Consider the following 72,089-nt stretch of genomic DNA (forward strand, 5'->3'; position numbering starts at 1 on the left):
CAAAATGAGGCTCTCCTCCGTCTTTGCGATCCTGTTTATGAAGATGCGGAAGATTGATTGCGTTTTTTGCGTAGATTGATTGCGATGTTTGCGTTAAATTACCATACGGTAATTTTATGCTGTGTCTGGTGTGAACGAAGCTTAAGATATTAACAATATCTATGTACATTGATGATGGAGGCCCTACGTTATTAACAGTCTCTGGGGCCAAATACAACTTCTGTTTTAAAAAAAGGTTTTACCTAGCCAGTATTGTATGTCTCTAAAACAATCAAAGGTTCATTTCAGGGATTTGTTGTCACCAAGTACCAGGGGAAGGTACTATTGTGTCATCGTCATAGCAATGGTAAGGGATGTTATATTTCTGAAAGATGGAGCCCAAAGGAAGCACATATAACATGAATAAGATAGGACCTAGAACAGAGATTGTAAATTAAATGTATTCATTTGAGTTTACTAAGGGCAATCACAAATAAATCCAGGTCCATAGATGTTTCAAGTAATCTTTAATTTTTAAGAATGTAATAATAGATGTTTACATAATGTGATGTGTTACCTAATATAGTAACAATGACCATCTAGGTCTTCCAACCAAATGCTTTTGTGAGCTCCACTGCCCCGATTAAAGTTTATAGAGGCCGTGACTTTTCTGTTGCCGCTCCAAAGTTGTGGGAATGCCTACTTTAGGTCTTCCACTAGTAGTGACCTTTTCAAATCCCACCTTAAGACTTATCTTTTTCCTTTTGCATTTGAGTCTGCAAATGGGTAGGAAGTTGTGTTTATATCTGTCATGTCCTATGTAAATATTCTTAGTTAGCTATATATGTTTTATGTGTGTTTTTTTTTTTGCTGTCCTAGGACACTTCATTGTACACCACTTTGGTTGACACTTGTTTTTAAATGTGCTTTAAAAATAAATGTGACTTGACATAAATGAGTACTCTATGGGTGTACAGGACAATTATTCATGTGTGTGTGTGTTAATGAACATATTAGTATATTCAAAATTAAATCATAAATGAGGTTGATAGTTAAGAGTAGTTCATCAGAATGGGTGGATTTAATCAATATGTTCTATATACTGACACAATTGGTCATGCTTTGAACTGGACTGCTCCTGTAGACTGTTTTTCTCGTGTGCATTGAAATACACTGCTCAAAAAAATGAAGGCAACACTTAAATCACACATCGGGTCTCCATGAACAAAATATATTAAAGATCAAAACCTTTACTGGGCATCGTGTAATTCGTTGAGAACTAAATTACATAACCACGGTCAATGGAAACCAATATAACCAACCAATTTTAGGACTGGATTCAAACTCCCACCAAAAATCAAAGTAAACTATTGAAATCACAGGCTGATCCAACTTGCATGAATTTCATGGCACACCAACTCATGTGACTCAGTAGTGTGTATGGCCCCCATGAGCCTGTATGCACTCCGGACAACGTCTGGGCATGCTACTGATGAGATGGCGGATGGTGTCCTGGGGGGTCTCCTCCCAAACCTGGATCAGGGCATCAATGAGTCTGTGGCTCTGCTAGGTGGCATCAGATGCATCGACACATGATGTCCCAGGGGCTCTCAATTGGATTCAGGAACTGGCCCCATGAGGCTGGGCAATGTCCTGCACCAGGAGGAACAGAGGGCCCATTGCACCAGCGTAACGTCTGACCATGGGTATGAGGATTTCCATCCTGGTATCTCAAAGCAGTCAGGGTACTGTTGGCCCGCATGTGGAGGTCTGTGCGACCTTCCAAGGATTTGCCTCCCCAGACCATCACTGACCCACCGCCAAACCGGTCATTCTGGATGATGTTGCAGGCAGCATAACGCTCACCACAGCATAACGTTCACTACTGATTCACGTCTGTCACATGTGCTCAGTGTGAACCTGCTCTTATCTTTGAAGAGAAAAGGGCACCAATGGCGGACCTGCCAATTCTGGTGTTCTCTGGTAAATGCCAATTGAGCTGCATGGTGCTGGTCCCACTAAAGGACATCAAGCCCTAATGCCAACCTCATGGAGTCTGCTTGACTCTTTGATCAGAAACATGCACACCAGTAGCCCGCTGGAGGTCATTTTGTAGGGCTCTGGCAGTGCTCCTCCTGTTCCTCTTCGCACGAAGGAGCAGATACCGGTTCTGCTGCTGGATTGATGCCCTTCTATGGCCCAATCCAGCTCTCCTCGTGTAACATCTTCTGATATCTCCTCCATGCTCTTGAGACTGTACTGGGAGACAGCAAACCTGCATTGGCACATATGACGGCCAGTCAATGTCGCCAGGTCCTCCCTCTGCCCAGTGGCCACAGCCACCAGCTCCTCCCGCTGCCCAGTGGCCGCAGCTGCCAGCTCCTCCCGCTGCCCAGTGGCCGCCGCCGCCAGCTCCTCCCGCTGCCCAGTGGCCGCCGCCGCCAGCTCCTCCCGCTTCCCAGTGGTCGCCACAGCCAGAACCCGCCGAGGACTGGTCGCCGCCCCCAAGCCCGCCGATATAGGGTCGCCGCCGCCCGAGCCCGCCGAGGACTGGCCGCCACCGCCCGAGCCCGCCGAGGACTGGCCACAGCCGTCGCCGCCCGAGCTCACCGACGACTGGCCGCTGCCGCCCAAGCCCGCTGACAACTGGCCGCCGCCCAAGCCCGCCGACAACTGGCCGCCGCCCAAGCCCGCCGACAACTGGCCGCCGCCCAAGCCCGCCGACAACTGGTCGCCTCGTCCCGCGGCGCCCTCTCCTGCCCAGGAGCCGCCGCCTCATCCCGCCGCGCCCTCTTCTGCCCTGCAGCCGCCGCCTCGTCCAACGGCCCTCTTCTGTCCCGGCCTCAGCAGCGCCCTCGCCTGTCCCGGCCGCTCCGCATCCCCGGCCTGTCCCTGCCGCTCCACTGGCTCTCCCTGCTCCTGTCCCTCCGACGGCTCCTAACCCTGGGCCGGCTCTCCCGGCTCCTGACTCTCGGCCGGCTCTCCCGGCTCCAGCTCCTCCGCCGGCTCCTGCTCCTCTGCCAGCTACTGACCCTCCGCCGGCTCCCCCCTCTCCTGTCCCTCCGCAGGATCCTGACCCTCCGCCGGCTCTCCCGCCGGCTCCTGCTCCTCCGCCGGCTCCCCCGCCTCCGCCGGCTCCCCCACATGTTTTATTGTTATTTATTGAATTGTCATTATGTGGTATTGTGGGAGAATTGAGGTCTTCAGAAAAAATACATTTACCAAAACTGATAATCAGTAAAACAGAATATGAAAAGTTAGCAGGAGTCTGTTCAGCAATACATCAGAAAATAATGAGAAAGTAAAAGGCTTCCTGGAATTTATAATAACACACACACCTAGCGTAAATGATGGCTAAACACCAAACTGAAAGTGCTTTGACTTTAGGTAAACATGAACTTTCAATAATATAGTTATTTCTCGATTTAATTTTTCTTTGACAAATTTTACCTTTAGGTCTAAAATTTGATAAAAAACCTGGGGTCATAATAGTTGTGGAGGGCCTGAAACATTTGACCTGAATAAGTAATTTAATGGCATAAAGTACAGCAGATTCAATAGATCCTCTCTGAAATTTACAGACCACAGAACCCTGATAACTCTGCCAGGAGGGAACCGCTGTCCCTTTGTGTGAGGCTGCCTAAAGGACTGATTATGTGACTGCCAGGGACCCAAAAGACAGAGTGGTCACCTCTAACTGGATGTAATTAGCCAGTAGGACCCAGTCAGGCCAATCCAAAAAACACATTTGCCCATCAAAATGTGTTTCAGTTAACTAGCCTTGAAAACACCTTCAGTCAAGTTCAATACAAAAAGGCAGAACTATCACATAGTTACAGACAGTAAGAGCCTGTTGTTGTAGGCACCAAACCACAATCAAGCCGTGGAAAACACCTGAGACATTTCCGCTCCTGAAAATTACCCTCTTTTTGAAATTTAAAAAAATATGTCCAAAAGCCATAGGTTGCAAGTGACTTTCTACCTCCAACTATTATCACATGATTTTAACATGTTTCTTTAATATAGCACAGATGTTTCCACTACCTAAAAGGAACAGTGTATCAATGTTCCTAAAATGAAAGACTTGCGACTCAATCTGCATCATGTGACAAAAATCACATTTGTACGAAGTGCAGAAAGCCTAGGGTCTCAGGAATCTGTGTTCATTTAAAAAATAGCTATAACGGCGGCTCAACACTATGGCTCAGGACCTTAAGAAGCTAATAATATCCATTGTGGTCTACTGTACGGCATTTCAATGCCGCAGTTTGTCAAATGTTCAAATAACGTTATATATAATTGAGGACAAAGGTATTGGCTGTGACAGTGAGAGTATCAATAGTAAGCGAGAGATCAATAGTACCTTTACTTTTCTTTCCAAAATAGTGAGTATCAGCACCTCACGGTACAGAACATTCAAATAGCAGCTCGAGGGGTGCAATAGAGACAACAACACATATACACTCACCTAAAGTATTATTAGGAACACCTGTTCAATTTCTCATTAATGCAATTATCTAATCAACCAATCACATGGCAGATGCTTCAATGCATTTAGGGGTGTGGTCCTGGTCAAGACAATCTCCTGAACTCCAAACTGAATGTCAGAATGGGAAAGAAAGGTGATTTAAGCAATTTTGAGCGTGGCATGGTTGTTGGTGCCAGACGGGCCGGTCTGAGTATTTCACAATCTGCTCAGTTAATGGGATTTTCACACACAACCATTTCTAGGGTTTACAAAGAATGGTGTGAAAAGGGAAAAACATCCAGTATGCGGCAGTCCTGTGGGCGACAATGCCTTGTTGATGTTAGAGGTCAGAGGAGAATGGGCCGACTGATTCAAGCTGATAGAAGAGCAACTTTGACTGAAATAAATCCACTTGTTACAACCGAGGTATGCAGCAAAGCATTTGTGAAGCCACAACACGCACAACCTTGAGGCGGATGGGCTACAACAGCAGAAGACCCCACCGGGTACCACTCATCTCCACTACAAATAGGAAAAAGAGGCTACAATTTGCACAAGCTCACCAAAATTGGACAGTTGAAGACTGGAAGAATGTTGTCTGGTCTGATGGGTCTCGATTTCTGTTGAGACATTCAGATGGTAGAGTCAGAATTTGGCGTAAACAGAATGAGAACATTAATCCATCATGCCTTGTTACCACTGTGCAGGCTGGTGGTGGTGGTGTAATGGTGTGGGGGATGTTTTCTTGGCACACTTTAGGCCACTTAGTGCCAATCGGGCATTGTTTAAATGCCACGGCCTACCTGAGCATTGTTTCTGACCATGTCCATCCCTTTATGACCACCATGTACCCATCCTCTGATGGCTACTTCCAGCAGGATAATGCACCACATCACAAAGCTTGAATCATTTCAAATTGGCTTCTTGAACATGACAATGAGTTCACTGTACTGAACTGGCCCCCACAGTCACCAGATCTCAGCCCAATAGAGCATCTTTGGGATGTGGTGGAATGGGAGCTTCGTGCCCTGGATGTGCATCCCACAAATCTCCATCAACTGCAATATGCTATCCTATCAATTTGGGCCAAAATTTCTAAAGAATGCTTTCAGCACCTTGTTGAATCAATGCCACGTAGAATTAAGGCAGTTCTGAAGGCAAAAGGGGGTCAAACACAGTATTAGTATGGTGTTCCTAATAATCCTTTAGGTGAGTGTATACACAACTAAATGGTGATGGGGAACAGGTGCATCATGGGGGAGCGCTGCTGCCGTCAGTCTCCTGCCGGTGGTTTGTACACCGGGGAGGCGGAGCATTTTGGAGCGCAATGTTGAACCCAGTGTCAGAAATATGGGTCTGCAACAAAGGTCATGGGTCTTCCTGGCCATCACACCCCGAAGTGGTAGACCACACATACTCACAGAGAGGTCTCGCCGAGTGTTGATGTGCAAAGTGCGTACCTATCATCTGTTGCATGCCTCACCACTGAGTTGTGATGAGTGATGTGTGATGGGAGCTTCATGAAATGGGTTTCAATGGCTGAGCAGCTGTGCACAAGCCTCACATCAACATGCACAATGCCAAGCGTCGGCTGGAGTGCTGTAAGGCACTCTACCACTGGACTCAGGAGCAGTGGACATTTGGTGTGAAGGGGGGAGGGGGACCCCAGATTAATGACCAAGGTTCTGGAATGGGATGTACAACATGCTCATATAGGTGTGATGGTTGGGTGTCCAGATACTTTTGGCCATTTAGTGTACCTTCTATTTTCTATGGTAGTCTTTTAATACGCATTGCAACCCCTACTGGACACGTTATTAACAATTTTGGTACTGAAGTTATGGGTGAATTTCTGTGGTGGCTCAACGGGTTGTGTTGCATACTTCCCTGTGCAACTACACACATTTAAATCCTGATGAGCTTTTGGGAACTTTTACCTAATTTTAAACACCACTATTTATTGTTTTTAAATTATTCTGTTCATTTGGTGCGTCCTATAACTCTGCCTTCATCATCCAAAACATTATAATGGATGTTTTGTAAAAAGACGCATATTAGAAAATAATGATGGGCTGTTTTAGAATACGTTATAGCAGTGTTTCTCAACCCTGCTCCTGGAGGCACCCCACTCAGCGTGTTTTAGATCTCTGGCATCGTCTGTAGATCTATTGGGGCTATTTGAAAGGGGTCCAAGGTGTCAGGGAGGGTGGAGCTGTGACTACTGACCAGCCTTTCGAAGCACTTCATGATGGTGGAGGGGAGTGTTACAGGGCGGTAGTCGTTCAGGCAGGTAATGGAAGGTTTCTTCAGTACATGGACGATAGTCATCTGTTTGAAGCAGGAGGGGACTGCAAACAGAGATTGGGAGAGGTTGAATATGGAGGTGAAAACCTCCGCTAGTTGATCAGTGCACCCCCTGAAGACCCCCAGTGCACCCCCTGAAGACACAACCTGGAATGTCCTGGTGACTTCCAAGGGTTCACTTGTTTAAAACCTCCTAAAGTTAAGTACCCCAGATCTGGGGTACTAGAACATAGAAAATATTAGAACCTTTTAGAACCCTTTAGACATATATATTTTTTTACAGAAGTTGCTATCTTCCCTCTATAGCATCTCTGATCTTGGTCTCACTACCTTATATGGGCATGACCCCTTCCCTCCCCTCCCTTCCCAGCGCGCCCTCCTGCTGGCACAGCTACCAGTAAGTAAACAGAGCAGTTGTCCGACAAACAGAGGCTAAAGTTGAATTCACAATGAAGCCAGACACTCAATCGATCATAAGCACATATATTCTGGATCCCTGGGACTTACCTTTATCGATCCAGGCCATCTGAGGCGCCATCTTTATATGAAAGTTGACCACTTTTCTCATCACAAGGTAAGCTCTTGTTTGGTCTGTGCTTGCGATTAAGCTTCCAATTCAGTACCAAATTAATTGTTAGGTTCTTAGAACCTTAGCCAGCCTATTGGCAATGTTATCCGATCATGTATGACTGATAAAGTATGCACTATTGCGCGTGGATGCCTTAGTTTCGTGGAACATTCAGTTTTCCTTTTAGCTAATGCTACGTTAGCGTAGCTTAGCATAGCTTTAGGTTGGATTGACAAGTATAGTAGCCAATTAGATTGTCCCTTCAGTGGTAGGCTGATTTCCCAGGCTATGGAGAGCCTCGCAATGGATCCTCGTTGCGCAACAGGTTCGCATGGAAATCTACTGGGATGAGAATATTATTGTTTTGTTGTTAAAATGGGTTTTACATCAAATAGTGGAATGACGGAATATACAGATTTGAGGTAAAGGGACACTTGGAAATGACTTTTGACACCACTTACTAAACTTGCGCCAGATCTAGGAGCTATTGTCTATCCAATCCCGAATTTTTCGGATAATGTTGACATATTTAGGCAACCATAGGATGTGTGTATAGCTTAGAATATCAATATTTGAATTTTAGCCTGTTCATGAAAGAATAGAAAGAGTAAAAACTTTTTTTTGTTGTTGTGTGTGTTCTAGCTTGTGCCTGAAAACCTTATTTCTTCCAATCTACATTCTGCTGAATTCCTCATAATCTCCCATGTGTTATTTATACAGTATACCTTCACTGTGCATGTCCTGACAACATGTGTGCACATAAATTGCAGTTATAATGGGCAAGGGCAGTGTAGGCAGAATTCTCAATTTCTTCATTTACATTCAAGGAGTTGAAACTCTCCTCACGTCAGCTTTGTTTAGGGACAGAGTGTAGTCGTCCTGGTCCTCAGCAAGCCTCACAGAGGGTATTGTGTTGGTTGTTTCAAACCATGCATAGGTTTTGAGCACGTCAGGCAGAACGAGCATCATTGTTATTTCTCCCTTTGTATTCTGTGATGTGTCGCAGTCCTCCCCACATGCCTTCAATGTTCCCATAGACTGTGTAACAGAACATCTATCAATCTGTTGTTTCAAAGCAGTCCTGTAGAGCAGGACGGATCCTTCATTCCAGTGTTGAACTGTTTGAGAAACCATTTTTCCTGTTTTAGGCGTTATCTATGGGATGAGAGGAGCAGAATTGAAGTGTGATTTTCCTTCCCGAACGCAGGGCGGGGGAGGGGCTTGTAACCATTCCATATCTGTAAATAACAATGGCCACACGTCTGATCACCCCGGGTAGGAAAGTTAATGTGCTCGTGGTATTTTGATAACATTTTAAACATATCCGCTCTTAAAAACACCAACAACAATAGCAGCTGCCTCAGGGTGGGCATCCTCTAGGCCATTTATTACAACATATAGGACTTCCAGTGCACATGTTTTATCTGCTTTGCGGGGGTATATAGACAGCTGTGATGATAGCCGAGCTGATCCCTGCGTAAGGTAGAAAGGCCATATCTTTACAGAATGTTGCTCCAGGTCTGGTGAAGGGTAGGTAGATAACATCCATTCCCCAGCAAGAGTTAACCATAATGCAGACCCCTCCGCCCTTACTTTTACCTGACTCCGATGTTCTGTCCTTCTGGTAGATAGAAAAGCCAGCACTGGCACCGTAGGATCCAGACATGATTCCACGAACGCTAGCACACTGCAGCTTGCAATGTCCTGTTGAAAGTAAATCTGTGCGTGTTGTTCGTCCATTTTATTTTCCAGGGATGGAAAATTTGCTGAGTGCAACAAATTGGCGGATTGCAGCATCTCAACCCGAGATCTGCACGAGACACCGGCACGTTTGCCCCTCTTCCATCAGCGTATTGGTAAACAGATCGGCAGCAGAACAAAAGAATTGCAGCAGTCGTTCCGATGAGTTGCGTAGAAGTCGGAGTTCAGTGATGAAGGAATATCCAAAGGTTCTTGAGCAAACTGTGGATCAAACTGTATGAGCGACAGTGCAGCATGAAAAAACAATAAGCAAACAGTAAGCAAAAACACTACGTAGCACATACAGAGCCATCTCTCTTGCACACCGGAACCTAATGGATGTGCTACAAAGCCAGGTGACTGGATAACTGATGTAACTTCAGGAGTAACTAAATGATGTCGGGTGTAACTTCTCAATTAACCTGTACATCCAAAGGTGAATTACCCGAGGTATGCTGTCATGGCAACTTACGCTGCATCTTTAAACTGCTCTGAGCAGGTTATCTTCATGGTAACTCGATATTGCCTGACATGGGCACCACCCTTCAGCCCACAAAAAGGCAGGCACATTTGGAAGACCCAATCGACATTTGCGCAGGTTCTATTTCATGAAACTTTGCCCATAGTGGCTTCGCTCTTCTGCCAATCGGCAGGCACTGAACATTTAAATAAGCGCTGGCGTGAGGTGATCTTCCTCTCTGTCGTGCTCTCTCTCTGTTCTGAGGGGGACTCCTTCCAGGAGGAGTTGGAATCGGGGGGGGAGGTGATAGGCCCGGCCACGGCTCCGCCCACCTCCAGAATAATTTTTCCTCGCTCGGCCGAGCGTATGTGGAGTAGGTCGTTCCTCAGAAGGAGAGGTAAAGGAGGACTTCTTTGTTGCCACCTCTGCTGCCGCTGGCTGCCTGCGTGTTCTGATGCCAATGGCCGTGGTGGAGGAGGACACGTCTACATCCCTCCTCCTCCTTGGAGGAGGCCAAGCGGCGGCCGAGCGAGGGAAACAGGGCGGGGACTCTGTTCAAGAAAAGTGGCACCTTACGGGTTGGGGGGACGGTATCCCTCGGACGATTCCCCACCCTGTGTGAGTTTGGATGGCAGCTCCTCTTGTTTGATGAATAAAGCAGTTTGCAACTTATTCATCTGTGGGTGAGCCTTGATTCCAAGCTGTGGATTTTCCTGCTATGCAGGCAGTTGCTCCACCCCTCCACTCATAGAACTGAAGTTACGAAAGTAACTATCGGATTGAGAGGCTCACTCAGCAGGGCAAGGGTGTTTAGAGACACCCCCTTAGTAACTCCTCTAGTTTACCCCGATGATGTTCTCTAATAAGGACATTGATTCTCTTCTGGGGGAATTCCGTATCTTTGCCGGCTTCTAGGGCCAGATGTATCCAATGCCACTCACCGGGGTAATGCCTTCAATGGTGAACAGACAAGTGTGCCTTGCTTTGTGATATTTTGCATTATGAATTTCCTCTGTCGGCAATACACTACCAACAAGCCTCCATGGCTTTCTTGGCCGCCACGGTGGTAGATTTAGCCGTTGACCTTTCTTTAAACTCCCCATATATCCTAACATTATCAACGTAGATTCTTCTGGGGAATACGGAGCACGAGCCATTGTGCAAAAACTCAGCCTGCATTGTTGAATGCGCCCCTTTTACAAGAACACACACAAACTACCATTAAGTTAACACAGAGCCAAATCACAAACATCTTATTCACCGTTGTAGTCCCGTTTAACACCCATTTAGGCAATCAGAGTTTGTCAAACCTGACTTTCCTTGATAACCCCAAGTTAAGTCTGAGTAGGTTGAACTCCCTTCGTAGTATAGGCCTTGGAACTCAAAGCTTTTGATGCAAAGACAGATACAATTGTACTGACAACGACAACATTTAGGAGCATTATGCACATTGTACATTCACAGACATGAAGACACACATGTTAAGGGATTTATATGTCTTTGTTCTTATCAATTGTGTTGGTGGATGACAGAAACCGTGACCCCAGTTCAAGTGAGTAAAAATCTACTCTATTTACTCTAATTTTCTATTGTCTCTCTGCTTCCTCTAAAAACTATTTGTGGAAACAGAAATAATTGGCTCATGAAATTTCAGGTCAGCATGAGACAGAGCGACAGTGACAGTCACATGTCTACGATTGTTAGTAAGATTGTTAGTTGAGTTTTGTATATTCGCATATGACAGATTTGACCTTGAAAACTAAATGAAGCAAGGAAGTGCCTCTAATCTTTCCATTCATACAGGAACACGTTTGTTTATCGCTTATTATCATGATGAGGTAGGGGTAGCAGGACACAGGCGCAGAGGTTGCTTTAACAATAGGTCTTGGTTTAAAAACAAAAGGCTCAAAACGGCAGGAACAAGGATAAGGCAACATCAACAGCAACAATAGCCAATAGGAAACACGGAGCAGGAGGAACTTAAAGAGGGAGGCAAACGAGGGCGCAAAAAAGACACCGCTTAAGACACAATACAGAGGGCAAGCTACGTTCAAAAGGACAAAAACCAAACAGAAAAGGCTACATTCAAATGGAAAGACAAAACTTAAACAGAACAAAACCAGAACCTTACGTAGTGTACTATTGATTGAATTGATGGATTCTGTGTTCAATGGCCTGCCTACCATCCATCTTTCTGCTACTATTGTTTGGTAAGTTATATTTTCAAGTTTCAATTGTTGTATGTATTGGAAAAAGATATTCTGTTCACAATAGGCCTTGTTGACCCCTCTCTAAACATAGTGTTTATGGTTGTGACCATAGAGCTCTATTTTTGTCTTGTCACTCCAAATTACGTGCCAGAAGTTGTGAGGCATGTCACGGTGTTGTCGGGCGGCATTGACGCAGTAAAGGCTTCTTTCTTCTTAACCATGCAGCTAATTTTTTTCTCAAGTATCATCATGTTGTGCTCCTTGAAACAACCACATAGTCTTTTTCCAGAGCAGCCTGTATTTCTCCTGAGGTTACCTGTGGGTTTTTCTTTGTATTCCGAACAATTGATTTGGCAGTTTTGGCTGAAAACTTTCTTGGTCTATTTGACCTTGGCTTGGTATCAAGAGATCCCTGAATTTTCCACTTCTTAATAAATGATTGAACAGGACTGACTGGCATTTGCAAGGCTTTGGAAATCTTTTAAAACGTCCATTACCTTGTTACGCAGGTCTTTTGACAGTTCTTTTCTGCTCCCCATGGCTCAGTATCTAGTCTGCTCTGTGCATCCACCTGAGAGCTAACAAACTCATTGACTATTTATACACAGACACTAACTGCAATTTAAAAAGTCACAGGTGTGGGAAATTCCCCTTCAATTGCGATTTTCACCTGTGTGTGTCACCTTGTGTGTCTGTAACAAGGCCAAGCATTCAAGGGTATGTCAACTTCTGATCAGGGCCATTTGGGTGATTTCTGTTGTCATTATGATTAAAAAAGGAGCCAAACAACTATGTGATAATAAATGGCTTCATATGATCACTATCCTTAAATAAAATATGTTTTTTTACAATGATCAGTCATATTTTCTAAATCAATGCCAATATTTCTGCCAGTTTATACAAACTTATGAGCACAACTGTATTTGTCTGTCTGTAATATTGTGTGTGTGTGTGTGTGTGTGTGTGTGTGTGTGTGTGTGTGTGTGTGTGTATCTGAGTAGCTGAGTTAGGTGAAAGCTTACAGATAAACTGTCAGATGACATACAGGTACAAACTGCTTATTTGTCTTAGTGTTAAACAGTCTGTCTGACCGGTGGTAGGAACATTTGTTGCACTGGGACATGGTCTCTCTGCTACCTGGAGTCAACAACAATATGGTTTATTCTGCTGACGTTCAGAGACTTCATAGACTTTAATTGGTATATCTATCTGTTTGTGTCACTCCTCATAGCTCTCATTTGACCAATGGGCATTTTATTCAAAGGGCTTTACACAAAAATCCAAGATTAAACAAAGTCTAACTTCATAATGTAATTATTTACAACACAATGTAGGAAATTAACATCTGTTTTGAATCTGGGTGAAGTCCTGCTGCTGTCTGTGTTAAGCATTTTCAAGAATGGTGTATTGGTGGAGATTGAAGGAACCAGGCGCAGGCAGAGTGGCAGTTGATGTTTGAAATTTGAAATCAAATAAACACTGAGCACTTGAAAACACTAATTGAATGAATCACTCCCTCACCACGTTCATTAACAAATGAAGACATGGAACCATGACCGACAAATGAGGGGAGCAGAGGATCAACATTTAAACACATACTAATGACCGGATTGGGACCTGGTGTGAGTGTATTGTCATGTTGTAACTCAGGGAGGACACATGCACTGGGAGAACAAAGGACGTTTCATAAAATAACTTAGATGAAACAAACCAGAAACTAAATCACAAGACAAAACCCAACCATGTAAATATGAGTGAAACATAAACCCAGAGTGACAAGACACACTAGGATAGGAGGGAATTAAACAGGGACAATGATCAGGAACACAGGTGGGGGGTAATAAATACAAACAGGTGTCTGTTCTCTAAATGAAGAAGAGAGGGAGTTGAATCTTCCCTGACACCCAGGGAATTGGTTTAAAATGTGTCAATCCCATTTGGACTGTCCACTGTCATAATGACATAATAGACCACAAACCAGAATGTCCACCATGTTGACCCCAGGGTACAGGCTGGTTGCTCATTAAAAACATAGAATATTAGAACTACTGACTGGGAGAGTTTGGGAGGGAACATTTGTGGGTCAACGACCAAACGCAACGTTACATTTCCAGTCTGAATTCCAACTGGTTTTCTTTAGTACAAATTAGTAATGAAAATGAGAAGAAAATCCTGACTCCTGAGGGCATCGTACCCACAACAACATCCAAGATCTAACTATTACTTCATTATGTTCTCTTGATACAAGACAGCATTCATTTATAATGGTCAGACTATTGACTTAACTACAGGGGTGTTTCTCTTTATGTTTTGAATCAGCCTAATGAGAAGGGATGTGATTAATGTCTGCTGTGAAAATATTCAGACAGAGAAATTAATATATGACATATAGAAATGAGACTTGAATTAACTTTGTCTTCTCTACCTAAGAAGCATTGTGTAAATTAAAGTCTACAGTAATCTGTAATGGATTTAAATAATCATTTTTAGGCCCTGCTAAATATATATAAAATAAATATTTTAGGAAAGGAAAATATGAATATTTATATATATAAATCTAAATATATTTGCATGCATTTAGATTACCTCATAGTACACAAATAAGTGCACACACACACACACACAATGTTCCTGTCTAATAATCAAAAACACTATTTTCTTTAAATTTCCTGCAAAACATGTAGCCTCATCTCAGATGTCGAGCCATCCCATAATTGGGATAGTTGGGGAGTCCATCCTGTTGCCCTGCAAACTGAATTCATCCACAACCATTGATCTACAAACACTCAAACTCTACTGGGAAATTGAGCCAACTGACCAAGTTGTACATGTCTTCTACAATGGAGAAGAGAAGAACAGCCACCAAGATGCGTTCTACAGAAACAGAACACAAATCTTCCTGGACCAGCTTCCCTCTGGGAATTTCTCCCTCTTGCTCAAAGATTTAAAGGTGGATGATGACCAAACAGCGTTTTTTCTCTTTCATCGTCAAGAATACAAAAGTGGCCATGAAATTATCCAGGATAAGAAGTTGTGCCTCACCAATGTAAAAGTAGCAAGTAAGATCATGTTTATTAAGATACCCTACAAAGTATTGAGAAACATGTTGATTTATATTAAATTGTTGTGTTTTTTGTGATTTGGTCTGAGTCTATTACTTCCATCATGTCATGCTCCATAGAAAGTTTCCAGACACCGGTTGTGATGATAAATTATGAAGACAGGAAGGCAGAATGTTCTAGTACTGGGGGATATCCTGAACCTACACTGACCTGGACCGACCAGAACAGCGTTCTGGACCAGGACATTCCTCAGATCATCAGGGTTCCAGAAAGTGGAACGTTTAACATTTCCAGCACGGTGAACATTACAGAGAATCAGATTCTGACGTGTGCCATCTTCAACCCAACTCTGAATGAGACCTTGATCACCACACAGACAACCAGTGAGTAGCCTAATATAGTATGACAAGAAAAGAAAATGTAACTGTATAATACAATGTTAGTATAGTAGATACTATTTAATTAAGCACAACTTGGCATTTACAATGACCAGGCATGCTGTTTTCCACTGTGGTAATAGTGCTGAAGAGATGTACAACCAAACCAGCTACCGTAACCTGAAGAATCTCTGATTGTCTCCTTCATGGACTTGTATAGTCAAACTACCAACCCACTCTTATATGAGAATGTGATGATTGATGGTATCTAACTATTCTACCGGTCTAACTATCTACCTATCCTACTGATCTACATATGTTACCTATCTATCCTACTGGTCTACCTATCTACTAATCCCAACACCAGTCAATTAATCCCCTACTAAACATCAAAGAGCATATGGTAAAAGCTGAACTGCTTTTTTATTATCAAATAGTTATGAGGCAATTTTCAGATGTTAACAATTCTCAAATAAAATTAATAACAATATTAACTTGCAGGACCAGTAAGATACGGGGTTTAGAACTACAAAATGTATTTCATTAAATAATGAATGTGGGTAAAATATAAAATTTTATAATAAATTCCTGCCCAAATTTCTGGAGATCTACTTTCCTTTAAGAAGAGAACCTACAGGACAGAAGATCTCCAGGAACAAAATTGGGCAGCCCTGTTCAACGTCTTTATGTTGAGTATAATAACATCCCAATAATTTTAACAAAACCACATTGGTATATGTTATCCTTGGACAGTTAACACTGTCTTTTTATGAATATGCCTATTTGTGTTATTGTAACGTCTCCAGCTGTAGAACCTTTAGGCCCTCTCTTTTGTGATCTATACATGTCTCACCATCTTCGGCATAGAAAGATAAGATGTTTTCAGCCCTTGAGAAGTTCAGCCAACACTATAGCTATCTGTTGTAGGCACATCCTGTAGAAGTGAGCAGAGCCGAATCACACAATGGCCTTACTAAATTACTGTATTATACTTAGAATAAGCAATATGGTATTATTGTACTATGGAATAAGAACATTTCTATCACACTACCAATCCTACAAATCTAAATATCAACCTATCTGCTTATCCTACTGATATACACATCTACCTATCCTACTGATCTACCTATCTACCTATCCTACTGATCTAACTATCTTCCTATCCTACTGATTTACCTATCTACCTATCCTACTGATCTACCTATCCTACTGATCTAACTATCTACCTATCCCACGTATCTACATATCTATCTATCTTACTGATCTACCTATCCTACTGATCTATATATCTACCTATCCTACTGATCTACATATCTATCTATCTATCCTACTGATTTACCTATCTACCTATCCTACTGATCTAACTATCTTCCTATCTTTCTGATTTACCTATCTACCTATCCTACTGATCTAACTATCTACCTATCCTACTGATCTAACTATCTACCTATCCTACGTATCTACATATCTATCTATCCTACTGATCTACCTATCTATCCTACTGATCTACATATCTACTAATCCCAACATCAGTCAATTATTCCAATTCTAAATTGCAAAGGGAGTCTGGAAAAAGATGAACACCTTCATCAAATAGGTAACAGAATAACTAAATTAATGAATTCATGTTTCTTATTAATGTATTATGTTTTCGTTACAGCCCAGAACACAAATCCCTCAAACAATGTTTCTGGTATTGTTATTGGTTTTGCTATTGGAGCCCTGCTGTTTGTTGTCTGCATTGTTGCCTATAGATATATAAAATGTGAGTCTCGTTCATCTTTTCTTCACCTTAATTGTTTTAACAGTATGGGACCAAAGTACTTATTTTCGCTATGTACTATTAGGATGCTTTTCTCTTACAACAGACCGTGGTGACATAAGGTTATGCTGTCAACAAAACTGACCCTTCTCCAAGGTGAGTCCTATATACTACACAGTACTATAGTATACATTAGTATTACCATTATAATTACTATAATCCCTAATCTAGTTTTATAGTGTACTATACTATAGGTGTAGTAGAGTTGGCTCCATAAGTATTTGGACACAGACACAATTTTCGTAATTTAGTCTCTGTACGCCATGCACCACAATGGATTTGAAATGAAACAACCAAGATGCAATTGAAGTGCAGACTTTCAGCTTTAATTCAAGGGCTTGAACACAAATATCGTAATTGGACAAAATTACACAATCATAAATACAATTTTCATTTTTAATACTTTGTCAAGAACTATTTGCAGGCAATGACTGCTTGAAGTCTGGAATGCTTGGACATCTCCAAACGCTGTGTTTCCTTCTTTGTGATGCTTAGCCAGGCCTTTACTGCAGCTGACTTCAGTCGTTGTTTGTTCGTGGGTCTTTCAGCCTTAAGTTTTGCCGTCTGCAAGTGAAATGCATGCTCGACCAGGTTGAGAGCAGGTTATTGACTCGCCCATTGCAGAATATTCCACTTCTTTGCCTCCTGGGTTGCTTTCGCAGTATGTTTTGAGTCATTGTCCATCTGTAAAGTTATGTGCTGTCCATTCAACTTAACTGAATTTGGCTGAATCTGAGCGGACAAAAACCCTATACACTTCAGATTTCATCCAGCTGCTTCTGTCTTCTGTCACATCATCCATAAACCTTAGTGACCCAGTGCCATTGGAAGCCATGCATGCCCATGCCATCACACTCCCTCCACCGTGTATTACAGATGATGTGGTATGCTTCGGCTGGATGCTGTGGTGTAATCACATGAGGCATGTTTGAGATTTTTGTGACATTCCCATTTTTGTCTGTTCTATGCCTTAGCAACACATAATGCCTGGACTCCTCCCCTACCTGTTGTATATAGACTTTAAAAAAATAATACATACAAGATTGTATAGGATTTGTGGTGTATGGTCTGATATACTGCAGGGTTTTTTTTGCCTTCAGGGTTATAGTATATAATAGTACATATGAAATCTCTAAACTTGTCTGTTTTATCAACAGCAGAAATTGAAGAATTGAATCAAGAACAGTAACAATCAGCAGCCAGACTCCTCCACTTAGGATGAAGGCAAACTGTGTAGTTGGTTAGTGTCTTTGGTTGGTTGGTCTTTGTACCGGTTAAAAGCCTAGCAGCTGCATTCTGGACAAGCTGAAGCAGGACAAGGATGACTGACAGACTCCCAAATACAAAGAGTTACAATAGTCCAGGCGGGAGGAAACGAAGGGATGAATAAATCCAAATCCTTGAAAGTAAGACTGTTTCAATTTGGCAAATGGAGCTGGAAAAAGCTACCTCTGACAACAGCGTTGACTTGTTTATCAAATGATTTCAGAATAAAAACATTAGAGATTTTTGCATTGTTATGAACATTGATGGCTAGAGGCCCCAAGCTGTAAACAATAACTAAGTACATGGATTGATAGAGGCCCTACATTATTAACAATATCTATGTACATGGATGGATAGAGGCCTTAAGCTATTAATAATAAATCAGTTATGGTTACAGACACTCCCCACCTCCATGCACTTGTATTTCGAATGTAATTAATTTGCCAAAAAGAGAGAAAATGAAACAAAGTTGAAGATTAATTTCTTTCTTTAGATTTTCTATAGATTCCGCAATAATATAGTTACAGTGAATTATTTTGGCCACGATAATCGTGTAGTGAAAATCTGATATTGTGACAGCCCTAATAGAGACCCTGCGTTATTAACAATATCTATGTACATTGATGATAGAGGCCCTACATTATTAACAATAACTATGTACATTGATGATAGAGGCCCTACGTTATTAACAATATCTATGTACATTGATGATAGAGGCCCTACATTATTAACAATAACTATGTACATTGATGATAGAGGCCCTACATTATTAACAATAACTATGTACATTGATGATAGAGGCCCTACGTTATTAAGTCTCTGGGGCCAACTTCTGTTTTAAAAAAAGGTTTAAATAGCCAGTATTGTATGTCTCTAAAACAATCAAAGGTTAATTTCAGGGATTTGTTGTCACCAAGTTTCAGGGGAAGGTATTATTGTGTCATCGTCATAGCAATGGTAAGGGATGTTATATTTCTAAAAGATGGAGCCCAAGGGAAGCACATATAACATGATTAAACAATAGGTCTTGGTTGAAAAACAAAAGGCTCAAAACGGCAGGAACAAGGATCAGGCAACATCAACAGCAACAATAGCCAATAGAAAACACGGAGCAGGAGGAACTTAAAGAGGGAGGCAAACGAGGGAGCAAAGAAGACACAGCTTAAGACAACAATACAGAAGGCAAGCTACGTTCAAAATCAAAGGACTGTGTTCAATGGCCTGCACACCATCCATCTTTCTGCTACTATAGTTTGGTAAGTTATATTTTCAAGTTTCAATTGTTGTATGTTTTGGAAAAAGAAGCTAAACATATTCCGTTCACAATAGGCCATGTTGACTCCTCTCCAAACATAGAGCTTATGGTTGTGACCATAGAGCTCTATTTTTGTCTTGTCACTCCAAATTACGGTGTGCCAGAAGTTGTGAGGCATGTCACGGTGTTGTCGGGCGGCATTGACGCAGTAAAGGCTTCTTTCTTCTTAACCATGCAGCTCATTTTTTTCTCAAGTATCATCATGTTGTGCTCCTTGAAACAACGGGAGCACAACAACAAGTCAACTTCTGATCAGGGCCATTTGGGTGATTTCTGTTGTCATTATGATTAAAAAAGGAGCCAAACAACTATGTGATAATAAATGGCTTCATATGATCACTATCCTTAAATAAAATACTGTTTTTTTGAATGATCAGTCACATTTTCTAAATCAATGCCAATATTTCAAAATTTCTGCTAGGGTATACAAACTTATGAGCACAACTGTATTTGTCTGTCTGTAATATTGTGTGTGTGTGTGTGTGTGTGTATCTGAGTAGCTGAGTTAGGTGAAAGCTTACAGATAAACGGTCAGACGACTTACAGGTACAAACTGCTTAGTTGTCTTAGTGTTAAACAGTCTGTCTGACCGATGTTAGGAACATTTGTTGCACTGGGACATGGTCTCTCTGCTACCTGGAGTCAACAACAATATGGTTTATTCTGCTGACGTTGAGAGAAATCAGATGGCTATCATAAATATATTTTTTTTTACCTTTATTTGTACAGAGAAATCAGTCTGAGACCAAAGCTTCTTTAACACCTGAGCCCTGTGTACATACAAATTACAGATAACAATTACATTTTACAGCGTAATGTTAATTTATCATTTATCAACCAAATCGGTAAGCTTTAAATTGTACTGCAATTCATTCCATGAATGAGGAGCATTGTACACAAAAGCAGTTTTCCCCATTTCTGAATAAGCCTGAGGAATCTCTAAGATCAACCAATCTTGGGAACGTGTTCGATAAGTGCCAGTTCTCAAAGTTATTTTAGGGGTAAGATACAACGGGTATAGAAAAGAATCACCCCCCTTTAAAAAAAAATGTTTTGTTTTATTCAGCTGTATTCAGCTGTAACTTATAACATCCAACTGAAAGATATAATACCAATGTGTCAGAAAAATATATATTACAAATAAAAAAACTGAATCACTGAGTTTGAAAAAGAACCACCCCCCTCCTAAAAATGTAAACCCAACCAGGTGTAGTTAATCACCTTCTCAATAGCACACAAAGCTAATTGACTTTCAACTGTGATCAGCTGTGGTCATTTTGATTAGCTCAGCATGAAACAAGCCTTTCCTGAAGCATTTCAGTCCTTGGTAGTGCAACTGAAAAAAACAATCAACTATGGGTGGCAAGGCATTGTCAAAAGATCTCTGGGATAAAGTTGTGGACAGGCACAAGTCAGGAGATGGATACAAAAAAAATTCAAAGGTGTAATTTCTATAAAATACTGTTTTGATAACTACTTATTTTGTACATAAGAACTTTGTAAAACCACTGAAGCATGTTAGAGATTTTTGTTAATTTCCCATTTCTGGCTGTTTTTAATCCATTGCAACATACAATGCCTGGACACTGCCCATACCTGTTGTATATAGACCTTTTAAGAATAATACAAACAAGGTAGTATTAGATTAGATTCAGCTTTATTGTCATTAAACAGTACAAGTACAGTATAACAAAATTCAGTTCTTAATGGCAGGTGGCATTTCTCAATGGCGTTCTGAATTCACAATGGAGGCAAATTAAAGGAGTAGGGTAGCAGGTGCGACTGAAATGCAGGGATAGCAGCAATGAGGTTCATAAGGTAGACGTGTATGTAACAATAGAAAATGCAAGTACAGTGGGAGTCCTAATGTGCAAGTTTAAGGTGCACGTCGACATGCGCAAATGAAATACAGGATTAGCAGCAATGAGAAGTATCTGTAGACAACTGAAAACTTCCTTATCAGACTTGTAAGGCAGTGACAGAGACAAAGTACAAAGGGGGGTTATAGTTAGTGATGGAAAGTCACAGAGTTCAGCAGGGTTACAGTGGATGGAAAGAAACTGTTCCTGAGCCTGTTTGTGTGAGAATGGACAGACCAGTACTGCCTGCCTGATGGGAGGAGGGCAAACAGTTTGTCATGGATGTGAAGGGTCCCTGGTGATGACGTGCACCCTGCACAGACACCACTTGCCCTGGAGGTCTTCAGTGGCTGGGAGCTGGGTACCAGTGATATGTGGGGCGGTTTTCACCACCCGTTGCAGGGCCTTCCAGTCGGCTACGGAGCAACCAGCAAACCACACTGTGGTGCTGTTAATCAGAATCCTCTCGACAGGTGGGCCTTCTTCAGCCTCCTCAAGAAGTACAGGCACTGCTGTGCCTTTTTGACTAGGACTGAGGTGTTGATTAACCAGGAAATGTCCTCGGAGATGTGGACACCCAGGAATTTGATGCTGGACACACACTCCACCTCAGTGTCATCAGTGAGAACAAGGGTGTGACAGCAGACTTTAGATTTCCTGTAATCCACATTTAGCTCCTTGGTTTACTTTGCTTATAGGATTTGTGGTGTATGGTCTGATATACTGCAGGGTTAAGGCATTTTGTTTTCAGGGTTTTAAAATAATTTATAATATAGTACATTTCAAATCTCTAAACTTGTCTGTTTTATCAGCAGCAGAAATGGAAGAATTGAATCAAGAACAGTAACAATCAGCACCCAGACTCCTCCACTGATGATGAAGACAAACTGTGTGGCTGGTTTACAGTCTTCTGAGGAGTCTGTCATTGGTACTATATTAGGTAACACTTCACATTATGTAAACATGTAGTAATACGGTTATAAACATGACTTAATGATTACATGAAACATCTATAGACCAGGGTTTATATTACCCTTAATAAACTTGAATTAATTACTTTCATTTACATTAATTAATGATTACTATATGACTGTACAGAACAAATATTTATGTGTATCTGTGTTAATACACATTTATAAATCCAAAGTTAATTGATACATTATGGCGGTAATTTATCAGAATGGGTGGATTTAATCATCATGTACTGTATTCCAACACAGTTGGTCCTGAAATGAACCGGACCGCTTCTGTAGTTTGGTTTTCAATTGTGTGCCTTGAAAAATACTATTAAACTATTACTACTAAAAAATACTATTAAACTGTTACTACTGAAAATAAACAGTTCATTCTCTTCTGTTGACCACCCACTGAGAATAAGCTCAATAATATTGAATCCTACAAACCAGATAGTAGAATAAAGTTATTCATAACTTAATTTTTGTATTGTAAATGATTTCAACTTCTCATCCTTTGTGGCCCATAATTTACTAATAATGCATTTTCTTCTCTGGAATCCCATCTTCAATGATGCCACCAGGGATGGGCGACTGACACTTCCTGAAACATTCGAGACATACAGAGTTCAGCAGTGCCACCTGCTGGGCAGAAATAGATATTGCTTTGAACTGTGTGTTCCTGCAAAAAACCAACGAGTTTATGTCCTGTGTCAACATGAACAAATGGCACTACACACTGTTGTTAATGCATTTGTTAAAGTAAGGGTTATCATTATTAACAGTTTGTTTGTGTTTGTTCATCATTCGTTCACGTTCACCGCTGAACCCGTTAATGGTTGTTCATGTACCCTTATAGGAAAGTGTTACAGATGGCACATTTGGCACATTTTATGACACATGCTACCATATTAACTGACAAACTAAACTGGAAATAGTTTCAAGTTTTGCAAATGCAAATTATTTAGTATAATGGAAAGGGAAAATGTGAGATGTGGTTCACTGTTGTTTGTTTGGAGATAAGGAAGCTGTGATACATTTGAATACATTACACTATATATTATTATTCTCATACTGAAAGAGCGATTTGATTGTTTACTATTTATTAGAGAATCAATATGCCTTGAGCATTAAAGGAAAATCATGTAATGCAGTTTTATATTTAAGATCTGTTTAAGATCAAGCACATACGATCAGAGTACTGGTGAGATCAGAGCACACGGCCCAGCATTAATTACTGTCCCAACAGCAATGGTCACCAAAAACACTATAATTCTGATAATACCCAACACCTTCTGGGACACAAACAACCACCCAACACACACAAAATAAATGATATAAGGTATAAAAGTTTAAGAATAAAAAAATGATATATTGTGTTTGAGGTATTTGAGGCATTTTATGTCTTCATTGGAAGGAAGGAGCAAGAAGTGTTTACTTACCCTAAACAGAAACAGAGAAAACTGTAGTGTTTGTTTTCAATAAATGATCAGCTCTTTCATGTATACAAAGGAGGAGCATGACCACCTTACAGTAAAGTTCTGTCACTGTGGCCCAACTTTGAGAGCAGAAATGCAAAACACAGGCGCAAGGAGAATGAAGGACTTAATAACTACAATATAACAAAACTTAAAGTAACACAAGGAAAACAAAACAAAAGTACACAAGGGCATCAAGATCCTATTGCTTGGGCCCCACTTATACACTACTGCATATAAGAAGTATATTGAAGGTTGAAAACGGAGACTATGGCTGCACAATATGACCAGCAACATAATGGAGGTGTGTCTTTTCCTTTCCTTTCATATGACTCAGCAATTTAAAGCGTGATAATTTAGTTGTATCGTGCAGCTTGGAATGTATATTCTGATTGTATTCTTTTGGCTGGATTGAAAGTAATCTTACTCAATCTCTAAGGGTTTTTGTAGGTTCAATAAATTAACTGCTTTTGTCATGTCAAAATGATATGTAGCATTGATTTTAGCATATAGTTGTTTGTGTTCATAGTTAGCATGTAGTTGTAAATGTCAGATCTAGCAGAGGCTGTGGTCATTCTCTAGTGTAAGAATGTGGGTGTGGGAACAGGAAATACTCAGGCTTTATGTGGGACAGTGCTTTTTTAAGGCAAAGTGACAAATATCACAAAAAAATCTGAATCAAGTTTGCCTATGCCTGCCAGTGGATGTTATATAGTTAGATTTGCTTGTTTTGAGTGGTACCTTTTATGCATGTGGAATGTTTCATCATCTATGGAGACTGTTACTGAGTGTGATGTGATACTGTAGTTCAACCAACAATATGGACATTTGTGCGATTGGTGCAAAGCATCCTGGGGGGGATTGTGGGATACCCTCTATAAGAAATGTGCTAAATTCTCAACAGTAATGACTTGCTTAAAATAAATGGAACTTAAATATAAATTAACCTCATCAATTATATACATTGTCACACATTATCATCTATAGAATGATATAACAAATAAAATAATGAAATTAGAAGCAGATTTTTGTACTGACATACAAACTAGAAAATTAGCTGACTTATGTGTCAGTGAGTCACTCAATGCTTCAAACTGTCCAGCATCCAATACAGACTGTAGGCTGTTTTTATTTCAGACAATGATCATCATGTGGAGAAATAATTAGTGTTTGAATTCTTAACATTGAAAGGGATTTAAGCGTTTATTTTTTTTATCCACAGACCCCCTGCAATTATGACAACTGATGTATTCAACACAGTGCTGCTCACCTCCTTCAGTTGGGAGTAGGGCTGGTTCAGGGGTATGGGGATGGACAGACAGGGAGTAGGGCTGGTTCAGGGGTATGGGGATGGACAGACAGGGAGTAGGGCTGGTTCAGGGGTATGGGGATGGACAGACAGGGAGTAGGGCTGGTTCAGGGGTATGGGGATGGACAGACAGGGAGTAGGGCTGGTTCAAGGGTATGGATATGGGCAGACAGGGCTGATGAGCATGAAGCTGCATCTGTTGGGCCAGGCACCAGGCAGGGGCAGGAACAACTGATTTAGTATTAAGTTTGCTAAAAGAGGAACGAAATGTAAACACTCAGAATTTTCTCTGAAGATATGAAGTAACTAACGTTAGGGGTGCAGAAGCAGCCTATTTCATGATGGACGAATGTGTTGTTATCCTAGCAACGCCTCTGCTCCAGCCGCACTCCTCACTCGCAATTCACTGCTAGCAAGTAACGATTTGGAGACAGGACCGAACCATTTCGTGTGGTAGGTGGGGGTGCGCAATGCACAATACAGAGGCTCTCTGGATGTTTTCTTCTCGGCAAAAACAAGAAAACAGGATAAGTGGAGGGGTTACTTTAATTATAATTGATGTTTTAATAATAGAAAAAAAGTTTTATCTAATATTCTAATATTTTTTAGGGCCCCTGTCAGTCACAGACCTTAGAATCGTCCAGAATTTTTACCAGAATACTTACCTGACCAAGGACCTTCTCCTCCAATTGCTCAGTTTGGCTGGCCAGCTCTAAGAAAAGTGTTGGTGGCAAAATATTTTTGGTACCGTTCTCCAGGTCCCAACGCTCAGTGGAAAATTCCTTCAAACTTAGGGCTTGTTTTTTTTTGCTGTGACATGAACTGTCAATGGTTGGACCTTATATAGACAGGTTTTTGCCTTTCCAAATAATGTGAAATCAATTGAATTTACCACAGCTGGCCTGCAATCAACTTGTAGAAGCATCTCCGGTTTGAATAATGGACGTAAGCAACATTTAGAGTCTCAAAGCAAAGGGTCTGAATACTCTATTTTTTTCTTTCTTTAATAGATTAGCAAATGTTTTTGCTTGTTAACCATTTTAGAAGAAGGCATAACAAATAACATAACAAACGTGGAAAAAGTGATGGTGTCTGAATACTTTCCTAATGCACTGTATATTTACAACAACTAGGACAGAGGACTAGCTTCAAAAACATCATTTATTGCTATTAAAAAATACACACAAATAAAACCATATGTGAACAACAAAATCAGTGAAAATGGAAGTATGAAACTTTTCCTTGATCCAGGGTAGTTAGTCATTCTTTATGCCTACTAGCTTAAAGACAAGTTGGCACCATAACCATTCAACACTTCTTTAATCCACAACCGGAAGAAAGGTATTTTCGTGTACACTTGAGGGTACCTGTGATCAGCACAGTCTGCAGCATATTGAAAAGCTATCACACCCTGTGCCTTATTTTTGCAAATAAGAGGACCCCCAGAATCTCCCTAGAAAAACAAAAACAGGGATTATTGAAAAGGCAAGTAGAAGTTACACAGAATATAACATTACATATCAAGTGAAACCTGAACTGGTGTTATAGTCTAGTACCATTAAATATACTTCTACCTGACAAAATCCTTTCCCAGCATTAGTATTAGTACACATCATTTGTTTATCTTCAAAGTATATCTGCCACACGCTCTTGCATTTAGAGTTGTCCTCCACAGTTACTTCTGTTTCCATCAAAACGTTTGAGGCAAGTGTGTTTGTTGATTTAGTCTTGCCCCAACCAGCAACAGAGCAGTCCATGCCTTTTTCATGTTTTTCATTGTCTGCGAGTTCAACGACCTTCACATACTCAGATAGAAGAGCTTTGGTCTTTAACTACAGTATGAGGAAAATGAGAGAAAATGAGGTTTATAAATATATATATATATACTTTTTTTATTAATATTGTAAAACTTCTACAGTCTTTGCACATTAAGCTAATAAAAACCAGTTGACTAACTTGTCTATGGCCGTGGCTTAATTTGAAGATAAGAAATGAAACAGAAATGTCTTAAGTTCACCTTCAGTACCATGATGTCATAATCGAACTGCGTTATATTCTGATGTAATGGGTGGGTATGGTAATGTACCACCTGAATCTCCTGCCAACTCTTCTCCTTTGTCTTTAAGTTGTGGGCTCCAAGCACAGCCATTAAAGGATAAGCACTGACAACAAATAAAAAAGGTTTGCCAGACACCAAATGAAGTAGAATATGCTCTAAAAATCTAGGCAAGTAAACATTGTTGAAAAAGAAAGGGACTCACTCTTTCAAACAGTGAGCGGCGGTCAGCACAAAGTCCTCGAGGATGAGCATCCCCCCACAAACATGATGTCCTCTGTGTTGTAAAGAGACCATGTAAGGTCTGGAGTGGGGCTTAGAAATGTTTCCCCCCACAATACCACTCTCAGAGGCCCCTTGAAGGTTGTATGACATAATGTAAACTACGAGAAACACAAGAACCAAAAAACATCTAACAGAAATTACGTTGAATATGGTAAACAAACTCCTGCTTTAGTGCTGAAAAGGTACGTATTACATAGAGACAGGATTTTTCTGTGGAAAGACTCACCAGTACAGGAAAAATGGAGGATGATGATGATGATGATGAAGAACTGATACATGGTGATTGACTGGCAGAACTCTAGATGTGTTGACAGATTGAGTTTCCCCTCTCTATATAACAGCTCACCATTTCACACACACACACACAGACATACACACACACACACAGACATACACACACACACACAGAATCACATACACACACACAGACAGACATACACACACACACACACACACACACACAGACATACACACACACACACACACACACACAGACATACACACACACACACACACACACACACAGACATACACACACACAGACAGACATACACACACACAGACATACACACACAGACATACACACACACACACACAGACATACACACACACAGACATACACACACACAGAATCACATACACACACACAGACAGACATACACACACACACACAGACATACACACACACAGACAGACATACACACACACACACAGACATACACACACACAGAATCACATACACACACACAGACATACACACACACACACACACAGACACACACACACACACACACACAGACATACACGTGCATTTGTAGGATGCTTGTGTCCTGCTCAGCTTTTTGATTAAGCTGTCATTAAGTTTTCTACTTTCATGAAGAACCTCTTGAAAGATACAACTCTAAACATGGTCATTCACAGAAATTGTGGGAGGAGGATGAAGAACTGGTACATCATGCTAGACTGGCAGAGATCTACTAGTGTTGACTTTCACCTGTTTATAAGAGACCTTTACACCCCCCACCTCCCACCACACACACACACACACACACACATACTTGTCTTTCTAATGTTGTTGAGGGTCTGATACCTAACCCCTACCCAGAAATTCATGTTCCCTATTCCTTTGCCGTGACCTTTGACCTCAAAAACCTAAGTTGACCTTAACGGCCCTCCCCTAAACGGGAAGCCTAAACCAGAAAGTAGCCCCAGTCCTAACCCTATGCTGAAATGTACGCAAATGTGGATCACAGACGTCTTTTTTTTTAAATCCTCATGGGGATCTGGACACAAATAAATCCGTCTTCCCTATTCCACAGCCCTAATCCCCCATAAAACACCTGCGCGGTAATGCCTAAACCTATGAAAACTATTCTAACAACATGTGCAACAGCACATTTCACCCTCAACCAAACCCAAATGCTGGAAATCACATTTGCCCTAGCGGGGAATCTGGTCACCACCACTGGTGCCAAACACTGGTGTGTCGCCCTAATGTCCAGATGTATTTTTCTGTTTCCACTCACACGGACCAAGGTCAGTCGGCCACTAGGCCAGTGTAGCCATGGTTACCGGTGTAAAGCACCAGTGGAAACGTGGCACACGTGCACACACTCTAGCCTACAATTAGATTTGGGCCCCCTCCCCCATCTGTCAGGGACGCTAAGCGAAAACGCTGTCGTCACCTTATGCCTAGAACCAGCCGTGACAGAGACGGCTTATCACAGGATGGCCTAGTGCACTATTCACACGGGAAAGTACAAGCAGAGGTGAGGTGAGGTGGAAACTTCACACATTTCATAGTTTACTAGACAAAAAAGAAGGTTGAGCTGGAGGTTATGTGGGGGACTTATTGGTTAGAGGTTTCAGATGACCCACACTCATTTTATAAGAAGTCAACCACTATCATATTTACTCACAACTTCTGTTTCTTTCAATTCTTGTCTGTAACCGGTAAGTCAGAACCTCAACAGCAAGACGACAATGGAACATTTGAAAACATTTGAATACAAATGTAAACTAACAACATCACTGAAGACATTGTTTTTTCTTTTGCTGTGAGGTGACTATTTCCAAATATTTTAACTGTCCTCACACACTAGATTCAAAATTGACCTAAGTCATTAGAATGATTTTGCATCCAGGTTAGGCTGGCATACACATAAGCTTTCCCAACTACACACAAAGGAATTGACCAGTGTGCCAAAATATATCACATGCAGTTGTTTAGGCTGATTTTAGGACTTAACAGATGTGAAAGACAAAATTAGAGCTACATGCCCTAATAGGATATTGGATCAGGGTTAGGATGCTCACAGTTTTGAGGTAAGCTACTTAATTGATTCAACCAATCAAACATCATTCGAGGCATGTCCAGACCAAGATAAATGACTGAACAATTGCAGCAACAAACCAAGAAAACGGTTTGTCAACATGAATTTTTGGCACCAACATTCTTACTGACTTATTGAAAAGGTGTTCAATCTAACACATTCCTTTCTACTGACCTTCTGTGGGCCCCAGTCCAGGACAGAGAACCAGGTCTTCTTTAAACTCATTGATGATTCCTTCTAGGGACTGGAAATGAGCAAGACAACTTTAATGATCACCTCCAAGGACTTAAACCTATTCTGGTCCAATAAAAGATTGGATCAAGCATAACAAGGTTTCATTTAGGATGACAAAAGTCTCTCACAGAAAAGGCAGCCAGCAGCGTGATGGAGTCGGTCTTGTTGAAAGACTTCACAGTGGTCAGGCAGTCAGACGACTTTAAAGAAATAAAATAAAATAAGCAATATCAAATATGTAAATTATATGTATTATGGAGATGTAAAATGGTTTGAGATGTAAAATGTTGCCCTGTAAAGTTAGTTCAAAGTTTATTATGTTTAATATTGCTCTGAGACATTAATAAGCCAGACCTTGGACAGGTAGTCTTTCTCCACATGAACCATCAGGTCACCTGGTTTCTTCTCATGTGATTTGTATGTCTCCAGGTAGTGCCCAGCCTCCTCGGGACTCTCCAAGACAACAGATCGGGATGGCGTAAAGTTTTGATATAATATATATAACAAAATTATGATATGAGTGGATTGATTTAGAACAGATTATTTATTTATTTATTATCTGAATATGGATTATACCATATGGATCTCTCATTTGTCAGACTTTATCTGTTACTCTACTCCCGACTACATAGACTATATCCGTTACTCTCTCCTCCTGACTACATAAACTATATGTGTAACTCTCTACTCCTGACTACATAAACTATATGTGTAACTCTCTACTCCTGACTACATAAACTATATCTGTAACTCTCTACTCCTGACTACATAAACTATATGTGTAACTCTCTACTCCTGACTACATAAACTATATCTGTAACTCTCTACTCCTGACTACATAAACTATATCTGTAACTCTCTACTCCTGACTACATAAACTATATCTGTAACTCTCTACTCCTGACTACATACATTATATATGTTACTCTGTCTCTCCTCTTGACTAAATTGATTATATCTGTCAATATATTGCAAAGTTTTTGTCTATCCTGAAACAAATCCTAATGCATAATTTATTTTGACTATGGCAAGAATCACAGAACCTCCCAGTTGGTAGTCTGCATTTCTAATCACTACACTATTTAACAAGGGATAGCCAGAGAGTCAGTCAGTCACTCATCCACTCACTCAGTAAGAGAAATTCACTCTTCTTGGCCGGCTCTACTTACACGGTCCGGCAAAAATGTTCAGTGAGGTCTTTTCCCATTTTGCCAAAACATAATTTGTGGCTCAACAGTTTGGTGCATGTGCTCCTTGAAAAGTGAAAGTTCATATCCCGCTTTTCCAGCTTGCTTTTCATTTAACCATTCCTCCATCATAATGTTTTGGATGATTAAGTTGTGTGGGTGAGAATGGTTTCATTCCTAATCCCTTTACATCACATGAGACCTTATTTGAACAACAATAAATATTGTAAAAGAAAAACCTGAAGATCATCTGGATTTGAACCAGGGCGACCTTGTACAGTAGATGGCGACACTACTCACTACACCACAAGTGAAGTAAATGTTGAATTGTTTCTACTTCAATTTCTGAACAGAGCTTAGTGTTTGACATTGTTCCGATGCAGTGAGTGTTGAAAAAACTGAAATAGCCCATCACTACTTTTCAATAAGCTTTTTTTAAAGAATGCATCCATTATAATGATTTTGATGATAAAGTCAGAGCCATAGGATGCTCTAAATGAAATGAATTATTTCAGAACAACGAATAGTCAAGTTTCAATTTGGGAGAAGATAACCAGGATTTGAACACACTCAGTTCCACAGGAGAGTGTGTGACACTACCCACTGACCAACTGAGCTTCAGTCATGGCTGTAGTAGCCTAGTGAAATTGGTAATAAGGTGTTCAGTAAAGGCCGCGACACGTACTGAAAGACAGAACATTTCTATGGTTACTACCAACTACACTAACGTCCAACAAAGTGATGTCACTCATTAAATGTTGTTGGTATTGCAACTGGTTAACGACATAGATAATAGAACAGCTACTATATCTATGGTTTTCCAAAGCTGAGTTAGTAAATTGTTTGTGATGCAACTGCACAGGTTCATTCAATAACAAGTGACATTGTTTCGGCACGTACCCCATGTCATGTGACCAGAAGTGTCTCAGAAACACGTCTTGGAACATTGTTTCGAACAGATCGGAACACTATCGGGCATGAGTGAGCAGCCCATCACTACTTAAAACACATTGGACACATTTGACATACATTTGGTGCAGCCCGCGCCCTGTATTTATTTTAACTGGAGAGACTAGTGGTTCTCTAAAGACTAGGTTGGCAGGGGTTGTTTTTGTGCCTAACTATACATGTAAACATGTCTTCACAGGGTTAGGGTTAACCCAAACCCTAACCCAGCCTCAAAAGAGATCCAGGTCTCAATATGTATTCCCTGTAAAAATAACGTTAAAAAAAACAAGATGTACAATACATGTCCTTTCAAGAATTTAACTAAGACCAGGTTTACGAAACTTTAAACTGTAGTGTTTCCACCTGTCGCTTTTTCACATCTGTACCTGTCTGGGACTGACTAGGATGCTGTTCCCAGAGCCCACATGTTTTGGGTGAACCAGGATATTAGTGCCCTCTGACTTTTGACCCTCCTCCTTCTGTAATCATTGGGATTCCCCCTCCACCACACCCCAGACCATCTGTCCCCGTCGGCTGGTTCCTCTCCCTGCCCACAGAGGGGGTCGATGTTGCCCCATCTGGCCCAGCTTGTGTCTCCAGACAGGGCCTCTGTCCCAGTGGCTGCTGTTATCCTGGACAGCCCCTCTCTCTCTGGAGGAGATGCAAAGCCTTTCCTCGGGACATTGAACTCTGCATAGTACAGAGGCTGGGCAGCAGGCTGGGGTGCTGTGGTTTCAGAAGGGGTGGAGGGAGATGAGGTGCTCTGGCCGGCCTTAAAAGAAGGCTAGAACAGGGGCTTCATCTGGAGGAGGACAGTGGTGGCTTGATTAACTGTATGGGTGTAAAGTTCCCATCCCACCCCTGCTCCAGCTATTGAAAGCAACTGACCATGGTCAAAACCCCCCAAAACCCTGCAAGGGTCAGGTAGAAAAACTGTGCTAAACTGTGTGCCCTGCAGAATGCTTTGCAACAGCTTGCTATCAACTTGCAAAGCATCATCGTAGGTGTTAACCACAAAAGTGTTTAGCTACATCTGTGAAACATCAGTTGGGCAAGCTTAGCCAAAGGTAAGACTGTTTACTCCAGGGGACCAGAGTCAGGTCACAAGTGTGTGTGCGTGCGTTTGTGAGTGGGTGGGGTCATACATTGTTTATTTGTGCCTTCCTCTGATATTGGTGTAGTGCTCTGGTAAGGGAAAGTGTCCCAAAGAATCTGGTTGGATCAAAGGTTGGGGTTAGACCTGGTCAGTCAATGGTTGGGGTTAGACCTGGTCAGTCAATGGTTGGGGTTAGACCTGGTCAGTCAAAGGTTGGGGTTAGACCTGATCAGTCAAAGGTTGGGGTTAGACCTGGTCAGTCAATTGTTGGGGTTAGACCTGGTTTGTCAAAGGTTGGGGTTAGACCTGATCAGTCAAAGGTTGGGGTTAGACCTGGTCAGTCAAAGTTTGGGGTTAGACCTGGTTAGTCAAAGGTTGGGGTTAGACCTGATCAGTCAAAGGTTGGGGTTAGACCTGGTCAGTCAAAGGTTGGGGTTAGACCTGGTTAGTCAAAGGTTGGGGTTAGACCTGATCAGTCAAAGGTTGGGGTTAGACCTGGTCAGTCAAAGGTTGGGGTTAGACCTGGTTAGTCAAAGGTTGGGGTTAGACCTGGTCAGTCAAAGGTTGGGGTTAGACCTGATCAGTCAAAGGTTGGGGTTAGACCTGGTCAGTCAATTGTTGGGGTTAGACCTGGTTTGTCAAAGGTTGGGGTTAGACCTGATCAGTCAAAGGTTGGGGTTAGACCTGGTCAGTCAAAGGTTGGGGTTAGACCTGGTTAGTCAAAGGTTGGGGTTAGACCTGATCAGTCAAAGGTTGGGGTTAGACCTGGTCAGTCAAAGGTTGGGGTTAGTCGGCCCTACCAAGCAGTGGGGCAGTGTATAAAGGTGTGTTTGATGGTGTACCTTTGGAACATATGGTAAATCTGCAAGTCCATGCCGAATCGGCCTCCTAATGAGGAAGAGGCTCTAATGGGCTTCCTTTAAAACTGTGTATATGTGTATGTGTGCACAAAGTCATTTTGTTGAAATATGGTCATTAGGGGTGTATTCTCCAAATCCTGAACTCGATTTGACTTTCTATTTTTAGGTCACGATTTGACTCGATTTTTGATTCTCAAATCAATTACCACATCTGCAATCAACTTGTAGGAGCATCTCAAGGATGATCAATGCACATCAGCTCAATTTTGGGTCTCATAGCAAAAGGTCTGAATTCTTATGATTTATATATATATATTTGCTTTAATACATTAGCAAATGTTATAACGTAACAAATGTGGAAAAGGTGATGGGGTCTGAATACTTTCCTAATGCACTGTATATTAACTACAACTAGGACAGAGGACTAGCTTTACAAAATTTCATTTATTTTCAAATAATTAATTGCTAAAACACATAAACAAATAAAACCATATGTGAACAACAAAATCAATGAACATGGAAGTATGAAACGTTTCTATTATCCAGGGTATTTAGTAATTATTTATGCCTACTAGCTTAAAGACAAGTTGGCACCATAACCATCCAACACTTCTTTAATCCACAACCGGAAGAAAGGTATTTTCGTGTACACTTGAGGGTACCTGTGATCAGCACAGTCTGCAGCATATTGAAAAGCTATCACACCCTGTGCCTTATTTTTGCAAATAAGAGGACCCCCAGAATCTCCCTAGAAAAACAAAAACAGGGATTATTGAAAAGGCAAGTAGAAGGTACACAGAATATAACATTACATATCAAGTGAAACCTGAACTGGTGTTATAGTCTGTGTCCTCTCTAGGGCACATCTAGTACTTTGATGTCCATTAAATATACTTCTACCTGACAAAATCCTTTCCCAGCATTAGTATTAGTACACATCATTTGTTTATCTTCAAAGTATTTCTGCCACACGCTCTTGCATTTAGAGTTGTCCTCCACAGTTACTTCTGTTTCCATCAAAACGTTTGAGGCAAGTGTGTTTGTTGATTCAGTCTTGCCCCAACCAGCAACAGAGCAGCTCAAGCCTTTTTTTGCATGCTTTTCATTGTCTGCGAGTCCAATGACATTCACACACTTAGATAGACGAGCTGGGGTCTTCAACTACAGTATGAGGAAAATAAGAGAAAAGGAGGGTTATATATTTTATTTTATTAATGTTTAATAAATAACAAGAACCTTCTACAGTCTTTGTACATTAACCTAACAAAAACCAGTTGACTTCCTTGTCTATGGCCATGGCTTAATTTAAGGTTAGGAAATGAAACAGAAATGTCTTAAGTTCACCTTCAGTATCATGATGTCATAATCAAACTGCGTTATATTCTGATGTAATGGGTGGGTATGGTAATGTACCACCTGACTCTCCTGCCAACATTTTTTCTCCTCTTTCATTAAGTTGTGGGCTCCAAGCACCACCTTTAAAGGATAAGCACTGGCAACAAATGAAAAAGATTAGCAGGACACAAAGTGAAATAGAATATTGATGATATTCAAGATGATAGCAAAACAGTATGTTTTCTTTAAAAAAAGAGAGGAACTCACTCTTTCAAACAGTGAGCGGCGGTCAGGACAAAGGACTTGTGGATGAGCATCCCTCCACAAACATGATGTTTTCTGTGTTGTAAAGAGACCATGTAGGGTCTGGAGTGGGGCTTAGCTACGTTTCCCCCCACAATACCACTCTCAGAGGCCCCTTGAAGGAAGAATGACATAATGTAAACCACGAGAAACACAAGGATAATAATAGCCAATAGAATTTACTCTGAATATGGTAAACAAACTCCTGCTTTAGTGTTGACTCCAAGTAATCTATTACATAGAGACGTAGATTTTCTGTGGAAAAGACTCACCGGTACAGGAAAGGAGGTGAAGGAGGATGATGATGAAGAACTGATACATGGTGCTAGACTGGCAGAGATCTAGATGTGTTGAGAGATTGAGTTTCTCTTCTCTATACAACAGTAACAGTTTTACACTCCACATACAAACACACAAACACAGAAACACACGCAGAGAGAGAGCTGGTGGTCTAGCAGATTATTAATATTGAAAGTGAAAGAAGAGGAGAAATGTGGAGATATCACACATTTTAAAGTCTACAATCAGAGACAATGAGTTGGAGGAGGTTGAGACAGAGACATGTCACACATGGGGATTTTTCCCATTTGTTTCAGTTGACATTCCTCTACCGGCTTTTCCGAAATAGCATGGTATTTCTCGGATTCAACCGCTATGCTGTGCATACTGTCACGAATCCCTCCAGCCCCGGTGATCCCCCGTTGCACCGGCTCCGGAGTTCTACGTCATCAGCCTTCTAGGCACCGCTGGTCCGGCTAATCACCTTCACCCCGGACTGTCCCCATATTGTGGCCCACACCTGTTTCCCATTCTCACTGATTTTCATGCCTATATATATATGGCCTTGTTTCCCCAGTGCCGTGTTGGTTATTATTTCCATGTCACTGTGCAGTGAGTACGACAATTCTATGCGTTTGTGTATTGCATCATTCCGGCTTCGTCCGCGTGTCTGGTTTTGGAGGCTTTTCACCTCACTTTACTTTGGCCTTGCCCAGTCAGTTTTTTGGCGTGCTTTGAGTCGGGTTATAGAAACCCTTACCACATTTCCTGTGTCTGGCTCCACTCCCTACACCACTGTGACACATTTGCATAGAGATACGCACACTTTCCCACTTTTCCCATCAGATAAATGCCAACCTTTGCATCAAAACTGGCCTACTCATTGTTTACGCACATATTTGTGTGTACGCACAATTGATACATGAGGCCCCATGAAAGGAAGCTGTTGCTCAGTACTACTGCGGTAGTGCTTACTTCATTTGGTCATTCTATGCTCTGTATGGTGTGCATTTATAGGATCCCTTACCAAAAAAAGAGTTAATTGCAGTGAATTACAAGTATACAAAAAAATTGATAATACACTTCTAGTTTACTTTTGATATACTTTCACTAAGTATGCTTAGAAAAGAGTTTACTTTTGAAGACATTTTTCTGTGGTCCAAATTAGATTTTTTTAAATAATGGATAATATAAGTATCCATTAATAGTCAATAGTATCCAATATTTTATAATAATCAATCATTTTTAATTGCTAATATTAGGACATTTTAAGGGATGCATTGAGTTTACCCATTAATCAAACTTAAAATATCCATTCATTTCAAAAGTCTTATTTAGACCATTGAAAAATACATTAATTTTGGTTTTCCAGAGCTGTTGTCTCGTGTCCTTTAGTACTAAACTTCAGCAGATCACGTGCGGTGTGCGTCCTGCGCGCGCCTACAGCAAAAGTAATGTAATGTGCACGTTTCAAAAGTAGACGCGCGATCTATTCGTAAGCGTAGTAAGCCCATCACTAACTAAATAGTTAGTTAACGTTGTTAATTTTAATGAAGGTATTCGGAAATTTAGTATATAGAGTTGTATTTACATATTCACGAAGAAAACAAATGTTTCAACATTTTCAGATGTAACGTCTGGGCTTCTGTGACGGTATGTGAAGCTACACAGTAACATTAATGGCTAACTATTGTTGTAGCTAGCTAGCAATGGTGCTTTTGGGTACGACTAGACCATTGCTAGTCGCAATCGTGCCAGACCAACTATATAACATGTTTTTGTGTTGTATAATTAAATGCATAAGCCTATGGGCAAATGTGAATCAATCAAACTCTAACTTGGGCCTAAACATGTTTGTGTTGACCAGGACCTTTGTATGATTGTGTTTGAGATAAATAGCTTAAATACCATAAGAAAATGTTGAACTTTTTTGATATAGGGTAGTAATATCTAAAACTCACAGAATCTCCACAACCTTTTTTAAATATAACGTTTATACCAAAACCTATCAAATGCAAGGGTGTTGTATTTTAAATTCTAAGAATTATTTGTAATTATGTGCTTCTAAGGACCGCCCTAATATACACACATGACACACTAACAGGTGTGAAGGATTATCAACGAAAACTGAGTCCAGGTGCACATAACCACAAATGTAGTGTCCTGACAGACGCCAAAATAAGGACTGGAATTCCGGGGCATACAGCAGGGCTATTTGATAAGGAAATGTACAGTGAGCTATTTTCTGTAAGGCTTACAATGTAGCTTTAGTGGATTTTATTACCTATTATTTCAATAATCCATGAACAAAACTGCGTTAGGTTAAATTATAAGAGTGACTGTGTATTGCCTTTCAAATTTGTACATCATTGTTTTTTAATCCGGTTTTGAAAGGAAAGATGACATAAGAAGGATGAGGAGGAATGGGATGAAGGAAAACAGCAAATGGAAACGGCAATGAAAAGAGGAGTACAAAAGATAAAGTAAGAAGAGTGAGACAGAAAGCAATATCTAATGAAGAGAGCATTGCAAAAGATCCAGGCACGTAATCCATTACAAAAGTATTCATGTCAAGGAAATTATATTATGCACTGCATATTGAAGATGTTTTTTACTGAACCTGTTACCTTAATTACTGCCAAAATATCATGAAGCTATATACTCTTATCCTATTAAATAATTATCAATTAGAGTATTAATGAAAATGTCTATATTTCAATTCAGCTACAGGATGTTTTGTGTGTATGGAACATAGAGAAAGGTCAGATGAAGCTTAATGAAGTAACATTAATGGTGAAATGTTGTTGTAGCTAGCTAGCTAGCAGTGATGCTTTTGGGTACCTAGCTGACATAAAATGTAATTGAAAAATGTAACTGTTTCACTATAAATGTGTCTGAGTCACATTTTGTGTATTGCATCTTAGATTTATTTTGGTAATTTGAGTTTCTACCCATGGCTATGCAATTAAATTCATAAGTAATTCCTTTATTTTAAAGATGTTAAATACACTTGGAGACACTAGTATATTTCTTGTACATTTTGAAGTGGAATTCATACCAGACAGTGACCTTGACCTTATTTTAGTAAATCTTGTATTGCAGAGATATTTTAAAAGTAAACTTCTTGAAGTAGTTAAAAGTACACTTCAAATTATTCAAAAGTTGTATTTTTTGTACTTCAAGAAGTGTACTTCATAAATTGAATGTTTATTACACAGATACTTTAAAGTATTCAAAAGTGTACTTTAAAGTGTACTAAATGAACTAAAATGTGGGCCAATTTAGTCTACTTAGTGCAAAAATATATAAATAAGTACATGTCTAGTATCCTTGAAGTACCTTCTAAATAGTGTAGTTTGTATACTGAAGTATACTTACAAAAATGTACTAAGAGAATATATTTTTTTTGTAAGGGATACACGTGTCCTGCTCAGCTTTTTTGATTAAGCTGTCATTGAGTTTGCTACTTTCATGAAGAACCTCATGAAAGCTACAGCTGTAAAAAAGGTGTTTTACAGAAATTAGGTGACCAACAGCAGATTTATGGGCTAATATTTCATTCATTTATTTTTTTAGAGTACGAGTCATAAGCAACAAACTTGGCAAAAAAAAAAGCTAGGTGTATATTTTGAATAATATGATAATATTGCAGCATAACTGTAACGAGGACGCGCGCCACCCCTCCCGACGTGGTGTTCGGTGCGCGTCATCGCCGGCCTTCTAGCCATGCCGCTCCTCCCCCCACGGCACTGTCCTGTCTTGTTATTGCACACACCTGGTGTCCATTCCCTCATTAGGTTGCCTATATTAGTTCCCTTGTTTCTGGGCGTCTTTGTGTGGTATTGTTCTATGTTCAGTGTTCTGTATTTGCCTTGTGCTGTGGGTTTTGCGCTTGTGCGTTATTTGAGTTTTGCGTGCCTTGTTTTCTGAAGAACGCAATACAATTACTTTCCCTGCATCCCTGCATTCGACTCCTTTTTCTACACACCTCTAGACACACTGTTACAATAACCTGTTCAATTAAATACATTTTATTTAAAAGGCATAGTGAATGACATGTAGCCTATTTTATATGATAAATGCCTATATGCCTACATTGAAATTGTATTAAAATTGAACACATTGGCTTCATTCATCATATGTTTCTTTCGATATATAAAAAAAGCTAATGGTCAACATACTGGAACTCAAATTTTAGAGCCACTAGTCTGCCAGGCAAGTGAACTTTTGCTCATTTATTTGGGAGGTAGTTTTAAATGTGGTGACTAAGATAATGAGTCATCAGCCCCCGTATTATGAGGCTCATAATCAGTCCACCAGACTCGCCTTGAAATAAATTGTTGGAACCTTCGCTAAGCCCAGCCTCCTTGGTTACTGTAGCTACAACTGAATAGGGTTCTAATATCTTTGTATCAGTACAAGTCACGAAACACGTCAATCATTTTAGAATTAGTTTAGCGCCAAAACAGAATGGATGCATTCCGTAGACTGAACGTTTGTAACCTGTAAGTGTGTTTTATACATATTTGTCATGATCCCTATTAAATACTGTCACATTCATTAGCCTACCAGTTGCCGTTAATGTTCATTGAATGTTAAGTAAACGTTACATTATCCTGAATACAGCCTACATTTGATTTAATATGTTGTACGCACTATTTAAATAATATACATACATATATATATATATATATATATATATATATATATATATATAATATATACGTACATATTTTGTTCAAAACATTAACGCCATAGTAACAACAAGGAAACATGATTTAAGTACAAACGCAAACCACATTTTTTATGTTTGAATAGGCATTTGTTTTACAGATCACGAAACGAAAAAAGGCAATATTTTTTAACTACAAAAGTACTTGTTCCTCTGAAACTGTACTCTTTTACTCATTTGCGTTATTTGTAACGCGTTACTACACACCCCTGGCTAATTGAATATGTAAATGTATGAATGCCGGTTTCTTTGTTTTCATTGTTTTAGCCAAGGTGAGGTGATCCTATTATAGATGCAATAGGGGAGTTTGGAATCTGTCTATCTGGGTGGGATGAATAGAGATGCTAGACTCTGGGAGTTTATCTTTATCAGAAGCTCCTAGCACACCTTTGTGCTATAGTGTCTTAAATACTTAAGATATACTTAGAAGATTTGTAGACTAGTCGGGAGGATGTTGAATCGTGTTTGTATGTAACTGTGTTTTGTATTGTAACTTTACTTGATTGGAATACATTTTATTACTTTGCAATATAGATTAATACGACATTCCTCGTTCATCTCCATACTCCAGCTCGTAGGGCTACTGGTAATTACACACACATAAGTAAGTCTAAGCGACCAGACTTGGAGTCCCTGAGTCCAGGAATTCTCGAAGCAGTCTGGTTAGGCTCAGGAAAACATTACATCGTCTAGACATCCCTGAGTTGTGGGCATATTATCCATCTGTTAGCCCGAGGAACACATCATTTTACTGTATGTGCATGGTTTGTGTTAAACGACCTACTCCTTATGGGTGCTTACTGATAACTGATATAGGCACATTGCACAGCTTTGCTTTTTTTTTTTGCTACAGGTAGTTTTGTGTACTGTGGGTGAACAACACGGTAAAAACACGTTCTGCCGGGCAATTCGCAAGGTGGTTCCTGCTCTAACAGAGCTACTTGATACATGCGGTGTTCACAGGCCACTTGCCCATGCTGTCCATTAAAGAGGGCTTTTATGAAATAGCAGGTAGACAATAACTTACGTTGACTGCTTCATCAATACATAATGTAGAACCTATGACGTTTACTGTTGTGTATTAAAGCAGCATACTCCTTTCATATGGTTCCTAAGAGTGATCGGTTCCATAGGTGGCCCATATTCTGATAACAGCATCGCTGGGTGAGAATGAAGGCGAATTTGTTCATCGCAAGTCATTCCAGAGCATCAACGTTCAGGTAAAAAAAAAATAAGGATAGTCCTTGTTTGGTCATACTGGTTCATTGCCTAAATGGACACCAAGGGTTTTCAGAAAAAGCAGTAGGCTGGACAATTAAAGTGAATTCCTTCTTACCACATACATAGAAATATTCACACAGCACAGCACAGCGTCACAGTACTATCTTTCTCCCCACCATGGTGTCCTTTCAAATGCATATTGATGTTTCTTTTTTTCACTTGATATATTAATGTTTTATTTGCTCCCAAGACCACTTAAGACTGCCAGCGTTGCAACTGAAAGAATATGGCGAAAATTGTCTTACACACCATAAGAATTCCTCTAAGCAACACATTCATTTAATCTGATTTAATTAACCAGGTGCTGCTTTTAGTCTGAATGTTTTAGGCCCTGAATACTTTTCTGATATGTTTGAAGAGTATAAACCAAGCAGGGCTCATAGATCCATGAACTCAGGTCAGTTAGTAGAGCCCAGAGTCCAAACTAAACATGGAGAAGCTGCGTTTAGCAATTATGCTGCACACAACTGGAATAAACTACCAGAATGTGCCAAACTTAAATTTTTAAATCAAGGTTAAAAACACCTCTCTTTTCACGCGCCTATGACTGAGTGCTTAAATTTAACCACCCTGTTCAGCCTTACAGCTTTTATGTTTTTATTTTTACTCTATTTCTATTTTATTATTCTGTTTTATTATGTTATTCAAGGTGGTTAGAGTCCCCCTTGTGGTATTGATGTTTTCATTTTAATATTTCTTTTTACACTGCATGCACAATTATTGGACAAGTGAGTATTCTGATTGTATCATTATTTCCTATGCATATTTTCCAACTCCAAACCATATACACCTGAATGCTCATTGGATTGAATAATTTTCAGGTGATGTGTATTTGTGTAATGAGGAAGGGTGTGGTGAAAGTGAATTACACCTTATATCAAGGTGTGCATAATTATTAGGCAGCTTCATGACTTCAGATAAAACGGGCCAAAAAAGAGATTTAACTGACACTGAAAAGTCATAAATTGTATAATGCCTTTCAGATGGATGCAACACTCTTGAAATAGCTAAACTATTGATGCATGGCTACCAAACAATCCAATGTTTTGTTGCGAATAGTCAACCCGGGGCGCAAAAGATGCATGGAGAAGAAAAGATGCAAATTAACTGCAAAAGACTTGAGAAGAATTAAGTGTGAAGCTACCAGGAACCCATTATCCTCCAGCGCCACCATATTCCAGAACTGCAACCTACCTGGAGTGTCCAGAATGTGTCAAGTGCTCAGTGACATGGCCAAGGTCAAGAAGGCTGAAAGAAGACCACTACTGAATAAGATTCACACATTGAAACGTATGTATTGGGCAAAGAAATACCTGAAGACAGATTTTTCAAAGGTTATATGGACAGAAGAAATTATAGTGACTCTTGATGGACCAGATGGATGGGCCGTACTTGAATGCATGTGATGGATCCATCACATGCATCCATGTACTCCACTGTTGGCTAGCAAGCAAGGGCCTCAAAGATGCCTGAATAATGACCTGGCCCCCTTCCTCACCTGACTTAAATCCTATTGAGAATTTGTGGGCCCTTCTCAAACGTGAGATTTACAGTGAGGGAAGACAATACACCTCTTTGAACAGCATTTGGGAGGCTATGGTTTCTGTTTCAGCAAAAGTTGATTGTGAACAGATCAAGAAACTGACAGACTCCATGGATTGATGCTCATGGCAGTTATTGAAAAGAAGGTTGGCTATATTGGTCACTGAAAAGACACATCTGAATTAATTGTCATTTTGTGTTACTTTTGTTACACATTATAAATGTCGAATAAACAAGTGAGTTGGAAGAAATTATTTTTGTATAATTGTGCACACTTACATATTCCCCCGAGAAAGATCAAAACTCACTTTTCTTTTGGTTTGAGTTAAATTGGGTTGAGTAAACAAATTGATTACCACCGCCGAGACACTGTTTATGTGAGATTGTGGTTGTTAGGCTTTGTGAAGTCGGCTAACGAAAATAAATACTGGGCATGTTGAACTTGCTTTGTGGTATAGGCCTCTGGAGGCAGACCTTCACTAAAGCATACATTATGTGATTGTTTGCCTCAATGTTTGAGGGTGGAGCATGAACTGTAAATGGATTGCATGTGCTTACAGGACATTTGACTAGGGTTGGTACCAACTACAAGCAGCGAAAGAGTGAAAATGAGAACTTGCAAAAGTAGGTTAACTTCCCCATATAATTTTATGGGCAGACCTGCATTTAGAAAGCTGATTCTTACCACAACTAACAAGTGGGTCCCTTAATAGGCATTCTTGGTATGCTGGTGGTAAACTGTTTCAAATGCACACAGGATGGTGTATTTAAGACACTGTTGCTGTATTATCCAATTAATTACATATTTAGAGTGTGAATCCTATTCTTTTAACATGAAAGATTAAAGGTTTTGCTTTCCAAACAACTTTAATTGTACAATAACAGTTTTATAAAAACAACAGTGAAAATGGAATCACGTTTTTGATTGCTACCAAAGCACATACAAACAACACATTACACTATTTGTTCATGCTTGCCTGTTTAAAGACATGTGGGTACCATATCCCATCAAAACCTCGTCAATCCACGGCCTGAAAAAAGGTACTTTCATGAACACATTTGGAGAACTGTGATCAGCACAATCCAAACAACAATAAGAGATGATACCCTGTGCCTTGCCGTGGCAAAGAAGAGGTCCCCCGGAATCTCCCTAAACAATAAAACAACAGGAATTAGGGAAAAGACAAACAGAAGTTAAAGAGAAAATTACATTGCATGTCAAGTAACACCTGAAGTGGTTGTCTAGTACTACTCTAAAAATTTAATTTAGTTACCTGACAAAATCCTTTCTTTTCTTTAGTTCGAGTGCATATCATCTGGTTGTTTTCAAAGTATGTCTTCCACTTGCGCTTGCATTCAGAGTTATCCTGCATTACCACTACGGCTTCCATCAAAACATCTGAACCATAAGCACTGCCATAGTTAGTCTTGCCCCAACCCGCAATAGAGCATCTGGTGGTTGCAGGGACATGGGTATCCTTGTCTGGGAGTGCAACGATCGTAATATTCTTGGTAAGTTTAGCCTTGACCTTCAACTACAATATTAGAAACAAAATATGTAGAAATAGAGATGTATGTAATGTATATATTTTGGAATAACACAAAACTCGAATTATTTTGTATGTGAAGGTAACAGATCATCTGAAAACTTGAGTTAAGAACAAAAGAGATTGGTCTTCACCTTCAGTAGCATGATGTCATAGCTGTTCTGTGTTATATTCTGATGTAATGGGTGGGTATGGTAATGTGCCACCTGAATCTTCTGACAACTCTTCTCCTTTTTCTTTAAGTTGTGGGCTCCAAGCGCAGCCGTCAAAGGATAAGCACTGACAACAAATAAAAAAGGTTTGCCAGACACCAAATGAAGTAGAATATGCTTTCTTCAATGAAAAATGAGAGGGACTCACTTTTTCAAACAGTGAGCGGCGGTCAGGACAAAGTACTCGTGGATGAGCATCCCTCCACAAACATGATGTCCTCTGTGCTGTAAAGAGACCATGTAGGGTCTGGAGTGGGGCTTAGCTACGTTTCCCCCCATAATACCACTCTCCGAGGCCCCTTGAAGGTTGAATGAAAAGGAGTATCGATAACCATGAGAAACACAAGGACCCAAAAAAACTAAACAGCATAAATTAAGTTGAATATGTCTGTTCGAGCTTAACAGGCGCAAGTAGTATATTCAATAGAGACAGCAGGTTGGTTAAAGACTCACCGGTACAGGAAAGGAGATGTGGGAGGAGGATGAAGAACCGGTACATCATGCTAGACTGGCAGAGATCTACTAGTGTTGACTTGCAGCTCTTTATAAGAGAGCTTTACACCAACCCAGCTAACATGCACGCATGGTTTCCTGAGGGTCTGTCACCTAAACCCGAAATGCATGTTCCTTATTCCTTTGTCCTAACCCTAACCTCAAAAACCTTGAAGTTAACCTAGCCATAGCAACATTTGATTTGGGCCCCCTCCCCCATCTGTCAGGGACCCTAAGCGAAACACTGTCATCACCTTATGCCTAGAACCAGCCGTGACAGAGACGGCTTATCACAGGATGGTCTAGTACACTATTCACACGGGAAAGTACAAGCAGAGGTGAGGTGGAAACTTCACACATTTTATAGTTTACCAGACAAAACACGTGGGGAGGTTGAGCTAGAGGTTATGTGGTGGATTTGTAAATGGTTTCAGATTTCAGATTAAGCACTTTCATTTTATAAGAAATCTACATTCATAGAATCTAGTTACATTTCTTTCAATTTTTGTCTGTAATCCGTGAATCAGGACCTCAACAGGAACACATTTGAAAACATTGGAATACAACATTTTTGAACACATTAAATGGTATATCGTTTTTGTTGCTATAAGCTGATTATTTTCAGATATCTTAATTGTCCTCACAGACCAGTTTCAAAAGTGACCCAAGGCTTGAGAATTATTCTGCTTACAGGTCAGGTTGTATGGAGCCAAATTGAGGTCAAATGTATTGATTGTAAGAAAATATTTCAGAGTACGAAAAACTAAAATCGTATGAAAATAATTGATTCAAACATGGTAAAAGTGTATGCTAAAATCATTAAATGGGTTTTCGCATCCAATCTTAAAATGTATTCGCTCAAACATGTTTATTACCACGATCACTTCTTCTAGCGATTATGATTTCTTCACACATTCGATCGAGTCATCTTTTCTCAAAAGCAAGTTTTGAGCCTCAGTATTAGCATTTACATTTATTATTCTGTTTAAATGTGTACATTTAAACAGAATAATAAATTCACTTGTTGCAACAACGTCACTTGTTGCCATGGTTACATTTTTCTTTTCTTACCGTCAATACATTTGAGCTCAGTTTGGCTCCATAAGGCTGCCATACACAAGCTTTCCAAACTAGACACAAAGAAATGGACCTGCGTGCCAAAACATAGCACATGCACTTAAAAGACTTAAAGAGAAGTGAAAGAGGAAATACCTCTTACATTTGTTTTTAAACGGTCACTGACATTTAGATCTTGTAAAACATCAGCTGGGCTTTGCTCATTTAAATGTAATTCTTGGTTTATTATGTAAGTAGAATGAGTGGTGCAACATTCAGTTCAAAAGTATGTCTGAAGAAGATCATTTATTGTTCCCCTTGCCACTCCCTGGAAGGGACCCGCGGGTCTCATCAGGGACCCATGACAATGGAGGGCCCTCCGAGCCACTTGGTAGAGACGAGAAGCTGGTTTGAGCTTCACAGTTGATTTGAGCTTCACGGAAAGCCTGCTTGATATAGGTCTGTAACCGGTCTTTGGAGCGGTGTGGGTCAACAGTGGAACCCCGTTTCCTGCTGAGTCAACAGAACATCGGGTCCAGGGAGGAAAAACGGTGCTGGTCAGCTTTCTTTCTTCTTGGACTTGCGAAACGGCTGGTGTAGCACATCATAGAGGCGTCTGGCCTGTTGGAAACGGCAAAATACAAACAGCAATTTCAATTATGGAGGGTGTGCTTAAATGAGCTTTGTCTCAAATATTAAAGTACATGGTGTATAATCAACATTTTGGCATATCCCACCCCACAAAAAAGGGCAGGTCATTAACCTGGAGGCAGATCTGCCACTAAGGCAGGAATTGTGATTTGTTGGGCAGAGCTGGAATTTTGAAGTAGTTACATGCCGTAATAGGATATTGGACCAGGGTTAGGAGCTTACCAGATTACTAAACAATTGCAGCAACAAACCAAGAAGTGACTGTTTGAAATGAAGATTCTGAACAGGTTACTTTTCCACACAGTGAAGTTTTGCCATCAATTATTTGCCAACAACAATCTTACAGATTTTTTAGGGGTTCAATCTAACACATTCCTTTCTACTGACCTTCTGTGGGCCCAGTCCAGGACAGAGAACCAGGTCTTCTTTAGACGCATTGATGATCCCTTCTAGGGACTGGAAAAGAGCAAGACAACTTTAATGATCACCTCTAAGGACTAAAACCCATTGTGGTCCATTGAAAGATAGGACAAAGAATAACAAGGTTTCATTAAAGATGACAAAAGACTCACAGAAAAGGTGGACAGCAGAGTAATGGAGTCAGTCTTGTTGACAGACTTCACAGTGGTCAGGCAGTCAGTCACCTGCAAAAACAAAAGCAATAAATACACTACTGTCCAAAGGTTTGGCGTCACTTAAAAATATTGATGTTATTGAAGGAAAAGCAATTGGTTTGTTCATTAAAATAACATCAAATTGCTCGGAAATACAGCATAGATATTGTTAATTTGTAAATGAGGATTGTAGCCAGAAACGGCTGAAAGAGGAGTGGGAGGCCCCGGTGCACAACTGAGCATGAGGACAAATACATTCGAGTCTAGTTTGAGAAACCAATAGCTCACAGGTTCTCAACTGGCAGCTTCATTATATAGTACCAATAACACACAAGTGGAAATGTTACCAGTGCAGAATTTCTAACTGGGAAATAAAAGAAAGGATTAAGATGGGCAAAAGAACACAAACCAGAACATGTATTTTGATGGAAATATATTAATGTAATTATGCATATTATATGCATTATGTTAACATAATACATATAATATGCATAATTCAATTAATATAATATAAATTATTATTATTTTACAAATAAACACTAACTATCCAAATAATAGACCAGACCTTGGACAGGTAGTCTTTCTCCACATGCTCCTTCAGCAGGTCAGCTGGTTTCTTCTCATATGATTTGTATGTCTCCAGGTAACGACCAGCCTCCTCGGGACTATCCAAGACAACAGATGGGGATGGGGTAAAGTTTTGATATACAAAAAAGAACAATTCTGATGAGTGGATTGCCTTGGAAAGGAAGATTTATCATCTGACAATGAATGTAAAAAACATGTACTGTCAACCAATCAAATAAAATGTTTAAAGCCCTTCTTAAATCAGTTGTCTTTAACAGATACCCAGCCTGAAATCTAATAGAGCAAGCAACCAGAGTTAATGCACAGCACGTAAAATAATTCCCTAGTAGGGCCTAACTTAGGAAGAAACCTAGAGAGGAACAAGACTCTGAGGGGTGGCCTGTCCTCTTCGGTCTGTTCAAGGTGAGGATTATAAGAGGACATAACCTAATGGGCCACGTCCGTGTTTCTGCATGATCAGAAGGCAAGGATGTCAATAAATGTACACAGGATTTGTGACCTTAAAATGAATCCAGAGAGGGCTACAGTATGTATCTCTCATTTGTCTGACCATATGTTACTCTCTACTCCTCACTGTCTTACCTCCAGGCCAGGATGAGAGTGCAGTCAGACAAGATGCAGATACGAGCCAGCTCTTTCAGAGAATGGTGAGGGTCTTTCTGCAAACGGGTGTAGGGGGAAGGCAATAAGCTTGGTGGACGAAAAGCCTTTTGTATGAACTCAGCAAGCAGAAAAGCATCTGCAAAATGCTTATTAACATTAATGGCAGAATGCATATTTACAGTAATAACAAAGTGCATATTTACAATAATGGCAAAATGCATATTTACAGTAATGGCAAAATGCATATTTACAGTAAGAGCTATTTTTAATAGGTGCACCACGGTCTCACCACATCAACCTGCACCAGCAGAACCCTGAGGGTGAAGGTCTGTCCGAGTTGTTTCAGACGATCGTGGATGTAGTTGGGGTTGAGGTTATGGTACCTCAGGCTGCAGGTCCAACAAAAGCCCAGGCCCGGGGGCCCCAGCAGAACCCACATACACAAAAAGAAAGAGAACCTCCTCCATTAGAATAAATCAGAACACCAAATGTCACCACACTACAGTATTCTAGAAATGTCCCAGACGAGCCTGTATATGTGAAAGCAAGTTGACGTCGGTCTCTCATGCAGAAAGACAAACTCAGATGAAAAAAATTTACAAACAGCCTTTATAAGTCAGACAATGAGTGCATGAAGAATTGAAAACAAGGGAGAAAATCTTTTTTGGATAAATTTGTCATTATGGTTCAATGAATCGTTACAATATTTACAGTATAATATTTGTTGAAAAATGAAAGAGCCCATTACTTGTGTAATTTTGTATATACTTTTGTTTGCTAATTTTCATGTGCGACAACAATTCTGTGGGTAACCTATTTTTCTGTTCCACAGAACCTGTTGCATAGCAGGTTTGAACTATTGCTTATTTTAAGAGTGTGCCAGGAACCAGAACCTCAACAGGAACAGCGCAGAGGGGGTTTGTGGTTTCTCACTACAGGGTAGGCACCTGACAGCTTATAGAAAAACAAAAGAGCAACACAAAGCCCACCCACCAACATACCTGAGGAAGAGAGCACAGGTAGTCTGACCGAGGACATAGTCGGGCACTATTTCTCCAAACTCCCAAGGCACACTCCTCACAAACTTCAGAATTGGATTTCCTCTCTGCGCCAGAGACAAGAATATTGATTTGTAGTTAGCATAACACGGCTAACAATCTTTCCCTACTGGTGTTAAATGGTTTTCAAACAAAAGATTATATTATTTTGGTATACATTAGTGGAGCAAGCTATTAATGTCAAGTATTTAGCTAAGACAAGCTTTACAAAATGTTAAACCGTAATGTTTCCATCTGTCGCTTTTCCACATCTGTACCTGTCTGGGGCTGACTATGATGCTGTTCCCGGAGCCCACAGGTTTAGGATGAACCAGGATGTTAGTGCCCTCTGACCTTTGACCCTCCTCTCCTTCTGTACCCACTGGGGTACCCCCTCCACTGCACCCCAGACCATCTGTCCCCATCGGCTGGTCCTGGTTCCTCTCCTTGCCCACAGAGGGGGCCGACGCCCTGTCTGGCCCAGCTTGTGTCTCCGTACAGGGACCTTGTTTCAAACTACTAGTGGCTGTCGTGGACCCTGTCCCGTTGGCTGTTACCCTGGACAGACCCTCTTTCTGTGGAGGAGGGGCAAAGCCTTTCCTCTGGACAATGAACTCTGCATAGGACAGAGGCTGGCCAGCAGGCTGGGGTGCTGTGGTTTCAGAGAGGGTGGAGGACGATGAGGCGCTCTGGCCGGCCTTAGATGAAGGCTGGAAAAGGGGCTTCACCTGGAAGAAGACGGCGGTGGCTTGATTAACCGCGTGGGCGATTCCTTCCCACCCCTGCTCCACCCTCACCGAAGCCAAAATGGAAAGTAACTGGCAGTGGTCAAAAACCCCTAAACCCTGTATGAGTAAAGGCTGATCTTTACTACAATGTCAAACGTGTGTCTGCGTAGGGCCCACGGACACCGCAGAAAATGGAAAGTAACTGGCAGTGGTCTAAAACCCTGCAGAGGTAAGGTAGACAGCTAAATTGCATGCCATGCAAAACGTCTTGCAAAAGCTTGCTATTTTCAAGCCTCGTCTTAGGTATTAACCACAAGAGCGTTTAGCTGCATCTGTGAAACATCAGTTGGGTAAGCTTGGCCAAAGGTAAGACTTTACTCCAGGGGACCAGAGTCAGGTCATGTACCTGTGTGAGCAGGGTTCAGAGTTCACACCCGCCAAGCACCTAATGCAGGGAGTTATTTTCAGAAGGCTATCCGCCATGCTGGCGGGTAAATGTTTGTACCAAAATAGTCGGGTAATAAAATAACTGGCATGATGGCTCGGAGGAAATTACTCATGTTTGCATTTCATTGAAATCCATCCATTACTTCGGTGAGAAAATATGCGTGCATTTTTGAAGGAATATGGAACTAAGGAGCAAAGTTGGCCTTCCAAAAGCCAATCCAGTCGAACTTGTACTTCAGATCTTGTGCTGAATTGTCTGATATCTTACTACGGTGCTAGCTAGTAGCTAATTGTTTATGTACTGACAGTTAAACAGTAAAGATATCTGAAGCGAGTGAAATCTCCCACACTGAAGACTCTACTGCGGCTATTAGCTACATTGTCTATACATTTAAAGTAAGCTGGGGTAATTTTTGTTTTGTGAATAATTAGACAGGTAGCTATCTAGAATGGGTTTATATTTTGCCTGTAAAACCATGGAAAAAGCCAAAATAGCATTATTCTTCACCTCTCAGAGTAAGAGGCCAGGAATGGAAACTATGTTAACAAAGTGACTACATTAGGGTAGAGGTCCTGAAGGAGGAGCAGGCTGAGGGACAGCCGACAGGAGTTGAAGACAGAGGCCCAGAGAGTAGTGAGACAGTGACCGAACCAACAGAGAGACAGAGTGGCCCAGAGAGTAGTGAGACAGTGACCAAACCAACAGAGAGACAGATTGGCCCAGAGAGTAGTGAGACAGTGACCAAACCAACAGAGAGACAGATTGGCCCAGAGAGTAGTGAGACAGTGACTGAACCAACAGAGAGACAGAGTGGCCCAGAGAGTAGTGAGACAGTGATTGAACCAACAGAGAAACATCGGTCAGCAAGGTTTTGATTTGGGGATTATAGGAATCAAATCCTGACCCATGAATAGACAGGATACATTCTTAGTATATACAGTTAGGTCCGGAAATGTTTGGACACTGACACAATTTCCATAATTTTGTCTCTGTATTCCACCACAATGGATTTGAAATGAAACAACCGAGATGCAAGTGCAAACTTTCAGCTTAATTCAAGGGGTTGAAAAAAAAAATGTGTATGAGGAATTAAGGAATTGCAACCATTTTCATACACAGTGCCCTTATTTCAGGGGCTCAAATGTAATTGGATGAAAATTAAAACAATCCTAAATAAAAATGTTTAATACCTTTTACCTGCTTAATTGCTGAAGAAATAACAAAGGAATACTCCACAGGAGGTTTGCAGATAAAGGAGTTTCTAGGGGCTTGGCTTCAGTATGACGCTTAGGCTGTGGGGACGAGTTGTTCTGTGTGACACAAAAAGGCCATTTAATATTTTGGCCAGTAAAAAATATGCTTGGCTTTTTTCATCTACCAATCCCCGTGGCAGGTGAGCCAAAAAGTTCATTTCGGAAAACTGTGTAAGTCTGCGTGCGTGCGGATAAATACTAAAGGGACAGTGCAAAAAAGATTTGATCTTTTCCTTGTATAACCAGGTTGTGGTCAGTGTGTAGAAGCTGTGCAGGGTTCTGACAGGGACAGTCTTGAGTTATTAGCACCACACACTGTTCCACCCACATGCAAGTAAGGAGATCAGTGTACGGCTGGTTTAGCTGAGGTCATACGTTGTTGTTTTTGGGCCTTCCTCTGACACTGGTGTAGAGGTCGGGTGACAGGGAATGTGACACCTGTTATGAACTGGTTTGCCCAACCCAGGACAGTGAACGTTTGGGGTTGGACCTGCTCAGTCAAAGTTTGGGGTTGAAACCGGACAGTCAAAGTTTGGGGTTGGACTTGGTCAGGCAATGGTTGGGGTTAGACCTGGTCAGTCAAAGATTGGGGTTGGACCTGGTCAGTCAATGGTTGGGGTTAGACCTGGTCAGTCAATGGTTGGGGTTAGACCTGGTCGGTCAAAGATTGGGGTTGGACCTGGTCAGTCAATGGTTTGGGTTAGACCTGGTTAGTCAAAGATTGAGGTTGGACCTGGTCAGTCAATGGTTGGGATTGGACTTGGTCAGTCAATGGTTTGGGTTAGACCTGGTCAGTCAATGGCTGAGGTTAGACCTGGTCAGTCAATGGTTGGGGTTAGACCTGGTCAGTCAAAGATTGGGGTTGGACCTGGTCAGTCAATGGTTGGGGTTAGACCTGGTCAGTCAATGGTTGGGGTTAGACCTGGTCAGTCAAAGATTGGGGTTGGACCTGGTCAGTCAATGGTGGGGTTGGACCTGGTCAGTCAAAGATTGAGGTTGGACCTGGTCAGTCAATGGTTGGGGTTGGACCTGGTCAGTCAATGGTTGGGGTTGGACCTGGTCAGTCGGCCCTACCAAGCAGTGGGGCAGTGTGTCAAGGTGCGTTTGATGGTGTACCTTTGGAACGTATTGCGAATCTCCAAGTCCATGCCGAATTGGCCACCTAATGAGGAAGAAGCTTTAACGCACTTCCTTTAAAACTGTTTGTGTGAGTGTGTGTACACAAATTCATTTTGGTTAAAATATGGACACCAATAACTATGAGGTGAAAAACTTTGAATATTGTATAAATTATAATATATTATAGTGGATTGTCACCAGCAATCATTTTTGGGTGAATACTAAAGCATATCCTAAAATGTACAATACATATTGGTCAAGTGACTCAAGACTTATCTCTGTCGTTAATCTACACCTGTTGTCAGACAAGCATAAATAACAGTAATGGAAGAAGTCTGAGACAGAAATATGTAATGAATGTGGGCCATTAAAGTGGAAGATTTCAGACTGAGCTGTTTAACTGCTTCAAAGTCAAGCTGCACTACTGCCCTAAATGACTCGTGTTCCTGAGGTTTCACACCTAACAAGACAGCCCTGGTTTTTCACACTTTAATAAAAGTTACCTTTGCTCGGTCTCCATATCTGTCTCTCTCACCCACACACACACACACGTTTGTACAGCTACCATCAGGGGGACCAGAAAATAAAAATTGCATGCTCCCTTGCCCTAATCTTAACCCTAAACCTAACCCTTAACCTAACCTCAATAAAGTAACATTTATGCCTACATTTTACCTAAATGTAATGCCTAACCTTAACCCTAAATTTAACCAACAACGCCTGGACCTTAAAGAAACCCTAATTCTAACTATAGAATAAATTGTAATGTAGCGACCTTGGTAGGGCCGCTACTCGCCCCTCCAAATGGGATTATCATCCCGGGAGTATCATCGCATGGCCAGACAGTTCCAGCGTGGCGCACCAACGCCCCCTAGAGGTCGGGAGTATCATTGCACACCCAGACAGTTCCAGCGAGGCACGCCTACGCCCCCTAGAGGCCGGGACTGCCGTTACACGCCCGGACGGTTTCAGCGCGGCACACCAGCGCTCTCTAGAGGCTGGGAATACCACTACACGCTCTGAAGGTTTCAGCACGCCACACCGTCGCCCCCTGGAGGCCCGGGATTATCACTACACGCCCTGGCAGTGTCAGCATGCCACGCCTTCGGCCCCTAGAGGTTGGGAGAACCCCTGTCAGTGATACTCGGTTGCAGATGACGGATGCCAATCTACTGCTGTCTATGAGGCATCACCACCTGCCCCCTTACAAAGAGTACATTACCCCTCAGCTGTGCCCAGGACCCAAAGCAAAGCTGCCCAAGTCCAATGGGACGACAACCTTAAAGCCTTTCCTCTCCCAAGTCAGACTAGCAACATGGCACAGCGGTTGGGGTGATGAGGAAGCTGCTGTACATCTGGCGCTCGCATTGGAAGGAAAGGCGCTGCAGGTGCTCCTTGACCTTTGCCCCAGCAGAGCAACAACACCTTCAAACCCTGACAACAGCACTGGAGAGGCAATTTGGGCAGAGACTGTTCACTTAGCAGAGCAGAGAGCAACTGGCCAAGAGGGGGAGAGCCTGGGCACCTTTGCTGAAGTGGGATTGGCCTGGATGGCCATCGGAGAGGCATGTCTCCGTGAGGGACTTGGTATAGTGAAGCGTGAGGACACGCTCGTCCGTTTGGTGGGGGTAGTGTAGCGACCTTGGTAGGGCCGCTACTCGCCCGTCTAAATGGGATATCCCTATTTGGAGACACTGCCCTGCCAGACGCTACAGTAAGTTTGAACCTAAACCCTGAGCTGGACATTTCCTTTTGCCTCACAGGGACCGGCAAAAGGTCCCAATTGTTTTGTGGTTTTACTATACTCATTGGGACATTTGGTCCCCATGAGTTTAGTAAGACCTAAAACACACAAACACACACACACACACACACACACACACACACACACACACACACACACACACACACGAGTAAGCACAAACCGTCAGTCGTTTCCTGGTAGCTTTCATAAAAAAATTAAATATAATAATATTGAAAACAATAGGCCTGGAAAGTCAAAATCCTTATTGTGGCAAGCAATAGATCGGAATTTTATTAGTATTTTAAAAATAAATCGCTTTCTGCATATTGAACAAAAAATTGTACAGCCAAAGCTGAAGATTGCGGTCAGCATACTCGGTGAAACAAGAAGAATGCAACTGTGAAGACTTTGAACAAATATTTCCGTCCCAACCACAATAACGGTTAATTATTTATTATGCATATTGACTATCTAACCTTTGCGCCCTCCTCAAATGTACAACCCTCTGGACACCTTAGTTGACAAAATGTTCGAGGGGGTCATAAGGGTTAACAACATTGGTTAATATTTTTGTATTCGACATGTGTAAAGTTTCAAATTATGTTCAATACATTTTCAAGTACGGACTTTTATTTGTAAGTCGACTAGGAGACGGTGGCGCATTGTTATTGTAGTTAGCTTCGCAGTTTAAGGTGAAAACCGGTTCTACTGACATTCCCTAGTATTTTGGAAAATGCGCTAGGAACTGATTAGTTGCGTATAATAGGCTAGTGTCAGCTAGAGGACTATCTTGCTGTTGCTTGCGTAAGTAACGAAGCTAGCTAAAAAGGCAGGAATTAAGTACCTGCAGCAAGCTAATGTAATAACGTAGAAGTACAGTATTTAGCTAATGTCAAACGGCAACCTAGCTGGCTGGCTAGCTAGAGTGTAGAGCTTGTACAACATTTCTGGAGATCAATGTACAATATACACACTGTAATTACCTAGTAACCTATTTACTTACCGGGGATCTTGGTTTTGTGAATGCAGAGTGGTCTAAGTTGATATTAAACTTATTTTCCATATTTGGATCAGATAATTAGCTACCTGCTTTAGCATTTCACATATTTAATTGTGCCGCTTTGTTTTGAACTTCACTGCCGAGCGTCGAAAATCTCAACCAGACGTGACGTGAAGATCACAGAGTAACAGTCCACCGCAGGACCAGCATTTCCATAATGTGTCACTAGATGGTGCAAATGTTCCGTATAAAGAATACTTTGCCTCGATTTGAATGAGGATTCCTGCCGGTTTGTTTGTCCGAACACCATCGCATCTGTGTGTGTGTGTGCACGCTTGTGTGTGTGGGATTCGAACATAGCTGTATAAATCAGAAAATAATAGAATAATTTAGAAATGTTCCCTGTCCCAAACTTGAAATTGGGGTTAGAGTATGGATTAGTTAGAGATAAACGGTTAGGGTTAGGCATCAGGGCTAGGTTAAATTTAGTGATATATAAGTTTAAGATTAGGTTCAAGGTTTGGGTTGTATTTAGTAAAAGTATAATTTTCTTAAGGGCAATCAACAGGGTTGTATCCATTTATATAGAGTGCGTGTGTGTGTGAATCCTCAGACACAAAACATATTCAAACCCCTTCACCTTCTGCATATCTTTTATGCTATAGGTTTAACTAGTAATTCGTTTTATACACTGATCAGCCATAACATTATGACCACTGACAGGTGAAATGAATAACACTGAATATCTCATTATCATGGCACCTGTCAATGGGTGGGATATATTAGGCAGCAAGTGAACATTCTGTCCTCAAAGTTGATGTGTTAGAAGCAGGAAAAATGGGCAAGCGTAAGGATCTGAGCAACTTTGACAAGGGTCAAATTGTGATGGCTAAACGACTGGGTCAGAACATCTCCAAAACTGCAGCCCCTTCTGTGGTGTTCCCTGTCTGCAGTGGTCAGTACCTATCAAAAGAGGTCCAAGGAAGGAAAAGCGGTGAACCGGAAAGACAGGGTCATTGGTGGCCAAGGCTCATTGATGCAAGTGGGGAGCGAAGGCTGACCCGTGTGGTCTGATCCAACAGCAGGGTAATGTGCACTGCCACAAAGCAAAAATGGTTCAGGTATGATTTGAGGAACACAACAATGAGCTCAAGATTGTTTTTTGGTCTCCAAATTCCCCAGATCTCAATCCAATCGAGCATCTGTGATATGTGCTGGACAAACAAATCATATCCTTGGAGGCCCCACCTCACAACTTACAGGACTTGGTGCCAGATACCACAGCACACCTTCAGAGGTCAAGTGGAGTCCATGCCTCAACGGGTCAGGGCTGTTTTGGTGGCAAAAGGGGATCCTATACAATATTAGGCAGGTGTTCATCATGTTATGGCTGATCGGTGTGTGTGTGTGTGTATTTATATATATACAGCTCTGGAAAAAGTAAGAGAACACTGCAACCAAAAAAAATGAAGGTTTTTAGTGAGGCCACTGCAACTTTACGCTTCTGTTCCTCACTCAAAACTTTCCTTTTCAACTTTTTTGGAAAGGAAAGAAAAAGGTGCAGTGGTCTTTACATTTTTTCCGGAGCTGAACATAATTATAAACTCAACACTTTTGTTTTTGCCCCCATTTATCCTGAGCTGAACTCAAAGATCTAAGACTTTCTCTATGTACACAAAAGGCCTATTTCTCTCAAATATTGTTCCCAAATCTGTCTAAATCTGTGTTAGTGAGCACTTCTCCTTTGCTGAGATAATCCATCCACCTCACAGGTGTGGCATATCAAGATGCTGATTAGACAGCATGCTTATTGCACAGGTGTGCTTTAGGCTGGCCACAATAAAAGGCCACTCTAAAATGTATATACACTGGCTCATTTGTCATCATTCATGCCCTAATTGCTGACAGTAGCAGCAGAATCCAAAGTACAATCAAATGCCTCCATACTGTTGTATGGTTCTTCATCCTACAGGAAGACAATGTCCTGAAACATACTGCCATAACAACTAGGGAGTTTGTCCAGCCCCAGAAAGTGTAAAACTATTGACCAAATAAGCCAATGTCCAGATTTATATTTAGTTCAAAAATCTGTTTTTAAATGCACTTTATGAAGATTAGATTTTAAACTTCCAAAACATCTTTAAAATGAATGACCGATGGGTGCTGCGTTGGAGGCCTGGCAGAGCGTCACCAGAAGAGGTCAAGGGGTTGTCAGACCTCAGCCAGATGACTGCACACCATCCTCTCCTGGACGGATCAAACGGCGATCCTGTCAAGGCCCTCACAGTAGGCTGTGTGATTTACGAACGACAGCAGTTCCTGGTTAGGGGACGAATTAGGATCGGGCGAAGGCGGTGCTCAAACTGGGACAGTGATTTAAATCCTGAGTGTGGATGCCAACCGGCAGTTGGGGTTGGGTCATCGGTGCTCCCCGTGCCCTGGGCTGACCCCGTGCCCTCGGCTGACCCCGTGTGTGTGCCTTTCACACCTGCACTGAGGCTACGCTGAGGCAATGGACTGACGTCAGCCAGTCGACTCCACCATCAGTGGCCTGTCTCTCTGATAAACGCATGGTCCGTTAGATCACACAACCCCCCCAGGCAGGAAGACAATGGAGGGAGAACAACTGGGTCCCTTCATGATGACACTCAGCCCCCCTCCCCTCCTGTCCTCTTTCCAACTTGAAATGCTGTGAGGAAGGAAGTGTGGAACTTTTTGTTTGGCTCTTGTTTCATTTTAGTCTGTTCTACATATTCCGACATTCAGATATGTTCTGATACATTCATTACCAAGCTTTTGTGCAGATAAATGTAACCTAATAAAAATAAAGGCAATTTGCCTTTTGAATAAGACGTATCAAAGGAAATGCAATTCCCTTGAGCAAAATAAATGTACACCCAAGTGCCTTAAAAGCAGGTGTTGCCCTCTTTGACAGAAATATATATGTAACTTTTGCCCACTCTCTGTTACAGAACTACTTTAAGTGTGTGAATGTTTAAGTTTTTTTTGCATCTTGCTTCTTTAATTCCTCCATAGCAGTTTTATTGGATCTATATCTGGGCTTTACCTCTGGCATTTCATAAAGTATAGCTGTTCTAGTAGGATTTTCCTGACATTTTCTTAGTTGCATTTCAGAGCAAAAGCCATGGTCCGCAGAGAGATTCTAAAGCATTAGAGGGATCTTATTGTTGAAAGATATAAGTCAGGACAAGGGTACAAAATAATTTCCAAAGCATTAGATATACCATGTAACACAGTGAAGACGGTCATCATCAAGTGGAGAAAATATGGCACAACAGAGACATTACCAAGAACTGGAGGCCTACAGCAACATTAAAGGAACTGCAGGAATGTTTGGCAAGTACTGCCTGTGTGCTACATATTCTTCATATGAATGGGGTAGGGTGGCAAGACAGAAAACTTTTCTTACAAAGACAAACATCAAGTCCCCCAGAAGCACGTGGGAAAATGTGTTATGGTCTGATGAAACCAAGGTTGAACCTTTTGCCCATAATTCCAAAAGGTATGTTTGGCGCAAAAAAAACTATGCACTTCACCCAAAGATCACCATACCCACAGTGAAGCATGGTGGTGGCAGCATCATGCTTTGGGGCTGTTTTTCTTCAGCTAGAGCCAGGGGCTTAATCAGGGTGGAGGGAATTGTGAATAGTTCCAAATACCAGGCAATTTTGGCACAAAACCTTCAGGTGTCCGTTAGAAAGCTGAAGTGGAAGAGGAAGTTTACCTTTCACCACTACAATGACCCAAAGCACACATCCAAATCCAATGACCCAAAGCATGGCTTCACCAGAAGAAGATTAACATTTTGGAATGGCCCAGCCAGAGCCCAGACCTGAATCCAATTGAACATCTGTGGGGTGATCTGAAGAGGGCTGAAGATGTCCTCACAATCTGACATTGGGAGAGCTTTTGCAAAGAAGTGTGAGCAAATATTGCCACGTCAAGATATGCCATGCTAATAGACTCCTACCCCAAAAGACTGAGTGCTGTAATAAAATCAAAAGGTGCTTCAAAAAAGTATTAGATTAAGGTTGTGCACACTTATGCAACCAGGTTATTGTGAGTTAAAAATATATTTCACATTAAAGGTGGAAAAAGTTCTGACAGGATTTATCTTTGTGTCATTCTTTTGCATCACAAGAACCTGACATTTTAACAGGTGTGTGTAGACTTTTTATATCCACCGTCTTTTTTTGGATCATATATGTCCCCATTTCCCCCTAAATAATGGTGATTATTGGTGATTACAACCATGTGAAATCATTGAAATTACCAGCAGCCATGAGAAAGTCAGAGATTGTGGCCAGTGTTTTCTGTGGCATATCCCACAAAATCGTTCTGCTTTTTTATAAGACTGCTCGCTCCTCCAGGAAGGAAACAAGAATCCACACGCTTGAAAGAGAGAGCTTCTTGGACATACGACCGTAACTGACATTGCTGACACGCAATTCACTAGACTGCGATGTGACAAAGCAACCCAATCCAACATCCCTCACACCAACACAGGCTGTGCGGAGCCAGTTGGTACTAAATGGTATGCTAAGAAAAACTGGTTAGCCAAGTCCTTAGCACTGTTCCCTTAGATTTTTTATGAAGTTCGACAGGCAGAGTCAGGTACACATGGTGAGCTAGCATGCTTATTCTCGTAACTGTTAAACCTCAGGGATAAAACCTATTGGTTCAAGAAACACCTTAGTTGGGGAAGGCTGTTGGGGTCTTTGCGTGTCAAAATTACCCCGTTAAAAATATATATATTAAAAGGGATTTTTTTAACTGACTGCTGATTTGTATGAGCAGCATCAGAAAGTATTCAGGCCCCTTCACTTCTTACACATGTTTCTGTGTATTAGACATCATTTTGCAATTTATTAAATGAAAATGTTTTACATCAACATATACAAAATACCTAATAATGACAAAGGAAAAATAGGAAATCTGTGCCACTTGATAAAAACTGAAATATCTCATGTAGATAAATATTCTGATCATTTGCCATGACACTCAAAAATGAGCTCAAAAGCACCCTGTGTCCTCTGACTGTACACCAGAACTTCAAATACACCTCACTGAAAGGCACACCCCTGTCTAAGATCCCACACTTCACAGTGTAGGTCAGAGAAAAAAAAAAAACAAGCCTTGAAATCCAAGGAATTCTCTGTAGATCTCTGAGAATTGTGCCGAGGACATTATAAAAATTGCTTAAGCACTGAACATTCTCCAGGCCAAAAATGGAAGAAGGAGCCACAAAGACGTTCTACAGCTGGCTGTCTGGCCAAACTAAGTAACCAGGCAAGACTAGCCTTGGTCAGGGATGGGAGAATGACCTGAAGCACACAGCCAAGACAACCCTGGAGATTCATGAAATCTAGGTGTGCAGAGCTGGTTGAGGCATACCGTAGAAGGCTCAAAGATAGGATCACTGCCAGAGCTGTTACTAAAAAGTTTGAATAAAGGATATGAACACTTGAGATTTACATGAGATATTTCTTTAGGTTTCTGTATTTTTTATTTTCAATATATTGGCACACACTTTTAAAATGGTTTTGTTGCTTTGTCATTATGAGGTAGTGTGTGTAGATTGAAGTGAAAATATATATTTTCAAACGATTATGAATTCAGTCTGTAACGTATGAATGCATACACGTCTATATGGGAGACTTTCTAATACTGTATGTTCGTATGACCTTAAACCCCTCTTATTCATTTCTTAAGAACGTTGGTCAATTCTACACTCTGCCTCTTTTGCTCCCACTCTCTCTCTCTTTTTCTCTCCCCCTCCCAGTCTCTCTTTCTCTGTCTCTCTCCCCCTCCCACTCTCTCTCTCTGTAGGTCTCTCTTCCCCTCCCACTCTCTCTCTCTCTGTAGGTCTCTCTTCCCCTCCCACTCTCTCTCTCTCTGTAGGTCTCTCTTCCCCTCCCACTCTCTCTGCCTCTTGGTGTGTGTGGACAGATAGCCGTTAAATGGCTGATGGCTGTTGCTCCGTGTACATATGAGCCTTTTGAGGACCTGGGGGTCTGTCCATGTTTGTGTTTCTCCTGTCTCTTTAATTAACAGCACTGGAGGTTGGAGCGACATCTGCTATCGGCCTGCCGCTCTGGCCGCTTGACCTTTCACGAGGGGGCATGGATGGGGCCGGGGTAGGGGGTATGAAGGGTGGCCAACACCATGCCAGAAAAACGGCACGGCCCACAGCCAGATGGTGCCAAACGATGTCCCCCCTACATGCATGGCACCATCCATAGGCACGCCTGTGACCGCTAAAAATACCCAAAGTCCTGACATGACCCCTCGTGTCCGTCAGTGTCTACTGAGAACCAAGGCCAGAACTTACAGTGGGGAAAGGCCAGATTGGCCGTTGTGTTCTTAGTACATTGGACCTGCCTAACTTGTTATAATGTAAAATCATTATCACGGTAATTAATAGGGGCCTCAAGGAATAAAAAACGGTGTTTGTGTGAGGACTTTATGAAAAAACATGAAGGTGTTAAGATGCCAGGGTAGTTTTATGGTCTCGGTCTGCCCCTACACACACACACACACACACTCACACCTATGTTCAATAATAACAGTGTACTTTGCGCTGGGTTCTTCGCTGTGACAAGGGCGGACGTGACAAGGACACAGCGAGAGGTGTTAAACTATCCAAGGGGTCAGGCCCAATAGCCACGAGGAGTGAAGAGACCCCGATCCTTTTCTAAATTCATTACATAATGTCTCATGGCTTGATGATTGTCCAGCAAAGTCTTGTCTTTGCACCACTGGGTTGCCTGTTTTTAGTTTGTTGAATGATCAGCAATTCTTTCTTTTTTTCACCAAGTAAGTATGCTAAGAGCACATTATTATTTACAGTAACATCCTGGAAGCAGTTAGGGTTAACCGTCTTGCTCAGGGACAGAACGACAGGGTTTTTCACCTTATCGGCACGGAACCAGCAACACTTTTGTTTGTTGGCCCAATACTCTTGATCTCTAGGCTACCCTGCTTCTTTAGTACTTACCCAGATGCTAGTAAGTACTTGTACTCACACACACAGACACACATAAGCATAAAACCAAATGCAAGACACACAAATACATGACAGGCCTGCCATGTCCTCTCTCTGCTGTTAGATTCTGTCCAAGTTTGATCCATGAACAAAATAAATGCAACCAGAAGTCAGGGGAGAGCCATCTTTATTCAGCATGAGTCTATGAATGTTGTCCTTCAACTTCCATAATTACAGAGGCAACACTGTCTTTTATGCCAGAATACATAGGAGGTGGCCCGTGGTCATAACCAACCATTACACATTCCAATACCCTCCAATAAGAAAGGTTTATCCTACAACAGACCCTTGTATGGTATGTTCCAACCTATGGTCAATGGACCTATCCATATAGCCTATGTCAGTCACATGGGAAACTCCTAGCAGGAGGTATGGACAGAATGTATGGACAGGATGTGTGGGGCCCATCAATAACAGGCAAAACGTCCTGTCTATGGTCCTTCTTTCAGAGTTAGTCAGCACATATGTGTTGTGTTAAGTATCTCATGCCCATTTCTGATCACTGCCATGTCCTCTCCCTGCCTGTCATGTCCTCTCTCTGCTATGTCCTCTCCCTGCCTGTCATGTCCTCTCTCTGCTATGTCCTCTCCCTGCCTGTCATGTCCTCTCTCTGCTATGTCCTCTCCCTGCCTGTCATGTCCTCTCTCTGCTATGTCCTCTCCCTGCCTGTCATGTCCTCTCTCTGCTATGTCCTCTCCCTGCCTGTCATGTCCTCTCTCTGCTATGTCCTCTCCCTGCCTGTCATGTCCTCTCTCTGCTATGTCCTCTCCCTGCCTGTCATGTCCTCTCTCTGCTATGTCCTCTCCCTGCCTGTCATGTCCTCTCTCTGCTATGTCCTCTTCCTGCCACGTCCTGTCACAGCCCTGCCCTCTTTCCACCATGTCCTCACTTTACCACACCCCTCCCTGTCATGTCCTCTCCCTGTCATGTCCTCTCCCTATCATGTCCTCTCCCTGTCATGTCCTCTACCTGTCATGTCCTCTCCTTATCATGTCCTCTCCCTATCATGTCCTCTCCCTGTCATGTCCTCTCTTTGCCTGTATTGTCCTCAACCTCCCTATCATGTCCTCTTCCTATCATGTCCTCTCCCTGTCATGTCCTCTCTTTGCCTGTATTGTCCTCAACCTCCCTGTCATGTCCTCTCCCTGCCTGTCATGTCCTCTCCCTGCCTGTAATGTCCTCTCACTCCCTGTCATGTCCTCTCCCTGCCTGTAATGTCCTCTCCCTGCCTGTCATGTCCTCTCCCTGCCTGTAATGTCCTCTCCCTCCCTGTCATGTCCTCTCCCTGCCTGTAATGTCCTCTCCCTGCCTGTCATGTCCTCTCCCTGCCTGTAATGTCCTCTCCCTCCCTGTCATGTCCTCTCCCTGCCTGTAATGTCCTCAACCTCCCTGTCATGTCCTCTCCCTGCATGTAATGTCCTCAACCTCCCTGTCATGTCCTCTCCCTGCATGTAATGTCCTCAACCTCCCTGTCATGTCCTCTCCCTGCCTGTCATGTCCTCTCCCTGCCTGTCATGTCCTCTCCCTGCCTGTCATGTCCTCTCCCTGCCTGTCATGTCCTCTCCCTGCCTGTCATGTCCTCTCCCTCCCAAGTATTCTCACTGCAATCTGTATCAAAGTACATTTACACACTTTTAACTCTTCCCTATCTGTGTGATTGCTTGTTTATGCTTCTTACTTTGGAATCTCCCTTCCACTCTCTATCTCTTTCTCCTCTCTCTTATCCCCTTCCTTTTTCAGTCTCTCTCTCTCTCTCTGTCTCTCTTTCTCTCTCTCTGTCTCTCTCTCTCTCTGTCTCTCTGTCTCTCTCTGTCTCTCTCTCTCTCTCTGTCTCTCTCTCTGTCTCTCTTTCTCTCTCTCTGTATCTCTCTCTGTCTCTGTCTGTCTCTCTCTCTGTCTCTCTCTCTCTGTCTCTCTCTCTCTCTCTCTGTCTCTCTCTCTCTCTCTCTCTCTCTCTCTCTCTCTGTCTCTCTGTCTCTCGCTCTCTCCCTGCTCCCTTTTCTTTCAGCATCCCTCTTCCTCTCGTCCCCCCCCCCTCTCTCTAGTGGTCTGTGAGTTGGCAGTCTGCCTGGACCAGGGAGCCGCTGCCTGCCTGGCTGTCAGTCTGCCAGTGTAACCGCCACCTCCAGACCCCACCCCCCCGCCGACCCGCCTCAGCCCCCATGCTGTGCGCGCTGTGTCGAGCTGTCAGACCCCGGCTGCGTCCTGCCAAGTGGCCCGTCCTGGCCAGAGGGACCGAGGGGCTGAGGGGGCGAGGGGGCGATTGGTCCGGTGTGCCTTGGGTGAGACTCGACTCCCGGCGCCATGCAGCGGACCCCCTCGACAGATTGGGTTTCCAGCTGGCCCGCTCGGGCTCACCCCCACACCGGGCTGGCTCCGGCGCCACGCTGGGAGGCCACATGCCTCCAACCGGTGCCCCGCCTCACCAGCCCGCGCGCCCACAACACGACCACGCCGACCAACTCCATGCATGGCCGCACAGAACAGTGCGCCGACAAGCGCTCACGTAAACTCTACCCTGGCGACGTTAAAGGCTAGTTTCTGATTGGCTTGTCATTTTCCTATTCATGGGTTGGGTAGTTTCGTCACAACAATGTTTAGAATTTTCCCTTTAGGACTAAGGTTCAATGGATTGTTTTACTCAAGGCCTCCTGAATGTCCACAAATTGGTCTAACCGTGCGTTACTAACACATGAAAACAATTGAAATGGTGTATAAGTTTGCCAGCTATGTAGGTAAGATTCCACTTAATTTGCTGTAGCGAACATTAGCATTTCTAGCTGTCTTTCCCAATAGTTTCCAGGAAATGATAATTTTCTTCTCCTTTAGGTGTTGTCACATTTCTAATGGTAAATAAATCTATTTTTATAAGCAAATATGTTACATCTTGCTGGTTTTGCTGCAGATCCAGTTCGGCCTGAAGATTGCTGCTGTCACTGGCCACAGCCCACCTGTTTGTTCCTGGTTGAGCAGCTGATCTGTTTCTGCCAAAACACACGCTTGTATTTACTGATCTTCTGGTCAATACCTGAACAGAGAAAAAACGTGGATGTGTCTCAAAAAGCAGATCTCTCCAAATCTCTCTCGAAAAATATACATTGGATTTGTGGATTCAAATTATGCAATCCGTGTGTGTGTGTGTGTTGTTTGTGCAACATGGACCCGGGCGCCTCACAGCTCTCTAATCGTGACATAGAGCGATAGTTCTTCTGAGAGTCATTCGGCTGTTGTTATCCAGCCGTAAACCTCCTGTTTGCTATTCGTTCTGTAACTGCAGAACTGGTTGTGTTTCAGCTCACTACCATAACAAACCCCAAGTCTTAGTTAGCCTCAATTCCCAGTCAGCCCTTGTTAGCCAGCTACCCCATGTATTCTCTCTATCTCCATTCTCTCTCTCTCTCTCTCTCTCCTCCTCTGTGTCTCTCTTCCAGGCAGGTGAAATTCCCCGTGTACCTTCGTTAGCTACACTAGCCGAGGCTGTTTCCTCCCCACGGCCTCATCTGTGGAGTCCCGGGGGTGGTCGGGCACGGAGCCAGGGGCCTCCAGGGGCCAGGGGAGCCAGCCTGTGCCCTGTCTGTCCACGGCCTGTTCTCCAGTGGTGACAGGGAGCGCAGCCTTATGATGACAATTAGGAGCTGTTAGAGAGCACAGATGAGCACCGCGGACGGAAGGAGGACACAGGGAGGAGGCACACAGAGCGATACAGGGAGAGGGGAGGAGAGAGGGAGAGGGGAGGAGACAGAGATGTAGTGAGGGAGGGTGGGATTTTGGTCGGAGAGGGGGGGGGGAGAGGGACAGGTGGTGAGAAAAGCAGGGCACAATTAACAAACATGGAGAGAATAGCAGCTAATGAGGACGAGCAAAGCTCAAAGGGATGGGCAGGACGGGGAGGGATGAGCGAGGGGGAGGACCAAGAAGGGATGAGTAACTTTGTTGCGATAACCCAGGTGCCGGGCATGAATGAGGTATGAGAAACACTGGATGAAGGAGTTATAATGTCACACTCTCAGAAAGACAAACGAGAGGGACGTCATCCAGTCCGCCAGTGAAACAAGCAAGGCCGATACCTGCTTACTCTTCGCTTTTCTTTTGCTGCAGAATCATGTGAACCAGGCGAAGTTAGCCATTTCGGTAAATCATTTTCCAGCTGCCTTTTTCTGAACCATGTGGGAGACACGCGTGGCATACAACCATCGAAAGGGGATTGCCCTGGCTGGACCCTGGACATCATAGACAATCGCAAGCGACCAAATGGTTTGACAGTCTCTGGAACACATGGGCGTGTTTGGTTTTAACCAGTAAGACGCAGACATGCCACGCTATCAATAAAAAACACAGAAGATAAGGAGTCAGTGGGAAATCACCGTCATTCGGTCCATTTATTTCTAAGGAATAAATTCCTTAAAAATTAGCTAGAAAATAAGGAAAAATATATTTAACAGGGTCTCTGGAACAAGGTGGTGGTTTTGGTTTAGCTCACCATGCTGACAGGCTGATCCACAATGGTGAGGGTAAGCCTATACACTGTGGGAAAATGGAAATTATGGTAAAAAATTGCCCTAACCTTTTTCCCAAACAATAGAATACAATGAAAATGCAAAGCAATAGTCCTTTCCACATTTTATAGAATTTCTTTTTTCTTAATTGTATTTTACTCATGATAACTCTAAACGCACTTTCACTGTCATATTAAATTAATTTCCATATTGTTTTTTTAATATTGTATTTTTAGGGAAAGCTACGTAGGTTCTACAACTATGTATCAAAATACAACAGCGCCTTGACCCCCCCCCCCCCCCACAACATGGCTTTTAATACTACACACCCAGCTACCTTAGCGTTTTAATACAACACCTTTGATTTTACTTTCATCCGCATCTTTCAACATCTACATGTTTGATAGAAGTCCACCAACGCCAAAACCGAACGCTGTTCTCCCATGACCTCCGCCCTACAACGCATGTCTATCAATGTTGCATGTTTATCCGCCCACTGCATCCCAGCTGGTGGCCCCTTTTCCGTTTCCCACCACACCAGGAAGGGTTAAAACCACAGTGTCCCGGGGCTGGAACCCATAGCCTGCTGGACGACAGCAAGGACAATATCAACAGCAGTAAACTCTCACAACACGGTGATGACATCCACCACCCGCGCACAAAGCACCTATTGTGGCGTTTCTGTGCGGGGTCACGCGGTGTCGTGTCGCTGGACGCCATTGCCTCGTGGCAGCTGTCCTCCAGGGAAACGGGCTGCTGGGGACGGATGACGCAAGCAAGCATTACATCACCAGGACCGCTCTCATTTTGATTCTGCAGTGTGTGCAATCGTCTCAGCACACTACGAAGTGTTTCTGATTTGGGTTCTTGGAGCTGGACTGACCTTGGATCAGCTGTGTCTTTTAGATAGGTGGTCGTCAAACTGTGGCCAGTCGGTCCTCTGATAATAATCAGAGCCCAATTTCAGTAGAAAATAGCACACAAAAAGTTTATTTTAATTCTTTTTTTTTTACAGTGTTCGACATCTTCGAGAAGAATTCCTAAAATACTCCCATGAATCTCTTTTTCTGAATTCTCCAAAGAGCCTCTCCAGCCTTTGTGTGTTCCAGGTGACGTTCAAAATGACATGGTGTTGTGACCTGTGTAGGTGCATCAAGGGTTAGTCGTGGAAAGCCATAACACAAAACCGCTACAACCTTTGACCTTTTGACCGCCTACTCCACCAGTAAGACACACACAAGCAGCCCTTTTTCTCACCCGGGGCCTAATTGGTCATAAATGTCAGTGCAAGACAGTCTCTGATTTCCTTCTAGTAAATTAACTCTTTCTCTGAGTCACAGCTACAGCTAATTACAGTAGGTAATCGGAGGCATTAGACTATAACGACAGAACACACCAGTCAACATTTATTTGCGGAGCCTCGAGCAACATCTCCCACCATCCCACTGGGGCTAGGGGCCTCCGAGGGGCTGCCAGGGGTGGTGGTGGGTGGAGGAAGGGGCCAGGGAAGGCTACCCGTACCGGCCTCCTGGGGGAAATTAGTCGTCTCTATCCTGTACTGTTTCCAGATCTCACCCGGCTGTTTTTCTTCCCAGCCGCTCCCCGTCTCCCTCGGGTCACACTGTGGCGAAGAGCAACTAATTGGTAAATAGATTGGCTGTGGTAATAGTTATATATTGGGTATGGTAAAGGATTGCCTATGGCAACAGATTGACTTTGTTACCATATTGGCTAATGTGACTGGCTGAGGCTGGTTTGGTGGATTTCTGAACATGTAATGGGTGTCAGTTCAGGATGCATATGCGAGCCACTGCGGTGCAATGGGCCAGGGCACTCAAAGTGTCGTGTCAGGCCCGTCTCATTGTCAACTGGTGGCTCGAAGGACCACCACTCCAGTAACAGACAGCACTCAGTCTGAGAGAGCTGTGGGAGCTCTTTCTTGGGCAGTCGTAGTGCTTCAGAGATGTGCAGAGAGTGTCTTGAGCCTTTAGACCCTCAGATGGAGAGAACTGGTGAGAGAGAGAACCAGGAAGGATTAACCCCCCTCAGAACCTACTCCTCTCATCTAGTACTCCCAGTTGGAATGAAAATTAAGGTTGCAATTCTTCCTGCCTGAGTGGAAAATATGTATTGAGTGGATTTACGACCACAAAAGCTCTTTCAAGACGTTGCTCTTCTCTCAGCTCTCACTGGCCTAAATCTGCATCCATAACCAAATTAGAATGTGGAAGTTAAAAGTTGTGAAGTCTTAGATACCAGTTGGATGTATTTGTGCGCCCTGCCCTTGTTGAGAACCCCTGATTGGCTAACGGTTAACAAGCTTTGTTTACCATATAGTAGAAGTACGGCTGTCATTCTTCTAAGAAAAAGTGTTCAAAAACCATAATAGATGTATTTTTATGAAGAATGTTTTTTTGTTGCACACTTGCAATAAAACAATTTTTTTAAACTGAAACAAAAAATACTAAAATATCACTGTGAGATGTAGTTTGTATTCAGCTGTTAATGAGATAATGGGAAAGACTGTACCAAAATGAACAAATGGCCAGGAAACAAGGTGCATTAGATGACATTCTCATTGTAAACGAGCACAGTATGTTGATATTTAGACAAGACCAATGTTGAACAAGGCCACTAACAAAGATGAGTCTGTATACTCCCCTCTGGTCTGTCACTTTACTGTCTGTCTCTCCCACTCAATGGTGACAAATGCCACAATGTACGGTTGACAGTATGTCACACAAAGAATTATGTTGTCCGGCCATCTGCCATGAATGTGCTCTATGCAGAAGAAAGATGGTAAGAAAAAGAAAAGAAGAACAGAGAATGAAAAAGTACACTAAGGTCTTTGAGATCCAGGATGAGGGGATGACAGGCTCCTCTGTATGTCTGCACAAGCTGGGTGCGGACGCAGGTGGGATCTGCTTCCCAGGGTGCACTGCAGGTGTCAGAGTAGTGTTCTATGTCACCATGGTGACTGTCACGTAGTCGTGTGACAGACATAGACACACTGCTCTGACACACAGACGGTTACTGTGTCTCTCCGAGACAAGCATACAGAGAGCGTCTCACCGAGGGAGGGCCGACTGAAGGCGCCCTCTCTTGCTCTTTCTTTCTTGCCCCTTTCTCTCTGCATGTCTCACTCTGTCTCTCAGCGAGACTCTGTCCCGTCCGTTAGACTCCTTCTGTCTCTGTAGTGTTCTCCTGGTTGACAGAGGCGTCTCTCTCTCCTGCCTCCATGTCCAGGAGCCTTTCAGTAGTCTGTTGTCGCTATGGCTGTATGGGAACTAGATCTTATTGTGCTTGTACACACACACACACGCACACAATTATATGCCAGAATCTGACACACAAACACATACACCTCTATTTCTGAGACATAATCCTGTCATCCTAGTTCTACACCTTGTGTTTGCTTTTATTCTAAAATGTGTGTGTGTGTGTTAGAGGGTTGGGTCAGTAGATGTGTTGCGGAGGCAATAGAGAGTGCTCTCGCTGCCCTTCATGGTATCATTACCCAGAGACGAAGAGGAGACGAAGAGGAGACGAAGAGGAGACGAAGAGGAGCCTTTTATTGTTACAGTGCTAGTGGGAGGATGATGATCGGGGAAACATTTGGACATGTGTAGCGTGTGTCAGTGAATGTGTGTGAGGACATGCGGGTGTGTAAGAGAAAGTCTTTGCAGTGTGTGTGTGTGTGTGTGTGTGTGTACTACTATACTTGAGGGGTGCAGAAAGTTTGCCGATCCTCACTCATTTACATTGTTATTTTAAATGGTTAAGGTTAGACTTAT

The 72,089-nt window shown here is 42.1% G+C and overlaps 4 protein-coding genes and 1 long non-coding RNA gene across 7 annotated transcripts; 1 reads left to right on the forward strand and 4 right to left on the reverse strand.

Annotated features, from left to right (window-relative positions):
* Positions 1-14,393: 14,393 nt before the first annotated feature.
* LOC105009274 lies at positions 14,394-22,509 on the forward strand. 2 transcript variants are annotated; one of them, XR_004574949.1, is made up of 6 exons: positions 14,394-14,788; positions 14,911-15,174; positions 16,829-16,933; positions 17,037-17,086; positions 18,148-19,512; positions 22,243-22,509. It is a non-coding gene; the product is annotated as an uncharacterized LOC105009274 (long non-coding RNA). The 2 variants fall into 2 exon arrangements; XR_004574950.1 differs by having other exon boundaries at positions 18,151-19,512.
* A 3,907-nt stretch (positions 22,510-26,416) lies between these two features.
* Positions 26,417-27,892, reverse strand: LOC105009272 (granzyme B-like). 2 transcript variants are annotated; one of them, XM_020041037.3, is made up of 5 exons: positions 27,738-27,892; positions 27,432-27,609; positions 27,188-27,332; positions 26,745-27,002; positions 26,417-26,623 (listed from the first exon to the last, which is right to left on the reverse strand). In XM_020041037.3, exons 1-5 carry the CDS (start codon positions 27,787-27,789, stop codon positions 26,447-26,449), a joined length of 810 nt encoding a protein of 269 aa, XP_019896596.2. In that variant the 5' UTR covers positions 27,790-27,892; the 3' UTR covers positions 26,417-26,446. The 2 variants fall into 2 exon arrangements, with proteins under 2 accessions (XP_019896596.2, XP_019896597.1); XM_020041038.3 differs by having other exon boundaries at positions 27,432-27,638; positions 27,738-27,778.
* A 6,711-nt stretch (positions 27,893-34,603) lies between these two features.
* LOC105009271 (chymase 1, mast cell) lies at positions 34,604-36,236 on the reverse strand. The gene is given in 5 exon segments (NM_001303924.1): positions 34,604-34,917; positions 35,070-35,330; positions 35,514-35,661; positions 35,772-35,922; positions 36,080-36,236. Coding segments are annotated over 5 exon segments (870 nt in total). The 5' UTR covers positions 36,213-36,236; the 3' UTR covers positions 34,604-34,740.
* Positions 36,237-44,495: 8,259 nt separating this feature from the next.
* LOC105029813 (chymase 1, mast cell) lies at positions 44,496-46,154 on the reverse strand. The gene is given in 5 exon segments (NM_001304087.1): positions 44,496-44,791; positions 44,916-45,176; positions 45,323-45,467; positions 45,549-45,699; positions 45,854-46,154. Coding segments are annotated over 5 exon segments (789 nt in total). The 5' UTR covers positions 45,903-46,154; the 3' UTR covers positions 44,496-44,608.
* A 77-nt stretch (positions 46,155-46,231) lies between these two features.
* Positions 46,232-56,930, reverse strand: ercc1 (excision repair cross-complementation group 1). Its single transcript, XM_010903346.5, has 9 exons — positions 56,737-56,930; positions 50,720-51,169; positions 50,406-50,509; positions 49,694-49,793; positions 49,384-49,460; positions 48,779-48,878; positions 48,172-48,243; positions 47,987-48,055; positions 46,232-47,569 (listed from the first exon to the last, which is right to left on the reverse strand). Exons 1-9 carry the CDS (start codon positions 56,794-56,796, stop codon positions 47,507-47,509), a joined length of 1,095 nt encoding a protein of 364 aa, XP_010901648.4. The 5' UTR covers positions 56,797-56,930; the 3' UTR covers positions 46,232-47,506.
* Positions 56,931-72,089: the final 15,159 nt, after the last annotated feature.

This window comes from Esox lucius, chromosome 20 (assembly GCF_011004845.1).
Source record: "Esox lucius isolate fEsoLuc1 chromosome 20, fEsoLuc1.pri, whole genome shotgun sequence".
NCBI classification, from domain to species: Eukaryota; Metazoa; Chordata; class Actinopteri; order Esociformes; family Esocidae; genus Esox; species Esox lucius.

Coding starts and splice junctions, on each gene's coding strand:
- LOC105009272 (XM_020041037.3), bottom strand. CDS start 27,789: ATGTATCAGTTCTTCATCATCATCATCATCATCCTCCATTTTTCCTGT. Junction 27,610..27,737: donor CCTCCATTTTTCCTGTACTG/GTGAGTCTTTCC, acceptor TGTTTCTCGTAG/TTTACATTATGTCATACAAC. Junction 26,624..26,744: donor CTGGGAAAGGATTTTGTCAG/GTAGAAGTATAT, acceptor TTGTTTTTCTAG/GGAGATTCTGGGGGTCCTCT.
- ercc1 (XM_010903346.5), bottom strand. CDS start 56,796: ATGGAAAATAAGTTTAATATCAACTTAGACCACTCTGCATTCACAAAA. Junction 51,170..56,736: donor TCACAAAACCAAGATCCCCG/GTAAGTAAATAG, acceptor GTCTTCTTCCAG/GTGAAGCCCCTTTTCCAGCC. Junction 49,461..49,693: donor TGCTGGTGCAGGTTGATGTG/GTGAGACCGTGG, acceptor ACCCGTTTGCAG/AAAGACCCTCACCATTCTCT.